This window comes from Pogona vitticeps, chromosome 4 (genome assembly GCF_051106095.1).
Source record: "Pogona vitticeps strain Pit_001003342236 chromosome 4, PviZW2.1, whole genome shotgun sequence".
Classification (NCBI taxonomy): domain Eukaryota; kingdom Metazoa; phylum Chordata; class Lepidosauria; order Squamata; family Agamidae; genus Pogona; species Pogona vitticeps.
This window is the reverse complement of record NC_135786.1, coordinates 90,049,384-90,111,784: the sequence shown is the minus strand read 5'-3', so window position 1 is coordinate 90,111,784 and position 62,401 is coordinate 90,049,384. Positions and strand designations below refer to the sequence as shown.

At 40.7% G+C, this 62,401-nt stretch overlaps 1 protein-coding gene and 1 long non-coding RNA gene across 3 annotated transcripts; one reads left to right on the top strand and one right to left on the bottom strand.

The window, feature by feature from the left end:
* Positions 1–8,777: 8,777 nt before the first annotated feature.
* LRRC8B (leucine rich repeat containing 8 VRAC subunit B) lies at positions 8,778–51,391 on the bottom strand. Of its 2 annotated transcripts, XM_072997914.2 has the most exons (5): positions 51,176–51,391; positions 35,176–35,222; positions 19,887–19,989; positions 17,005–19,164; positions 8,778–12,263 (listed from the first exon to the last, which is right to left on the bottom strand). In XM_072997914.2, exons 4-5 carry the CDS (start codon positions 19,138–19,140, stop codon positions 11,994–11,996), a joined length of 2,406 nt encoding a protein of 801 aa, XP_072854015.2. In that variant the 5' UTR covers positions 19,141–19,164; positions 19,887–19,989; positions 35,176–35,222; positions 51,176–51,391; the 3' UTR covers positions 8,778–11,993. The 2 variants fall into 2 exon arrangements, with proteins under 2 accessions (XP_072854015.2, XP_072854016.2); XM_072997915.2 differs by lacking the exon at positions 35,176–35,222.
* On the top strand, positions 51,390–58,893 carry LOC140706687 (uncharacterized). The gene is made up of 2 exons (XR_013544511.1): positions 51,390–51,551; positions 52,047–58,893. It is a non-coding gene; the product is annotated as an uncharacterized LOC140706687 (long non-coding RNA).
* Positions 58,894–62,401: the final 3,508 nt, after the last annotated feature.

The window sequence follows — 62,401 nt, the reverse complement described above, 5'->3', positions numbered from 1 at the left end:
ACAACAATATAAAAAGTTGTGTGTCACACCCATTGCTTTATATCAAAATCTTACTGATTTCAGTGGGAGTTTTCTCTTAAGTAAATTGCATTAAGATTGCAGATCACAAAATGTCCATCCTGCAGTAATTGCTTATGTCCTCTTAGCCCAATCAGTTTCCCAGGAGTTTTGTCTTGAAAAATTCTAGCATTTCTACAGATGTATGATTTCCTGTGTTACAGTGAATGGGACTAAAGGCATCCATGGGAGATGAGTTTGGAGTAAATAGCTGGCTCAGGCTAAGATCCAGGAATCAGCTAGATTCTGCATTTAAAACATTGTATAAGTGCTCTTTGGACTGCAGTGTCTTGGCAGCAATGCACAAAGTATCTGTGGGGCTGCTGGAGTAGCCCAAACCAAGTAATCTATGAATGGTATGCTAAAATTTGCTTTCTGTCCAACTCGTGGATTCAATTGACAGCTGCTTTAGGACAGCAGAAATAAAGCAAGCCCTAGCTTCTGCCATCATCTGGAGGGCAAAATGCAGGCAGATTGTGTGTGTGTATGTGTTTAAACGCAGGAAGGCCCACCTGTCCAGACCCTGATCCTGCTGAAAGTATGTAGTTTCAATAAATGGTATCTGTATTTGTTTGCTCTCCTCTCCTCTCTTTCTTTTTATTTCATATCAGAGGTTGGAGCCTGTATTTAAATTTCTGTATACCACCAAAAAAATGTATGGTGGTGGATATGGTGATTATAATGGTGAAATAACTGAGAAACCAGTCCTTCCCCCAGCACTTTTTCAGAAACCCAGGGAGAGAGGGGTCGCTGTATCACTGTCTTGCAGGAAAACAACGAAACCTGTCCCATTTCACCCATGTGGCTTCACCTTGTTTCATGTCAAGATGGCCCTGGATTCCCCCTTTGCCTTTGGAAGTCCTGCTGGGAGATGGAGCTACAGAAAAATATTCTGTGGCCGTTGGTCTCAAGAAGACTAAGAGAGAACAACAAATATATTCTATTTATTTATTTATTTACATTTCTTTTACCTCATCTTTCTCCTTAAAATGACCCAATACAGTGTATTTTAAGGCAAAAAACAGTAAGTATACAAATATTTAAAAAGAGAATCAAACAAGTATTATATTAAAATCAGTAAATAAAATCAATGCTAAAAACATATTTTAAAAACAGAGCACAACAATTCATTTAAAAAAACCCTGTCAGGCTGCCAGTCACTAAGGAAAAGCCTATCTGAAGAGGAAGTCTTTGCTTGCTTGCAGAAGGGCAACAAAGATGTGTGGTGACACTTAGAAGACTAACGGTTTTACTGTGGCATAAATGTTCGTGGAACTGAAGTTCACTTCATCACTGCATGAAGTGTTATTCTCATTTGGCAAATATATGGCTGTAAATAGAGTCAAGTACTGTATAAACACAGATGGGTGGGGGAGTCAAAGGCTTATGATAACATATGAAAAGAACAGAACTAACCATTCAGCTAAATGATCTTTCACAACATCTGTTTCAGGTGATACTAAAATCCACCAAGAATTGCTAATTTTGGGCCGGATGACATATCCCATCAGGTGTTAAAAGAAGTGTGTTTAAGCAGACTGCTTTTATTTTAACGAAAACACACACGCAAAGCCCTAATTTTGGAACTGTTCTCATTTCAGATAGAACTTCACATTAGTTTTCTATTGGAAAATAATTTTCTACCTGTCTGATAGGTTATGCAGCCCCCCTCCCCCAAAGTTTGGTTTCTAGTAATTGGATTAATTGTTGTTGTTTTTCTCCAAAATAAAAATAGCCAGGGTAGGTAGCCTTCTTTAAATGCATAGCTAACATCCAGGAGGTTAAGCCATGCAGTTTAACTCTAAATTAACACATAATGGCCAAAATACCATTGCTTAGCACTGTAAATTGCACTAGTTTAGGCCCACTGAATCAATGGGAATTTGGCAAGTCAATTCCTCCATTGACTCAAGTGAGCACCCTCTATCCGCAACTTACAGTGCTAAAGTAAGTCATGGTTAGAGTAGGCCTATTAGAATCAATTGAACTTGCAGAGGAACTGACTCACCAAATCCCCATTGATTCAATGGCCTGTTGTTGTTTAATTGTTAAGTCATGTTCGACTCTTCGTGACCCCATGGACCAGAGCACGCCAGGCCCTCCTATCTTCCACTATCTCCCGGAATTTGGTTAAATTCATGTTGGTAGCTTCAGTGGTCTACTCTAGTGCAATTTACAGTGTTAAACAACTGGATTTTAGTTGTGTTTCAGGTCATGGAAGACAATCTCTATATGAATTTTAATTCAACCACTTTCACAGTGAAAACACCCTTTGAAATCCCTCCACAAAAGAATGGCAAGTTATAGGTCAGCTACAAAATATCTCAGGAGAGTGAAATGTTCTCATTTCAGTGTACTGGAGAGAAACACACACCATATGATCTGTAGAGGCCTTTCATTTATAGTCTCCCATTTCAGCTTCTGTAATTCATCAACCCAAAAATGGTGTTTGTGAACTGATAAATGGGGAGATTCACCACTAAACAGAAATAAAGTTAATCCCCATAATCTTAAACAGATCTCAGGCTTGGAAAGAAGTAATCTCCTTTTAGAGAACAAAACCCATATTTCAAAGTCACATATAAATATTGCTTTAGGAGAACATTTTTTTTCCTTCAAAGCTCTGTGTATTTCTATCATTTCCCTATGCAGCTAGATCATGGCTACAGCTCTCTCTCTCTCTCTTCATTTAGTCTCCTTTATGTTATATAAATTCTCAAGTTGCAAGTTAGTATTAACCTAGAGAAACAACTATTTATTCAGTATGTGGATCCCATTGGTTACATGATTTCTAAGTGAGGCATATAGGGAAGAATCATATGCTGAGTCTGGGTTAAGTTGCCTTTACTCTGCATTTAGCACTGTTGGGCAGGACAGTTCTACCTGGTCCAGAGAGAGAGAAGCCATAGTAGGGAACTGCCAAATCCCAGGCCCTGCCAAGCAAAGCAGAGGACAGGGGCAGAAGTTTACTTTTTTTAAAATGGCCTTTAAAAAATTGAATATTTTGACATTTTCCCTCCCAGTAGCTGGCATAGTTTCCCCTGAGACTGAGGGATCAACTACACAGAAAGGCTGTCCCAAGTTTATTTAAATGGATTTGCAGTTTCCCGTTTCCGCTGCTGAAATATTTGTTGCTGTTCACCTGGAAATAGTTAATTATTCCACTGCAAAAGTTCACACTGAACCTTCCAGTGGCTAAAACTTCATCTGGATCACAGCCAGCCACCCTGTTAACACCATCTGTCCCCTTACTCCTTCCCTTTATCCTTCTCCTTCATCTGCCCTCCATCTCAACTTATTTCTTTAAAAAAAAAACAAATTGACAGGCGATACAGCACTGACTTGATAGGAAAATTTGTCAGCCTAGCACAAAGTAGAACAAACTGAAAATCTAGTCTGCTTGATGGCAATAGGATGGTTTATGAGGGCGATACCATCTCCCCAAGCTGAACTCTTTGGACACAGCTATCAAGAAAAGATAGAAAACAGCCCTCCAAGCCCCAGTGCCAATAAACTGTCCAGGAGAATATGGTGGTTGATAGTATCAAAAGCCATGGAGAGATCAAGGAGAACTTTGTAATTCAATCACATAGTCTTCAAGGTGCCCCAAGTCTTCTCTTTACTATTTATTTATCTTTGTTCCTCTCGCTGAAACAGACTAACATTGACAACCTCACTAGAAACTATTCTATATGAATATTTCAATCAGGGAGACAGCAATTATTAACTGCTGGATAGCTCAGTGACTTAGGTATCTGGCTGTGGAGTGAGAGGTTGGGTGTTTGAGTCCCCACCGTGCCTCCTTGAGAGCGGCTGGACTCAGTGATCCATTGGGGCCCTTCCAGCTCTGCAGTTCAAAGGTTATTGTTATTATATCATTATATTATTGTTATGTAGACCCCTCAATGACATTCCCCTGATAGCTCTCTCTCTCCCCCCCCACACACACAGGTGGGGGAGAGCTGCGAGTATCCATGACAAGCATGCTGTGTGGTTGTCCTGAGTGGCCATCCGATGCGATGCTTGCTCTTTGTTCCAACTGCATGCCTAAACAAACTCCTAAGATCTCTCTAAGCTGACCATCTTTAAAATCAGGATCATTATATTTATGCAGCTGCTTGGTTAAAGCAACAGCTCCCCCTCCACCATTCTCAGGATAAACTAAAGAACGTTAATGATGCAGCTTGATACACACGAAGGAACACTGAAATCCCAGTTCAGCCAAAGTTCAGGGAAATGGGAACTTAAAAAAAAATAATATCCCATTTATGGAGTTTTTTAGTGTTTGCTGGACAGGACACTTATCTGGTGTTGTTTGACATACAAACCATTCTTCTTTTTGTAGCATGCATTGTTTTATTGGAGCTATAGCACGTGGGTCCTACATCGGGGTCAGTATCACTGGGTACTTGCCAAGGACTACATGCCACTCGGGGTCCTGATGAGCAAGTCAGCCCTGCTCAACTCCCCACCTTTGCTGCCTCTGCCAGTTCACCTGCTTTCTTGAAAACTCTGAGAAGTGGAAAGAGCAAGAAAAATGGGGAGGAACACCCACTTTGAGACTGCCATATTGATGGGGGCACCCAGCTGAGCTGGAGGGAGCCACCCATGCCGCCTAACGACGACTGCATTTTGATCCTAAAATTGGAGCAGGAGGGCCCCGAAAGCAGAGCAACAGATAAGAAGTAGCCCTTTTGAGGCCTTTTTCAAAACTGCTGTTTTTTGCAATCTTGCCCAGGCCATGCAAACTGTTAGCAAAGCAGATCTGGAGGGTTGTCCAGGGCAGGGATAATGGGAGGAAATTTTCCCCAGGATGTTACAAAGCAAGACTCCCTGCCTTTTCTCCTATATGTACCTTTGGCCCCTGCTTTGACCCTGCCATGTTGCTTACTAGAGTTCTTGGTATTTTCTTTAGAGTGTTCATCAAAAGAGGAAATGGCTTATTAGAATGTAAGATGGCACTGCATCTCAACATGTACTAGTGAGATAATGGGACCTCCCCCTGGCCATGATGGGAATAAATATTTTGCACCACTGTGTGAGAAACAGATTACCAGCTAATGTGCTGTTCAAGGTGTTGCTGCAAGCATAAGTGTACATTCATTCTGGTAAAGGAGAAGGTAAACAAATTATTTTTGCTTTTTATGTCAAATTTAATCTGGCTGTAAAATTTATCCTTGGAAGTCTGGAAGGGACGGAGGCCTGGAAGAGAAGCTACGCTTGTCATGGTCATGTGATATGTTTCTTTATATCCAACCAGCAATGGAAGTGAAATGGGTCATATGGACATGGGATTGGTCCAGGCCAAGTAGCTTTGCTTACAGAGTCTGTTTCAAGGAGAGAAGGAACAGGGAAGGCTTTAGGAAGGGAGTCTGTGTCATGGGAAGTGGATCGTTTTTGTCGGAGAAAGAACTCCAGACATCGTAAGGAAACAGCTAAAGCAGTGAGTGAGTGAGTAAACACGCCCTAATATTTATAGACAACATGTCAGTGAAGACTAATTTTCTCGGCTTTTATCACAGGAGGAAGGTGTAAGAGTGATGTGAGGCCAGGCCAGGCCTTAAAGGAAGAGTCCTTCCTACATGATCAGTGGAGAAAGCCAACAGCAGGCCACAAGCAGACGTGTGAGGCTGAGCCCCAGAAAGCAGAAGAATTTGTAGAAGAGCACAGCCCAAACCTTATTCCCTTATCCCCAGGTGAAGGAAAAAATGAAGCATGTCATTCTGCTTGACCCCAGGATAAGGAGGAGCATGAATTCTCACAAGGAAACCAAGTGTGTAAAAATTCTTGCATGTAACCCTCAGCTTTATATATATTCATTGATGGGTTCTTCTATGGCCAATAGCAGGGCCTTCAACATGACACCTGTCTCAGACACCATACACCCTCTGGCTCATGAAAAGGACTCTTCTTGCCTGGGCTTCTGCTTATTCCAGGGCTGGCCTTAAGAATGCCCAGTGTAACTGAATGAATTTGAAGTGATGTGCTATCTTTGTAAATACAACAGTTACAGTACAGTACTGTATATACATTTCACACAGAGTCCTCTGGTGTAGTGGTTAAACTGCAGTACTGCAGTCAAGTCTCTGCTCATAATCCGAGTTCAATCCTGACAGATTCAGATAGCCGGTTCAAAGTTGACTCAGTCTTCCATCCTTTTGAGGTTGGAAAATTGAGTACCCAGCTCATGGGGGTGGAGTGATGTGTAGCCTGCATAATTTAACTGTAAAACACCCAGAGAGTGCTTTAGCACTATGGGGCAGTGTATTAGTTGTACCACCAGCAATAAGAACAACACACGCTATCAAGAAATAACCATGTATCCAGGCAGGGAAAGCTCAGGCTAGAAATCTCAGTGGCCAGTGCATCTCCCACCTTCCTGGAAGGGGAGACCAGAGAGAAATTTGTAATTCTGGAAGATGATCATTCACCATATTTGCTTTGGATGTTCATCCACTCAGCCATGCCAGCTATAGCCCTGTATATAATGTTTACAACTGATCACCAGCTTCCTTGGACATAATTGTAGTAATGGTGGTGATGAAACATAAAACTTCAGAAAGAAATATCATCTCCCACCTCACTTAGGCCTCTTTTCTGCTATGATCATAAAGCTTTATCTGCCAACAAGTCTGTATCAATAATTTAGGAGTTGGAGACAGATTATATTAATCTAACCACACTAGGGGGAAAATGTGGGAACAGCTCTTCCATCACTTTGGTTCTCAGGCCGTTTAAAAGCCAGCTGGATTTCAAATTAATAAAGACAAGATGTTTATAAACAAGCTATGGAGAGTTTTTAGCTTGTTTGCATGATACAGGATCAGCAATGACCTAGACATCTGTTAGAATGGTTATCTGGAAAAATGAATCAGCTACTTAAAATAAAAATACTTTTTGAGATAGGATACGTTGGCCCAAATCTTACCTATTCATACTGGCATAGCAAAAATGGCATAGCTTTTGGAGGTGAAGTCTCCAAAGTTAAGAAATCACCATAGACATTATCAGTTGCATACCAAGTATTATGACTTGGCATGCAAATGATAGTGGCCCAAATCCTATTGCCCACTATGCATGTGTAACATGTGATTGTGCATGTGGTAGGTATGCTAGTGCCAAGGCGAAATTGCTATCCTCAAAGCATTTCCAGTGGTGGTGCATTATCCCATCTGTTGTGCCATGGATGCACAATAGACTGTGATTCCATCATGCAATTTTTTTTTGTTTCCAGGTGTAATGCCTGGCACTGGCATAACTTTATGTTATACTGGCATAAACTAGTCAGTGTCCATAATGCTTTCTTAACTCAGGACAATTCACTTCTAAAAGTTACACTGTTTGTGTAGCTACACAAAAGGATTTTGGCCATTGTTTTTCAAGAATTAGCAGCATGCCTGGCTGGCAGAAGAGTGGCCTATTGCTCTACTTTACAGAGGATAGTCCTTTGTTTGAAAGAGGTGTAGATTTAAAAAAAAAAAAATCCTAGGAAGGGTTCTACAGTAGGACCCCCAGATCTGAGGGAGATAATTTCCACCATTTGTCATGGTTGCCTGAAACAAAGGATATGAGGGAAACCTATATACCACATACGGGGGGGGGGCACAAAGGCCACAAGTCAGAGGGAGAAAGGCCACAAGGGGGGCACCCTTGTATATTGTAAAAAGGGCTGCACTTTGCCACAGCCCAATTCAGGAATCTGACCACAGCAGTTGCACAGAGTCTTCATTATATACTGTTTGCTATTCTCGCCATAAGTAAGTTGCAAAGCATTTTCAAATTCAGGTTATTAAGTGTAATTAGCATTTTTGAAGTTATTGTGGGATTTCGAAATCTAAAATTCAACAAATTGCATCACGTGCAGACTGCCTTCTCCAAAGCATTGCCCAAATTCCTTAAATGTTAGGAATAACAATAGCAAATAAAATAATCAAATCTTTCCAATGCAGAAAGGAGGGGAAAAAAAGGTAATTGGAAAGAAGATTTAAGGGATTTTTAAAAGAAATTGCATATATATTCAGGTAAGTGAGCAGCTGCAGTAATTTGAGGTACATTAAGCTGTTTGCCTTCTGTGGTCAGAGAAGATCCTACCGCTCAAGTGATTTAGAGAAACGGAATAGCAAGCAACAGTAGCATGTGGCCAGAGTAAGGAGATAATTTATAGGATGTCTGCCTCCACCACCATCACTACTTTGTTGAGCACTTTTTAAAAACAGTATTTCCTTTACAACACTTGTCACATTTGAATATTTTGCTAATATGCAGTAAGCAAAGGAGTGTCAAATGCAGAGCTAAGGACAGAGCCTAGTCAGTTAAGCACTTTTAGATTTCACTGATTTCGGTGAGCGTGTGAGATATATCTATAACTTTCCCACATGAAAATTAATAGCTGAAATCCATTGATTTGGGGTAATACCAGTGGAATAATTTTCAGCAGCCACAAGTTAGAAAGTTAGTGTAGGCACTTCCCATCGCACACCAATCCAGTCATTCAGTGTGTGATAGGAAATGCCTCCACTGACTTCCTAACGTGCAAGGATTTGCCATTAGAAGGTATACCACTTGGAAATACATAGTAACATTCTAGCCAATGGGTTACAAAAATGCTCAGGTTTGGTTAAGTGGTGCGTATAATATTTAAAGATTTACCTCTCAAGCTGTTTCATTACCAATTTGGGGGGGGGGGAAGCTGTTGACACACAACTAGGATTAAGCATGGAGAAGTTAATTGAATTTATTCAAATACTTTCAACAGAGGTTGCCAGTATACGCAGGACTATATTTAAAACACTCCCGCCCTCCTTCCACCCAAACCCCAACATCATTACAGTAGTGAAAGAAACTGAAAAGCCATTGTGTACAAAATGAGGGCTATATACAACAACTATGATAATTTGACATTATCATAATCAGTCCTATGCTTGTGGTGGGTTTAGAAATTAACTCACTCAAATTCTCTTTATTCGGATACAAAAGATTTAGTGTGAAGAAGGGAAACAGCAGGTTTCAGAAGGACATATAGTTCAGCTCCGCCAACTGAAGGAAGGGTGGGGTCAAGATACAGAAATGAAACCAAAAAGGCACATTGTGGCATGCATTAAGGTCAGAACGGTCAGCCTTTAAGACTTTGACTGATGTCCTGTTCTGAAAGGGGAAAATCTTAGGCTTTAAGTTATTTAACTTAGAGTTAGGCCATAACCAAGCAAACTGTCATGCACTTGTGCTTGTATATCGTGGCTACAGGCTTTAAAACAGGTCTTCATTGTCAGAAGTTTATGCTGACTTTCTTTAAAAGCACTTTCCTGCTCCCACTGTTCCTTTAGGAAGGCAACACAGAAATCTGCTGCTACCCTTCCTACTTCTATGCATGTTGGGCGGTGAAATTTTTTGACAGAAGGAATGTTAAAGAAATCAAAGTCATTCCAAGGCTAAGTTAATGTACACATTTTTTAAAAATCACACTATAATAAATTTAAAATTATTTAAAAACAAATCTCAGATTCCATTTAAAAAATGGACCTTGCCACTGTAATCACAACTGGATTTTCCCTCACACCTTAGGATCTACTTTAAAAGCTTCAGTTTTTTTCTTAATAAAGGTATCTATCACTTTCTAATGCCCAATATTAATGACATCTTTTATAAGACTGGCTCACACGAACAAGTCAGAAGATGAGGAAAGGAAAAGCAATCCTGGAAAAAAGAGAGGCAAAGATGAGGAGATTTCAGTTAATTTTGTAATGTGTGAAAAGTGGTAAGATGGAGGCTTAGATCCCAATCACATGATTAATTTTTTTCATGAAGACCAGAGGTCCATGTTGCTGCAGGTCTGCTGCTTTTGTGTGACAAAAATCAACTCCAAAGTTCTCTCATCACAAGTAGACTCTGAAATATGCAGACTATGCTTTCCCAATATAGTCCAATGCAACAAGCACATGTTCATTAGGATAATGGTCACAGGTTATTTATTACTTGGTGTGTGATGCCTCAACAAAATAATTAAGCTGTTATCTCCCCCTCCTCTGCCAAATAAAAGGCTGGGAGAATTAGACATAAAACAACACATTTTCTGTTCCCTGAGAGCTATTTAAAAGATCTTTGGAATGTAATTATTACAATGGACAGATATTACCAAAGTGAGATTTTCTTTTTCTTTTTAACACAGCTGAGTTCTGTGGTATAATGGAACTGAGCTATTTCTAAAGATTTTTTTTTTAAAAGCACATACTAATGTAAACTTGTCACAAACATTTCTAGTATCTCATTCAACCCAGTCTCACAAAATAGGCATAACATTAGTAAGCAGAACACCTGAATACATCACACAGAAATATAAAGTACTCTTTCTTTGAATGCATGCTACCAAGTTCTTACATTTTTGTGTCAGGAATCAAAAATCACAAAGATGTCTCAGAGCAGCACTGAAATAGATATGAGATATGAAAAATTCCATAGGTTTTACCATAACTTCTATAAAAGCTCCTTCTGCCCATGGAAGGGATGCTGGCCAAGCAAAGGCTGCTGCCGGATGAAGGTGGAGGATAGTGGATGTAATCATTCCCCTTTCTTTCCTTCTACAGCTCCTGGATCATTCCCCATTCTGTTGCAAGGAATTTCCTACGGTCTGGAACATTTTTTGGGGGGCGTGCAAGGGGTCGCTGGGAGGGGGGAAAGTGTTGAAAGCCACCTCCCACCTTCTCCTTTAACAGAAATATGGTTTCATAGCAATTCCACCAAGGAGAGGATCCCGAAGCTTTTGTTAGGATCAAAGCCTGTATTTGCAAGTGAACTTTTATTTGCTTTTGTGACTATTCAGAAAGATGTAATGTGAATATGTAACAGAAGTTTTCCATTACCTTTGGCAATGAATAAGAGACAAGTACATAGGGCCACCCATTTCCAGGTCATAACGTTAACTATTTTCCTTTTTGTGAAGATAATCTGCAGTACACCATCTCTAAATGCTTGAACTGTATCGTCCCTTTTATAACTTGCTGCACATTTCTGAAACATCCCCAGAAGCATATTAGTACACAAACTGGGGAAGAGTAGGAAAACTGGGAAAGATAAAACAGCCATTGGTATGGCACAGAAACAGAATCTCTATATCATACTGAAGTCCTACTGCTATCTCAAGTTTAGAGACAAGGGCTAAAAAACTTGCATTTATACATACTAAGCGTAGCACAAAAGACATCTCTCATGTTAAACTTAACAACTTGCATAGTTCTCAAATGCTTGATTTCACCTTTAAACCAGGTATATTTATGCTCCACTATGTACACAGTGTTCTTCCTGTTATCACTCCTTAAAGCCACATAAATGGGAGTCCAGATGGCATGATGGCTAGTGGTATATTCTAGACAATGCCAGGTGGAATGTCTCAATGGAATCTGAATTATGGTTGGGTATGAAAAAATCCTGATGAAGTTATCCACATCACTTACAAAAATACTGAAACTATTTGACTTTAAATCTATTCCTCAGTGCACTGAACAATGATCTTTTATACAAGACAGCCTCCATTAAAGCTCCCTCTCCATACCAGAAATGGGCCAATGGTAAACATATCAGGAAAGCTTTATTTGTTGGTCCTTACAGGAAAATATATAAATTATTGTTGAAATAACAGTGGCATGGGAAAATAGCTCTCACTAGATTCAAACTGTATTTTTCTATCTCAGCCACTCAAAAATAATTAAAACACTATTCCGCTTAGCTCTGAACGCATTCATTCACAATTCAGATTTTCATGAGATGCATGCATATACATGCCAAATCTGTATATGTTTAAAACGTAAATGTGTACATATTTTTAAGAGAGATTTGAGTCAACGTAGAGTTGCAAATCTGAAGCAAAGCATATTTTTCTTCAGAGTTGGGGCTTAAGAACTCCAGAGGGTTTTGCCTGTACACACAAGACAGTTCTCTTAAACTCAGGCTTTGTCCAAGATCGGCACAGGCTCTGTCACTCGAAGGGGAAGTGTTTTTAATAAGCATTCTTCCACAATCAGACAACTCCGTTTCAGAGAACTACATTCCTCTAGCTCAGCAGGTAATGACTCCAGATAGTTTCCTTTGAGCTCCAAATGAAGAAGACTGGAGAGTTCACCAATCTGAGGCGACAAATGTGTCAGGCTGTTATGTCCCAGAAGGAGGTACTGCAGTTTTTTGCACTGAAACAATTCATCTGGAAGTGCTTCAATCTAAACAAAACAGAAAAAGACACTAAGTTGCAAGGTGTTTGCAAATGCAAAAGCAATCAATACACTTTTTTTTCCTTAGCAAGCTTCATATAGCGAAGAAATCCCATTTTGCTCAATCAGTTATAACAATTAATGGATCCGTGTTATGGCTTACTTCCAAATAAAAGAAAGATATGCTATGAGCCAATCATACAAATAGTTTGATACAAGCCAAGTGAAATTATGTATGGATATGCATCACACTCAGATAAGCTCCTTCTTCAGTAAAACAGATCTGAAGCAGGCTGTGGCAGAGTCAAAAGCCCTTATTCAGGCATTATCTATTTAAAGTCATGGTGAAAAGAACACATTATTCTATCCCCATCCCCCCACCCCTCGTTATTACTAGAACAATGAATCTGAAGATTTTTCTGCTGTCCATGGGGATCTCTCCACATGAATCAGGATCCTGATTTTCTACAGCCACACTTGATAGTAAAGGTTCTAATTCTACTTCTTCAGACACATTAACCTATAAATCCTATTTATAATCTATGCTTGTGTACCAGAAATTGTTTTAAGCTTTGGAGGCAATTTTTCATTGCTCAAATAAGGCCAACTAAGTTGGAAAACCAGTGTCTCTGAAGAGATAGAAGAAAACAAGATAAGAAATGTGTGGATGCATTTGAGGATATTGGGTATGCTACTGTTCCAGCTGAACTTGGAACAGATGTGGCAGAGTGGAGGATTTCTTACAGATGGTAAATAGAAATGCACAGTATAAGTAGCTCCTAATAAAGATGACATTAAAAAGGGTTGTTCTTACCAGAGCAAGAATAGAGAATATGGTATGAGATGCAGTGCTTTTGTTACTTCTGTTCTCTTTCAATGAATGCTTGAATCAGGTTTTAATCATTTTTAAAGGCTCTCTTTTATATTTCATGTTTTTTAAATGAAAGTACCCATTTATTCTTTGTCCCATTACCTGTGGAACAACTTGTAACATTTTGCCTAGGATGAAAACAATAACTAATCTATGAGGAACATGCTGGCCTAAATCCAAGGCTATACCACTGAAGACCCACCAGTGCAGTGGGCCCAAGATGTTCTTGGACTACAACTTCCAGAAATCTTAGCCAACACAGCTAATGGTGTAGACCTCTGGGAGTTTTAGCCCAAGAACATTTGGGGAACCAAGGTTGGGAACCACTGCTCTAGTGTGATGGTGGGCAACCTCTGCAGGTGCAAGGACCATTTTTGTCCTACCACGGATTTCTCTGGGCCCCTCCTATAACTCTGAAAAATTATGTTTTGAGTCCTTAAAATCACAGATTGTGCTCCCAGAAGCCCCTGGAGAGATGCGACTTGCCCTCTAATGATTATATTGTCTTCCCTAGGGCCCTTTTCAGCAACAGCAACTGACTGGACAATCACTTCCAGTTTCTAGAAAAAAAATGTTTTGAGGCCCAGAAAGAGACTGGAAGAAATTTTATTTAGAGAACACACCGAGTTCCCCACAGACTTCCCAGTGCATTATTTGCTATTTTGGTGACTCAACATTTGGGGCGGAGGGGAGACTTCATGAGTGCCTGCGTTGGAGGAGATCTGAGAAACTGCACTGTTAAGTCTGGAAGGCTGTGTATAGCTTGCAGCCTATTTTTCTCATTTGGTATCCAGTCTGAAGAATTGTTCAATAAAACTAAAACCTGCCTCTCCACTTTGGTCTTAAGAGGAAGATCATTAGTATTTAGGGTTTCTTGAATTTCACAAATCAATATGGAAGTCTGAATTTTTATTTTGCCCACAACATTTTGCCCTGACTCTTCCCATCCTGCTTACAACTTTTTTGAACTATTGCCATCTGGCAGAAGATATAGAAAAATTAAGACTCGTACCGCACGTTTTCTGAACAGTTTTTATCCCAGAGCTATAATTGCACTTAATAATGAGCTTAAAGACCACCAGTAGTGAATAGTTAGTTGGACAGTGTTACTTAGCCTGTGGTGTACATGTTTGTATTCTTAGTAGGGGATTTTTAGTGGATGGGGAGTGTTTGGGGAATTTTTATGTGTGTGCATGTGAGTCTGGTCTCTGGGTGCCTGTGTGAATTTCGTTGTATGGATATACCATGTATATACTTACAATGACAATGACAATGACAATAATAATAATAATAATAATAATGATGATGAAGATGATGATGATGATGATGATGAAGAAGAAGCTTCCACCGTATATGGTGAAATCAAATGTAAGAGATTTCTCTCTGAAACGTTGGATCACAAGAAAGTACTTAATGCACACATTTCAGGCATCAAGTCCTTTACTTACTATGCTTACCATGTCCTCATATCAACTAGTTGCAATGTTTCTATTATTCCCATGCTAGCAACTAGGGACAAATTCCAGGAGATGACCAGGTGGTCACAGTTAAACCCTTGTACCTATACAAGTACTGTAGAGCAGTGGTTCTTAACCTTTGTTACTCTGATGTTTTTGAACTGCAACTCCCAGAAACCCCAGCCAGCACAGTTGGTGGTGAAAGCTTCTGGGAGTTGCAGTCCAAAACTTCTGAGTAACCCAAGGTTAAGAACCAGTGCTGTAGAGCAGTGGTCCCCAACCTTGGGCCTCCAAATGTTCTTGGACTACAACTCCCAGAAGCCTTCACCACCACCTCTGCTTTCCAGGATTTCTGGGAGTTGAAGTCTAAGAACATCTGGAGGCCCAAGGTTGGAGATCACTGCTGTAGAGGGTAAAGCCACTCAGCTTACCCAAGGCAGCCTCATGAGTACTCAAACAACGGTGAACCAGACCCTTCTAAAACTAATATGGTACCTATCTTATCATCAATCCAGGTACTGCTACATCTGCATGAAACACACCTTTAAATGAAAGTGGAAGGAATGTGACAAAGTGTCAATAACGAGGAATAAATTCCCATCCATCACACTAAATTCTCTATGTCAGGAAAGGAAACTATCACGGAATGGGCTACTCGCAATCCCTGTGGGAGAGTAATTTACCTTCCCATTTAAAGGAAACCATTCCAAAGAAATCTGATTTAGTAATGGATGATCTTAACAACTACAAGCCCATGGCCAACATTCAATTCCTGGGCCAATCAACTGAGAGATTAATTAGCTAGTTGACCAGCTGCAGGTGTTCCTGGATGAAACAGACTAGATTAGTTTCAACTGGGGTTCAGGCTGCACCATCTGAGAGAAACATCTTAGTTGTCCCACAAGACAATCTTGAGGGAAGTAGACAGGGGGAGTGTAACCCTACTGGTCCTCTGAGATTTTTCTGCAGTCTTTAATAGTATCAATCACAGTATCTTTCTCGGGCAGCCACTGATTTTAGGGATTGGGGGCTCCATTCTTCTGTGGTTTCAAGATTTTCTTGAGGGCTGATCTCATACAGTACAGCTTGGAAAGGCATTGTCCACCCCTTGAGACCTGCATTATGGGGTCCTGAAGGGATTGGCTGTCTTCCCAATGCTTTTAAATATCTATATGAAGCCACCAGGAGAAGTAAGACAGAGATTTGGAGTTCATTGCCATCAACATGTGGATGACACACAAATCTATCTCTCCTTTTCATCATCTGTGGGTGTTGCTGTGTGGGTCCTCAAGTGCTGTCTGACATTGATAAGGAACTGGATGAGGGCCAACAAACTAAAACTGAATCCAGATAAGTCAGAGATTCTACTATTTGGAGGATCACTGGATCAGTTAGAAAGATATTTACCTGGCCCCAATGGGGTTGTACTTCCCCAGAAGGATCATGTTGTAGCCTGAGATGTTCTTGGACCCAGCCCTCTCTATGGAGGCACAAATATCTGCTGTGGCCTAGACTGCCTTTTATCAACTTTGGCTGGTTGACCAGCTGCACCCCTACCTGGAGAAGAAATGCCTAATAGTGGTTCATGCACTGGTAGTTATTTCAACTAGACAACTGTAATATGTAGGGCTGCCCTTGAAGTCAGTACAGAAACTTCAGCAGTCGAGAATTTGGCAGCAATCTGATAACAGGTACCAGCGGATATGAACACAGATCCCTGGTCTTGGCGTACTTTCACTGGCACCCTGTTAGTTTCTGTGTTCAATTTAAGGTGCTGGTCATAACCTATAACGCCCTTGACAGTTTAGGGCCTCAATATTGTAGAACATCTCTCACGCAAAATAGCTACTGTCCCACACATTCCTCACAGTCTTTGATATTAAAGAGGCAAAAAAGATACCACTTCCCTTCAGAACAAGCTTCCTATAGAAGTTCACTAGGCACCATCCCTGTTTTAAGAAAGCTACTTAAGACCTAATTATATAAAGCTTCCTTCTACTAGTGCGAATATTGTCCTGAGATGTCCAAATGGGTTTTATTTCATGTAATTTTATTTAGAGGCAGTTTTAGCTAGTGGCAGGGTTTAGGTTTTTTATTTATTTATTATATAATATTTTAATGTATGATTCTATTGTGAACTGTGCAGAGAACAACAACACTAATGAGGTGGTAAAGAAATTGAAAGCAAACAAATAAACAAACAAATAGGCTATTTAAATCATTAAATGACTGCATTAGGCCCTTTAAGTTAAAAACTTAAACATGAATGAATTCATCAGACTAAATAAAGATCAGCCTTCTTAGCTCCTTCTATGGTAACACAGAACACATTATTAGGCTAAAGTCACTACATTAACAGGAAAGAAATAAAGATATGGAAAATAGCAGGTTCATCTTAAACCCACATTCTGCCTCTACTTACATGGTTCTTCGTTATCGCAAAATACTGCAGATTTGTTAAATACTGGATTTCATCAGGAACAGAGGTTAGCTTGTTATAACTAAGATCCAAATAATGCAGTTTTTTGCAAAGAAAGAGCTGTGGTGGGATTTTTTTAATGTTATTGTGGTTTAAAAAGAGCTGCTCCAGATTTGCCAAAGTTCCAATCTGCACTGGGATGTAGGATATATTATTGTGCCACAGTTTCAGACAAGAAAGATTCTCCAGGTGTTGAAAACTAATGATTTCTTCTACCGTTCTGAGATTATTTTCTTTCAGGTCTATTTCATGCAAATAATTCAGGCTGAAGATAGAATGTGGAATGCGTTCCAGGTCACAGCTGATCAATTCCAAAGTTCTCAGGTTCAGCAGTTTCTTCAAGTTGGTCAACACTAGCAGTTTTCTCCCCTCATTATCAATAGATAACTTTTGTAGTGAAGGCAGCTGGTCAGTAACCACCTGAGGTATGCGTGAAAGGCTACTCTTTAAGTGAATTGTTTTCAGATTCACAAGTTCCTGAAAGCCTTCATTGTAGAGGCCATTCTGGGGTTCTAGCATGTAGCATCCTGTCAAATACAATTCCTGGAGATTCCTTAGATAGAAGACCCAGCGTGGAATTTTGCTTAGGTCAGCTGATTTTAGACGCAGGATTCTGAGATTCTCTTCCAGGAAACTCAAGGCTGGGAATTCTACAGTTAACGATGAATGATAAAGGTTTAATTCCTTGAGACTGGGCAACTGGTTTACTGATGAAGGAAGCTTAATCTCAGGGATGAGTTCTAGGGTGAGAACTTCTATCTCTGTGAGTTCAAAGACATCATCTGGAAGACCACTAAGCATAAAAAGATGAAGTTCCATCTTGTCCTGGGAATTTCGTACCAGCTTGCTTCTCAGTCTCTCTAAAGACCACTCATTATTTAGACTAATTTGCTTCAACTTATTTTCACTCACCTCAGACAGGAAAATGGAGAACCGCTTAGAATACAGGGGGTCATACTGGTCTGCCAGATGAAGAATAAAGGCAAAATCATTTTTCACATCAGGGATATCACTATAATTACTCTGCTCCCTCAGCTTCTCAAAAGAGTATTGTTTCAGTGAACTTCTCACCATCCATAACAGACTGTAAGTGCACGTCAGGCCATATAAGATCACCAAAATAACATAAAATGAAGCAAGCACTTTAAAAATTTCTGCCAATGAATAAACACATTGGTATCTCTTGTAGCCAGTAAAGACCTGAATATCAACTATGCAGTCAAATTCTAGTGTAACAAAGGTTAAATAATAGGGAACGTAAATCATTATCAATATAAACACAATGACTTTGACCACAATCTGCTTTAGATACACTCGATAAATGATATCTTTCTGTTCAACATGCATCCTGAACCTCTTAACTTTTTCAAAAATAGATTTTGCTTGTTCTCCTTCTTTTCTGTCTAGGACATTTGAAGAGCTTTCTCTTCCAGCTGTTTCTAGTCCAGTTTGCGAGTAGGACACAGATTGCCGCTTACTGTCCAGTTCTGTGAAGTTGCTTGGTGAGGAGATAAATTTTTTTGATTTGGAGAGAGGCAGAGTCCTCACAGACTGTTCAGCCACTGTCTCTGACAGGGCACGTGTTGTCCAGGGAGAATCAAAACATTTATGAAGAATGGCTACAAAATGCTCCAGCCTTGAACTTGTGCTGGGATAGTAAAGCCAAAAATTACTGCAAGCTGCGAAAATGAAAGTATGGAGAAGCACTAAGTATGGGAAAAATTTGGCAAACCAGTGAAGCTCTCTCTCGTAACACACGGCGTCAATGTAAGAGTACTGCTGACGATGAAGATAGTTCTGTATTCTCAGAGGGCGAATTATTGGTGTTGCAGAGCTGAAGGACACATTAATGTTGCTTTTAACCAGATCCCAAGGCACTGCACAATGATTGTCAAACTCAAGCTTGCAAGGAAGACAACATAACAATCTAGTCTGAGTAAGCTGGAGTGCCCCAGCAATAACAGCAACAAGCAGCATTATCATGGTGAGATAATAGCAGAAGACATCCCACCACGGTTTCAAGATTTGGTATGAAGACTGGGCATCTGCTAAGCATCTGAGTTCAGTTAATGTAATCATGACTTTCTTATGGAACAGTGGCAACTGCAAAAGAAAATATAACAAGAAGAAAGGAGAGAAATGCTTAGCTGGTGACTCATCATCCCCTGATCAGAAGGTACATTTCATGAAGTAATAAAAATGCAGCTATACTTTTTGCTAAGACTGCAGACCTAACAAATCTTTTACATGTTGTAGCTCCGTAAGGTATTCAGTAACAGAGTGAGTCATGCAATATATGCATCTAACAATATACCAACAGCATTAGGATTTAATAGCCATAACTTAAGGTTATGTCCAAATTGAACTTCATACATAGTAAATTTGGGGACTAGATGAGCACAGAGAATAAATACTTTTTGTCTGATGCAATTAGATCATATTCTCCACACAGCATGATTTCCTCTCAACAGCATGGAAAAGGAATTGCCAATTCTCCTATACCGAAAAACATTCCTGTGTTTCTTGGCAGTACTCTGGCCCCAATTAGAGGGAATTTAAAAACTGATTTCCATATACCAAAGCCCTTCCCCATTCATTTATACAAGGGCCCTCAAGGGGTATTTCTGGATCAAAATTATTGTCTGCCTCCCTGTAGAAATTCTGATGCTGGTCACTGAAAATATTTGCGTGTTCATACACAATTAATTTGCTGGTATGGATACCGATGCTTACAATTATTTCTGAACCCTCTAAATTCAATATTTATTAGCAAATTCTGCTGGAAATATGTATCTTAAATGTTGGAGATAATAACTTCTACTTACTTTACTAATTAAATGGAGTAAAACACAGAGCCACCATCTTCAATCAGGTGGTCTGCATCTTTTGAAATTCCTTGGGCATGCCATTTTCACAAGTGTCTTCATCCTGGACACAAAAACACAAAGATTTAAACTAAAGCTTTATGCATTATACATGACTAGTAATGCATATGAAAATTTCAGTAATGTAGTATGGGCAGCTCTCCACAAAAGAACCTTCTGCTTTTTAAAGATGTATTTCTGCATAAAATTTATTGGATCATATTCTAACATAATGAATTAATATAATGCCTAACAAACTTCTCAGCTTCAGTGTGTAAAAAAGTGAATAGCAAGCATCTAAGAAAACATGTTATCATAAACAACTTCTACAAACATTCCCCTCAATCAATTCTTTTGTAAAGGGAGAAGAATGTAGTATACCAAATCCTTACCTAATGAATTAAAAACTAATTTTAAAGAGTACAAACCTTTCAATTCAAAATGTCAGGAAATGCCATGTCACTGTCTCTAATTTTTTTTCCTACTTACTGCTTGCTATGACAATAGTCTTGTTTGTGACTGAAACACATACTCAGATGTTTAGTTGTAAGCAGTGGGAGGTATTAATTTTTGAGTTATGCATCACTGGAGGAAACAACATTAACTAAGTTTGATACTGTTCCTTATATATAGATCTGTAGTTTAATGAGCCCTCCAACCAAATCCAAGTCACTAGTAAAGATGTTGGAATATGTAACTGTTTAACACAGTGTGTGTGTGTTTAGTATAGGAAGAACTAGAATGCGGTATTTGCATAGTGACGCATTCTGACCAATCAGAAAGTGCCTGATATTATCCTGACAGGTATATAAAGCAAGTGTCAGTTAACAGTCCCTCAGATAGAGATGACAGGGTTTGATAGGGCTGATAGACTTTGACAGGGCAAATATGTAGTAAGATGCAGTTTTGTCAGATATGGTCAAATATGTAATAGTGTTAGGTAAAGGTAAAGGTTCCCCTTGACATTTAGTCCAGTCGTGTCCAACTCTAGGGTGCAGTGCTCATCCCCGTTTCCAAGCCGTAGAGCCAGCGTTTGTCCATAGACAGTTTCCGTGGGCACGTGGCCAGCGCAACTAGACACGGAACACCGTTACCTTCCCACTGTAGTGGTACCTATTTATCTACTCGCATTTACATGCTTTCAAACTCCTAGACTGGCAGGAGCTGGGACAAGCGACGGGAGTTCACTCCGTTGCGTGGATTCAATCTTACAACTGCTGGTCTTCCGACCTTGCAGCACAGAGGCTTCTGCAGTTTAGCCCACCGCACCACCATGTCCCTTCGACATAATAGTGTTAGGATGTGAGAATTAATTATTTACTATAGTAACTATATCTGTCAGGTTTAAGGATGATATATTAACTAAGTCAAGTACAAATTTAATGCAACAAGTACCAAATGTCTAAACATTGTAAGTTTATTCTATTCCACATATGTTTTAAACAGTAAAAGTTACTTAATGTTTTTAACAAAGACCAACTGATAATGTTATTTACTATCAACTCCTGGCACAAACACACACTAGGTAGAGTACAATTTATACTCTGCATGTGGCTTTTTAAAAATTACATTGCTTAAAACTCCTGTACACATGCTCTGTCAGTTACATTTTATATTATTTTAAAATCAGACCAACAGAAAGTTATGACAGCCCATGTGAACAAAAGAAATAATAGAAGCTGAGAGTTTAAGCCTAGTGATGAGCAAACTCCCATGAATTTGATTAAAAAATGGGTCACCAGTTAATTAGCAGTACCTCTAGAAAACTAAACCACCACCACCCATCTACTCCCAACAGCTCAAAAGTGACTTGTAATTCTGGTTGTGCAATATTAAGTTAACTTGAGATCTCATCTCTTTGTTCTTAGTCCCCAGAACACAAATTTCCACTCCAAACACACATAAAGCCAAAGAATTTAGCTTAATAATTTTCCTGCACCTTTAATAGAAACAAAACAACCACTAGAAACCATCCATTATTTATGCTTGGCAAAGAAGAGTATTGCAAACATTCCAAATGAGGTGAGCTTCCAGCAATGACCTCTCGGCGGTCTCTGTAATATAAGTTAATGCCATGTGCCAGGTTATACTGAATAAATAAGCTTAAATACTGAAGAATGATGGTTGCTTTCAGTCTTCAGCATAATATGGAAATGTCAGAAGAACAAATATGATTAAAACATCAATGTATGTATACATTAACTAAGTTTGTAGGGAAAGTTTACCTACAGAGTAAGCACAGATGTGAACAGGTTCATCCCTTCCCTGGGACGGACCCTCCTCTTCGGCAGGAAATAATAAAGGCGTAGTCTTTATAACCTTTAAATTTTCATCTTTATTCTCTCCCACATCCACCAGCACACTGCTTACAGGAACAAACGTTTCTAACATAGGCAACAGGCCACAACTTTCTGAAACACAACTTTTGTCATAGTCCCATGGACTCAAAGGAGTTGACCCCCCCCCACCATCCCTTGGCTTCTGGCTTCAGGAGAGGGGCGCTCCGTATTGCACAGATAGTCCCACTACATGAGTGTCGGACCCACCCTCTCTCATCAGGTTCTTCAGGATGTTGGTATTTCTCTGCTTCCCACTCATGACTCAACTCGGCTTCTCTGGGCGCCATGATCTCAATCCATTCTTGAGCCATCACTCGTTGAGGTATTTCTCTCTCCTCGTCAGGATTAGGCAGCAAACCTCCCACTCTCAAGTTTGGAAAGTCCCTTATCAGACCCTGGGTGCGAACTCTTTCAAACACTTTTCTCCGTTCCTCTCTCTTCTTTCTTTCATACTCCTCCACCACTGAGCAGAACCTCCTCACCACTCCTTCATTTATCCCTTCTTCCCATACCAACACCTCTTGCTCCTCCCACTCTCCTTCTGCCAAGCAAATCTCCGTCTTTCCCACCCTGTCATCAAGGTTTAACTCTCCCGCCTTTTTAGTAACTGTCATCGGGTCAGTGGGATGATCCCTTCCACTCTGTTCTCTTTCGCCTTCTACACCTTTTACATCCAGGGACAGCATACTCTCCTCTACTCCTCCTTCACAACAGACGATTCTATTTATCCATACTGGAAGGTTTCATATTTAACATGCACAGAATGACCCTCGAGATTACTAGGAAAATAGCAACGTCAGACATGCCCAAAATGTACTATGGTGGATCCTTCCTTCCACATAGCAATCAATTAGGTTATATAGCTTGTTACCTCTGTGAACACAATTTGGTCCTCAATCCCATTCTCACTCTTCTCACTGCTGCCATTTAAAGTCTAACACAGGAAAAGCAAGATGATTCTCTGAAAGATAAAACTGTGAAGAGGAACTGGAAGCACAAGTTGTTTTGTAGCTGTAGTGCTATGTAACTTCTCTCTGGTTCCCTTGACACTGTTTAAATAGTTACAGGATTTAGGGATGCAACTAGACAGTGTGTAGTTATCTACAGATTCTCCCATTGTTTAAATTTTCAGTAAGCATCAAGAACCCAGTAGCAGTGTGGAAAAGAGAGAGCATTTCAAAGAATAGAGACTTCCTAAACATTGGTCTCCGGTGTGCCAAGAGTTAAATAAGTATCTACTTCTTAGGACTGCCTTAGGACAAATGCTTCTGCACATCACCATGAATCCAACAGCCCAGGATAGAGAACCAAGGCAATAAAGACCTCAGACACTACAGCCCACATTCCTTCTCTTTCACAAAACAAGATTGTATTTAGTGATACCTAGAAAACACCAAGAAACAAGAAGGGAATCCCACCAAACAACACACGGAGACAAATAATACATTTCATTAGTTAAATGACTGCATAAAGGCTACTGGCAAAACGTTAACGTTGGAATTTACTAAAGAATGGGTATTTGTTTAGCTGAAAGCAGCTTCACACGTATTAAAACCTGTGCCTTCTCTCTCTTTCCTTAGAACACCCAAAGCTATACTAATACATTAAACCCACCTCAGGATATAATACAAAAAGGCTTTCATCTTCCAAAGAAGGCAATGGTAATTTCAAAATGCACTTAGGCTGAAATGTCCATGTCTGAATCTGATCCCTCTGAAGTCTGTATTAAAAATTTCAAAGGCACCACAAGATTGTGTCAATTTAACATGTAATACACTTGATCATTCAGAACTTATTTCGAACAGATTTTAGCTCATGAAAGTAATAAAGCTTTTAAAAGTATTCTAATTTGGTTGTCAGGATGAAGTAAAATAGGCTTCGGAGTACCTGCCAGCCTATTTCAACTAGATAGTTTGGTAATTTTAGATAGCATTCTATACCAGCTTTCCTAAGAGCACTTTCTTCTGAGTTCACTGTGAAGAGGCTGTGTACACAAAAGCACTACATGAAACACGCAAGAACAACACATCTTTAATAAAACTGAAAAAGGATCAGATCACACAGAATACAGTTTTGAAAGATAAAACACAGCCAGCTATACATATATGTACATGTTTTTCATTCCCTCAAAGAGTCTCTGTAAAGGAATAAAGCTGGCCGGGTTTCCTTCTCCAGGGCGGGTTATCCCACATTCCAATCTAGATTGGAGAAGCAAACAGACACAGCTGGGTTTTGACTCTTCCCCCAGGCAAATACCAGGACCAATCTTATGCGAAATGAACTCAGCGACCTGGACAATCACTGTACAACACCTTTTTCCTATACACGCATTATTTCCTTCTCACCTTGGAAGTCTTCTTTTCACCCAACCTTTTAACCTCTATGCAAGATAATAAATTGCTTTCCATTGTAACCATCTATTTCCATAACTGCTGTCTATAGATCCAGTTGTAAAATTGTATCCCTTCTGTGATTCCCACTCCGATATGTTTGGATTCCTTTGTAACCCCATCCCTTCTGCCAATAGGTCATGAACCACCCAATTCTCCACCCATCTCCTTGTACCATGAACCATGCATTTCTCCTCCCATTCATTTGTGTAACCAATGGTATAAAAGTCCTGATCTTCCTGTGTATGACACGGTTTTTCTTGCCTACACTTGGAGGCATGACTGCCTGTCTTTTATTTAGCTAAATAAAACAGCAACCATTTGATCTCTCTCTCGTGCCAAGGTTATTGGCATTCAAACTTTGACTCACTATTCCGGAGACTAGCTTCTGGTTTCAACAGCTGCAACTTCTGAGCAGATGTGTATACAATTCTACTACAAATGTCCATTGTTCACTATGAAAGCCAGTTCAGCACTAAGTTCACCGTGTACATTTATTAAATATAAAGTGCGTGTCTGAGGATTATTTTTCTCTTCAGTCTCATGTAAACACACAGGGCCAATATGGACTGGATCCACCAGACATGAAGTTGTTGCTGTTTAATCGTTTAGTCGTGTCCGACTCTTCGTGACCCCATGGACCAGAGCACGCCAGGCCCTCCTGTCTTCCACTGCCTCCCGGAGTTGGGTCAAATTCATCTTGGTAGCTTCGATGACACTGTCCAACCATCTCATCCTGCCGTCCCCTTCTGCTCTTGCCCTCAAACTTTCCCAATATCAGGGTCTTTTCCATGGAGTCTTCTCTTCTCACGAGATGGCCTCAGCTTCAGGATCTGTCCTTCTAGTCAGCACTCAGGGTTGATGTCGTTTGGGATGGATACGTTTGTTCTCCTTGAAGTCCAGGGGACTCTCAAGAGTCTCCTCCAGCACCACAATTCAAAAGCATCAATTTTTTGGTGGTCGGCCTTCTTTATGGTCCAGCTCTCACTTCCATACATCGCTACTAGAAAAACCATAGCTTTGACTATGCGGACATTTGTCGGCAAGGTGATGTCTCTGCTTTTTAAGATGCTGTCTAGGTTTGCCATCACTTTCCTCCCAAGAAACAGGTGTCTTTTAATTTTGTGGCTGCTGTCCCCATCTGCAGTGATTATGGAGCACAAGAAAGTAAAATCTGTCACTGCCTCCATATCTTCCCCTTCTCTTTGCCAGGAGGTGATGGGACCAGTGGCCATGATCTTAGTTATTTTGATGTTGATCTTCAGACCGTTTTTTGCACTCTCCTCTTTCACCCTCATTAAGAAGGTTCTTTAATTCCTCCTCACTTTCTGCCATCAGAGTGGTACCTTGTTTCCCCAAAATATATTAATTTTTGCTCCAAAAAACACGTTAGGTCTTCTTTTCAGGGGATGTCTTATTTTTTTCATGTATGGCAAACTACATTTATTCAAATACAGTCCTGTCATCTTCTTCTGGTTGGTGCACAACAGTGGAGGCCAGGGTTTCACTCAACTGGGTTTATTTTTGGGGTAGGGCTTATATTACGAGCATCCTGAAAAATCATACTAGGGCTTATTTTCCGGTTAGGTCTTATTTTCAGGGATACATGGTATCATCTGCATATCGGAGGTTGTTGATATTTCTTCAGGCCATCTTAATTCTGGCTTGGGATTCCTCCAGTCCAGCCTTTCGCATGATGTATTCTGCATATAAGTTAAATAAGCATGGGGACAATATACAGCCTTGTCGTACTCCTTTCCCAATTTTGAACCAATCAGTTGTTCCATATGCAGTTCTGTTGCTTCCTATTCCACATATAGATTTCTCAGGCGATAGATAAGGTGGTCAGGCACTCCCATTTCTTTAAGGACTTGCCATAGTTTGTTGTGGTCCACACAGTCAAAGGCTTTTGTGTAGTCAATAAAGCAGAAGTAGATGTTTTTCTGGAACTCTCTGGCTTTCTCCATAATCCAGCGCATGTTAGCAATTTGGTCTCGAGTTCCTCTGCCCCTTCGAAATCCAGCTTGTACTTCTGGGAGTTCTCGGTCCACATACATGAAGTAGGGGAAGTTTAAATCATCTCCTTGCCAGTTTCCCCTAAATTATCCCCTCCCATGTAGAGGCTAAAATGTAAAAAGGAACCCTCATTTGGTTTCACTCAAGCTTTTTCCCTCCTTTTAAGGTGAGGGAAAAATTTAGAGAGGGGGAAACTGCAGGCACTTGCCACTACAGTGGTGCCCCGCAGGGGAAAAAAGCCCATAAGAACGCATTAAAACACGTTTAATGCATTCTTATGGGCACAAAACTCACCACTATGCGGAAATCCTCCATGCGACCACCATTTTCGCTGCCCGGTAAGCGGGGAATCCGGGCAGAAACACAGCGGGCGGCCATTTTCTTTACCCGGTGGCCATTTTGGAACCGCCGATCAGCTGTTTAAAAAATCGCAATGCGAAAATCAGTAAGCAAAACGCTTACCGATCACCACAATGTGATGTTGTACCATTAAAAACATCGCAATGCGATCGCATTAGCGATCGCAAAAACAACATTGCCATGTGGATTCGTCGTTAAACGGTGCACTCGTTAAGCGAGGCACCACTGTACCTTATTCTGTTTCAGGCCCCTATACGCCCTCTTGCAATTTTTTTTAAAGGGAGGTCTCTGATCATTCCCTGAGAGGTCTAAAAGATAAAGGAAAAAATATAGCAGCAACAGGGAGTGATTTGTTACTCAAGAAAAGAGAGGAAAGGGGTAACGAAGTCCTGCAGGATAAGCAGGGACCCTCATACCGGCAGCACCTTTGTCTATGTACTTAGCTTGGAGTAAGTTTACTAAATTCAAGAAGGCTTACTTCTGTGTAAGCAAACGTAACACTGCACTGTAACATACTTACATTTTTGAGGCTGCATGCTGACCTGGGAATAAGCTCTATGAAATATAAGAAGCACCATGGGTCTTACCTCTAAGTACCATGGGTAAAATTTATTTACATAAGTTGGGTTGGGCAATGTGTTCCTGGGGCCACACACAGCCTCCAGCACCATCCATTCCCAAGTGTGAACTGGAGCTCCTGAAAACCTGCAGGAGTGGTGACTGGCCTTCCTAATAGATTGTCTCCTCCATGGACACCATTTAACATCCCAGGATACCCATTATCTTTATTATCATTATCATTATCATTATCATTATCATTATCATCATTATTATTATTATTATTATTATTATTATTATTATTATTATTATTATTGGTGATGATGATGATGTAGAAGACTTTTAGCCAATTCAATTTTTTTTTTCATTTTTAGCAACCCATATAGCTCTCAGAGAGTGCGGAGAAGTGAAAACTGGCACCGCCTGAACCCAACAAAGTTATCTGCTTTAAGAGAATTTTTATTGTCAAATTTAGCCTACAATATGAAAATAAATTGCTTTAGACAGATATACGCTAAGCCGTATGCTAAGGAAATGAAGTTTAGGAACTGAAATAAGTGTAGGCTTGAGAGAAGAATTATTGCATATATTCCAGTTCCCCCATTCCAATCTGCTCCTCCCATGAAAACCTGGGAGCAAAGCATCCACCCCCCAACTGTCTTCAAAATATTTGGAAATGCCACCAGTGTAAAAGGCTGCATATAAATCAGAACTTATCCCTTAACACCAAAGTGCCCCGCTTCCAAGTAAAAGAGTTTTGTGGTTTCCATGTGTTTTTTCTAGTTCTTGTTCCTTTGGCCTTGATATTCAGGCTATTCAGAAGCGTAACTGAGCACCAAAAGTTGATGTGATAATTGGCACATTGCAACTAGACATGGAGATGCATGTCCTTATTTCTTTTGGGTGACTGCTGCTTGGTCTATGTATGGTTGTCTGAGAAAAGTATTCAGATGTTTCAGCCTGCTGCAGTCATACTTCTGACCAAAGCCAGTCCTGTAACATCTTCAGTGGCTTCAATTAGAGGCACGATTCAAATGGCAAGTTATGACACATGAAGCCCTAAAAGCCTTAAGACCACGGTATGTTAAGGATTATCACCTTTCATAGGAATTTGCTCAATTCAGCAGGCAAACACTATTTACTTAGATACCCGATTTAAGGGAGAAATCTTTTGTAGTTCCTTACGGCAATTTTAACTGACTACTGCTATGTTTTATTGTAATATTTTATAGGATTTGTTTCACCACAGTTTTATTATGCATAATTTTTATTGCACATATACACAAACATTATGAATTTTTATTGCAGAGATACATAAAGTCGTAAAATACCTTGGACTAAATATAAAAATGCAGAATAAACATTTAAGAATAAAACCAGTGTCTTTACTTAATGCTATTCTAAAAAGCTCCATCTTTTAATAGCTTTTTCCTATTAAAAAAGCTTCTATTCTGTCACTTTGAATAGTACGGAGACAATTAAACAAAACAGAAACCTACTAATTTTTCAGGAGCTCATCCTTTGTTTCTATAAATAAAGCAAAAAAGAACAAGTAGCTCATGACCAGAGGCCTTGGATTGTCATTATTCTGTTGTTTTTGTAGAGGCTAAGGAGCTAGGCAACAAGAGAAACAGCTGAGTACATAATCAGCAACTAATGTTAAATCAAAGCAGACATACAATTAGATTTGCTTCTTTGTCTAAGGACTGCTGGAAGTCTAAAATTGCCAGAGATAACAGTACTAAGACACAACCAATGTTACAGAAAACAGGCTTCCACATGTACTAAAAACCTTTCTACATATATCAATATTCATGCTAAAGCTGATCTATCCAAATACAGTAGATCAATGTCCTGTTTCCAGATCAGACTGCCATTCGACAAATTTCTGAGTATGTGCATGTGTATGTGGGGGCATACACAGAAATGCTTCACTGCTAAGCTGGTTTTACCCCACATGAAAGGAAATACTGGGGCACCCAGACATATTAAGTGTTTCTGCCATTAGGACAATAACAAGATTATTAATATCCCCACTTGGAGGTCAATAAAAAGTGGTTTGTAAATTTCTTCACAACAGCTTACTAAAGGGCTTGAATATATTAAAAAATGGAATCTATGTTTTAGAAAACAAAGGACCTTAACAGGAATGAACACTGAGTTCTTCAATGATAATTCACTGGATATGAAGTATGTGATGACAAGCCTGTTCCTATTACAACATTTTTGGCACTTCTCTTCCGTGTATGCAGTTCACTGAAACATGACGCCCAGCCTACAAAAAAGGACTGGTCATCCATACAGTGCACTAATTGCATGGACATAGTATTTATATAACCAAGAAGCTTATAACCTAACTCTACAGAGACATCTACAGACTTGTAGCACACAGAAATTGACACACATTTGTACGTATACACAATCAACTAATGAGCATAAACAAACTAAAATTTAACAACTCTAGTTGAGAAATAAACATCCTGTGAATCTAATGCAGGCAGAATGAAGTGGGCTAAGTAAAAAGATAAGAATACTTGATCTTCTAAGATATTCTTATTTGACAGAAACACCATTCAATGTCAACACAAACAGTAACTGTTCAGGACTAAATGTATGTTCTGTAGATATTGCAAAACAGCACAATACTAGAGAAAATAATAAAGAAGGTGGTAATTAGGACCTTATCAGTTACTGACCAATAATAAAACAAAACATCTATAAAAACTGGCAGATTTTAATTTTTGTAATATATCCCAATTTAAGATGCATGCCCTTTTTTACAACAATCTGACCACTAATTTACTGAACATTGCACATAATTCAACTTGCACAGAACTGCCCCTGAAAAAGGGCTAGAAGACATGAGATGGCTAAATAATGTTCACTGGTCCCTTGCACGATCTCCTCTCCATCATTGTGCTAGTGCTTTCCCCTCTTTCTACCGAAAGCTTCTCTCAGATCTCTTACAGTCTAGTTAGCTAATCCTAGCATAACACTTAGGTTCAGATCTGTTACCCTAAGTAATGTGGCAAATTGGCTATTCAAGAATTGGTATTCAATGTTTTTAAAGGAAAATGAATCAGACACAAGTCTATGTGCATACTGAGGGCCTAATCCAGGCTGTTACAGCATGTGTTTTTCTCAGAGGTTACATTATCTGGCTGTGAGGCCATAGGTTGGGAGTTCAGTTCCCCACTGTGCCTCCCTGACCATCAGGGGCTGGATGCGATGATCCATAAGGTCCCTTCCAGCTCTGCAGTCCTAAAATGGTGATGATGATGTTGCCTACTTCTGCAACAGTCCAGCCAGAGCTCCAGTTTGTCTTACTAAGGGCTAACTCAGACAGGGCTTTGTACCACTGTCTGATGTATTGCAGGGGTGGACTGGTTCACTCTTTTCCAGGAATCATATGATGTAATTGCTAGAATGGACCAATTTGCAGCCATTCCCAATACTGAAAGTGAACTTTTAGCCTCTAGAATCTACTTTTGCTTGTAGGTAGGTAGGTAGGTAGGTAGGTAGGTAGGTAGGTAGGTAGGTAGGTAGGTAGGTAGGTAGGTAGGTAGGTAGGTAGGTAGGTAGGTAGGTAGGTAGGTAGGTAGGTAGGTAGGTAAGGCGGGCGGGCGGGCGGGCGGGCGGGCGGGCAGGCAGGCAGGCAGGCAGGCAGGCAGGCAGGAAGACCTCTCTATAGGAAATGAATTTTCTGTTTTTGATTTGAACTCAGTCTGAGATACAACTGCAGTACCATCATAGTCAGGTAAATGGGACAGATTACATTATTTCCTAAAGCCCTAGCATAGGGGATTACAGAGACAATCAAGCAATTATCATAGCATGAATCAATGTTCTGTTCATGAAATAACCATACAAGGTGCAATTAAATAATTTTCCAGCTTCCTAAAATCCTTAAGGCATGTGAAAGCAGCAATTATACTAATAGGAATATTTATGTTCCTGAACAGCACAAGTAACAACACTGCAACCCTCTCTTGAGCATGAAACTTTATGTTGAGACATCACATACATCCTCTTGAGTATTCTTAACAGCTTCATGGCTTTAGAAAGCAGCCAATCTTAAATCGTATTTAAAACGCTTCAGGTGATCTGAACAACAACACATTTCACAAGGCCAGAACATCTTGGCTATATTTTCACACCTATTTCAGAAATCAGCACAAGTACATCTGGTTTTGATTAAACACTTACAAAAAACTGATACTGGCATATGATTCCCTGCACCTGGAACTTTAAAAGGAACCAGAAAGCCAATTTTTCAGGAACCCACTGGACATTCAGCCTAATATATTGTGCTCGTTAATCTTAGAAAGCTTGCTATAAAAATCTGCCTGCTGCAAACTTTAAGGGATAAAGCCAACTGCTCACCTCAACTACAGTAGAACTGTTGAAGAAATACAACATGGAGAAGCCACTGTGTTCCGTATATTACTTCTTTTGTGTGTGTGTGTGTGTGTGTGTGCGCGCGCACTGTAATTTTCCGTGTATAAAATGACACTTTTTCCTAAAATAATTGGGGAATTATTTCCTTCCTACCTGCCTGCCCGCCACCCATTGCCTCCTCCAGTGCGACTGGCAGGGCTCACCTCCAGCTCACGTTGCTGCCTTGTCCCCTCCAGTGGTGGAGGCAGTAGCAGCAGCAGGAGGCGGAGGCAAAGGAGCACTCGTGCGTGCTCGGGGCATCTCTTGCTGCTGCCCATTGACTGCTGCTGCCACATTGCTTCCTCCAGTCCTCCCTTCGGGCAGGGGACAAGGCAGCAACGACGTGAGCTGGAGGTGAGCCCCAGCATTCACAATGGAAGAGGTAATCGGGTGGGCAGCGGAGGCAGCAGCAACAGAAGACGGAGGTGGAGGAGTGGTTGCCCATTAACTGCTCCTCCGTCTCTGGCAAGGGTCAAAATTAGGGGGTCGTCTTATACATTGGGGGGGTCGGAAAAATACGGTATGCATTTTTTTCTACAATCTGCTAGTTCTCTTTCAACACTCCTTTCATACCCTGTTTCCCCCAAAATAAGACAGGGTCTTATATTAATTTTTGCTCCAAAAATGCAGTAGGGCTTTTTTTAGGGGATGTTTAATTTTTTTCATATACAACAGTCTACATTTATTCAAATACAGTCGTGTCATCTTCTTCTGGTTGCTGCACAAGGGTGGAGGGCATGGTCTCACTTAACTAGGGCTTATTTTGGGGGTAGGGCTTATATTACGAGCATCCTGAAAAATCATACTAGGGCTTATTTTCAGGTTAGGTCTTATTTTCAGGGAAACAGGGTACCTTTCCTGACTGCCTAGTGTCTATACAGCCCCATGACCAGTTTTTTCTCTTTAATGCGTTTTAAAAATAATATTTTTTGTTAACTCCTAAAATTAATTCTTTGCTTGTCTTAGCTTGCTTTTTCCTATTTTCTTTATTTTGGTTAGTCATGCCCATTTTACGAGGAAATCTTCCCAATTTGTAGAAGTTGTCCTTACTGACTTCCTTTCATACTTCCTTATCTCCTTTTTTTAAAGTGTGTATATACTTCTTTTAAGCTTTTATCATAATGGTTTTAAATTATCTCATTTCCTGGAGAGTTTTGATCTCCTTTACACCCTTCATTTTTAAGCAACCACTTTCTCTGCCCAAGTAATGATCTATCCTGAAACTGAATGCAAAGGTACTGAAGTTTTCTAGATGATTTTCCACCCGTGTTTATGAGACTAAAAGGAAAATGGCATTGGGTTAGTCAGGCTAAACAGGGCAAGATCAGGCGGTTTCAGGGGGAAAACCATGCCCCACCTCACACAGACTTCTTTAGCCCATTCTTTCCCTTAAAAGGAAAGATGGGGATGTAAGACCGGAGGCGAGAACCCAGCTATTCTCACTGGAGTGCCGTCCCATCCTCTCACTGTAAATAAGGAGGTACAAACTTCACCAGTTTCCCATCCCCGAAAGACAGGGCTACCGGAAGCAGATCCAGAGAAAGTGGAGAAAGAATTACAAAATTTGACGATTAGAGAACCCGGGAAGGAGATGATCGGAAAAGAACGGAAGCCCCGGGTAGAGTTGGAGGCGGGGCTGGCCGATATAAGGAGGGTAGAAGGGGGGGTTGCCTCCAGGTTGGGAGTGGATCTGGATGCAGGATCCCTGGACTGGGAAATGGGAAAGGCTTTGCGAAGCGGATTACAGGAGGAGAAGGGAAGTAACCCCCAGGCCATCATACTGGGGTGAGACAGAGGCAAAGGAGTGGAGGATGAAGTTAAGGGAAGAAAAGGAATGAGTTGAGAGGGAAAGATGAGAAAGAATAGAATGGAGGGTGATGGAGACCCAGATGATGGGGAGACCCATTGGACCATGGCAGACCACCGTGACCTCCAGGGAATCCGCCTGGGTGGACCACCAGGACGAGGACACTGTACCCTTAATGGAAGGGGAACCCGGACCGATACTGAACTCAAACATGTTGATAGACTGGCCTGAGCCTTGGAATCCTGTTGGGGGAAACCCTTTAAAGAAGAAGATTGGAAGCTCCTTTCTGACCCGTTGTTAGAAGGTGATAAAAGAGAGAATGCATTTGCAGATACTGGTTTCTTGCTGAACACCGTAATAAATATTACCCCCATTTCTTAACCTTGTAAGTCTGCTAATTTATTCGGAGAAAAGGTGGAGCCTTCTTTAGAACCCTCATAGGGGAAAACATGGGGGAGAGAACCTCACCCTTGTCCCTTCCTGCCTCCTTCTCTGTGGGGGAGCAGAAGAAATCTGCACGCTGATGATGTGCCATAGTACTGAACTTCCAATCAATTCAGCACTGGATACGAAGGATTTAATAAACCCTTTTGCATCCCTTTCTGCTTAGCAACTTAAGCAAAGAGACAGCCATCCATCTGCTTTGGCTCAATCTCAGTGATCACACATGGCAGAACTGGAAAAAAAATTGAGCGTTCCTAGGCCTGCTCCCCCACAAAACTCTAGTAACCTCTCAAATAATCCCAAAAAGATGTGGGTAGGCATAGATAAGGGATGGACTGCTTCAAAATTACTTGTATGTCATGTGGTTGCCAGTCATCAAAGCAGACCAAATATGGAACAAACACACCCTAATATAACTGTTGTTCCTGTCTAAGTAGTTTAGTAATATACCCTTGTCCAACAACAACCTGGACATGGTTTGCTTGCAATATTATAACTGAAAGACCACATACCTTTTATTTTTCCTACTCTATCACTTTTTTCCCCTCTTCGGTCATGTCTCTTCTGGGACACACTATCTTGTTTCTATTACTGTATGTCAGCTGCTTTAGGAGAATTTTTGCGTTGAGAAATGGGCTAGGAAGATAAAGTGTTGCCCTCCATGTTGTTAGCTCTGCAAATGACTCTTTCAAGGTAAGGCACAGAACACAGAAATATTGTTCTTTGTCAATGCAAGCTACACAATGTTTACATGACTGTAGTTAATGCTTAAGTATACAATAAAATTACTGGAAAAGTCATAACTCTTGATCTCAAAAGGGGGCAAAACTATAAAGTTTACATTCCGCTAAGATGTAAAACATCTTTTGTAAGTGTAAAACATACAAAAAATTGGTTACCTGTTAAATGCCACTCAGTTGCAACCTCTTCTGGAGCTTGACAATTCCTGCAGAGACATTGTTCAACTAGTTACCACACATATTAACAACATAAAAGTTGCAGAACAGCATTGCTTACAATAGCCACATAGTCTGAAGCCTCTGATTGTAATTAATAAAAATTCTGAAGTATCAGCTCAGACATTGCTTAAAATAATTAAACCTAAGGCACCGCCTAGTGGCATGCCTTATATACAACACTTGCTTCTATCTAGAATGAAGGAATAACTTTATCCTTTCATATAAGTGACAAAACTATTTCTTTATTAACTATATATAATTAAACTTTTAAGTACTAAGTACTTGGGTGAGATTTCATAATACTAGACATTGAAGAACTGTACTTCCATCCTGCATGCTGCTCACAAAATACAACAGGCTGTAGCTGAAATGTATTGGTATCTGCAGAAAGAAACCTTAGTAAAGGTAACTTCCTGGACAAACTTTGGCCAGACTGATGCATAAACGGATTTGTATGAAATCTTAGCTGCTTACTCCCAATCACCTTCCACTTTCGTTAACAATAGAGACCACTGCTTAGAATCTTTTCTGCAGACTGAAGAAGGGAGAGGAATTGTTTCCTGTGTGGTTCCATTGATGTGAACTGTTCTATCAGTAAGAATAATAGAATTGTGTTCCTGCCCACATACAGGTGCACCAAAGTAATTATCCTACATTAGATAGTGATGTGAATCTAAACAAAACAATCTAAACACAAGCTGCAATCTAGCAATTCGGCAAAACATCAATATTTCGGCATGCAGAAGTTTCATTGCCTTCAAGTAGGCCCATAAACATGCATGGAAAAAGACTGCACATTTTGTATTCCCTTTTCCTCCGTCAGCACAGTCCCAAGATTACCAAGTACTGTACCTGTGCCTAAGAAAATCTGTAATGGTAGTATTGGAAGGACAAGAATGGATTACTGTAAACTATTTGACATAACAAACATTGTTATGCAATGTTTGTTATTTATTTATTATACCCACTATTTATTATACCCAGCTTATTTATTATACCCACTAAACGAAAAATGGTAGTCACGTACTATTAAAAATATGGAAACGTTTTCACTGATATGCATTTTAACTGTCATTAAGCAATGGTGAAACTCAATATCCTCAATGGCAGATCAGCTACAGCCTGTAAGAAACTAATAGATCTATACAACATATGGATTCTTATAGCACCAGCCAACATAAAAACACCATCCAATTCCAGACATCAAATGTGTGCCAGGACTTAAAACAGCCCACTTCCTATGGGAGACAAACACATTAGGCAAGATCTTATAGGCATCTTTCTGTGTGCTCACAGAACTGTTTCTATCAGAGAAATGAGGAGGAGGAGAGCCATTTCCTCCCTCCTTCAGTCCCTCGTGTCATCTATCATCAAGTCAGGCTGTGACAGCACTGGCAAGCCAAAGGAGAATGGCTTGTTGAGGTTTGAGGCACAGCGTCTTTTATGCCTCTACTTGAATTAGGTGATCTCATGGAGGCCACAGATTATTTCTGATGCAGTTTGATCTGCGCCACAGATCCCCTTCCTTTGATCCCGCCCTCTGACATCCCCAGCTCTCCTTTCATGGTTCATTGTAAAGCCCCTGGGCTGCTTAAACACCAAAACAATGGGATTCCTGTCACATTGTTTGCAAGCATTGTTTCAAAAGAAACTTAGTATTGCACTTGAAACTGAGAGTAAGGGTGAAATTTTCCGACAGTATTTAAAGTTAAAAGCTGTGCTGGGATGCAGCTAGAGTAATGCCAGATACAAAAAAGTCCTTTTTATTTGGCCTGGCATTTACTATAAATGTCTTTGATTGTACAGATTGATTTACTTTTTTCAAATGTCTCTGCCATACGATGGAACAGTGTTTCCCAATCTTTTTGGGTCGCAACCCCCTTTTATAATAGCCAAGTCTGTGACACCTACTCAACACATTTGCATAAATTGACATTTTAATGGCGTAAAAAATTATTAAAATACATTTTCAGAATATTATTAATTTTAAGTTGTGTGTGTTCTGTACCGTCAAGTCAAAACCAATTTATAGTGATCCTATAGGGCTTTCAAGGTAAGTGAGATACTTAAGGAATGGCTTTTATCAGTTCTACTCTCCCAGTAAGTTTCCATAGCCAGGTGAGGATTCAAACCCTGTTCTCCAGAGTCCTACTCCATCACTCTATCCACTACACAACACTGGGAATCCCAATATAAATGTAATATACATTAATATCTATTAATGTAATAATACATAATTATGGGGTTCTGTAAGTCTGCCTCTACCAGATTAAATTCGAGAAGGAAAAAAAAACACAATACACTTTGAGTTAAATCTTTTTTTGAGTGGGGAAACAACTTTCCCTTCAGATCTCCTACCATCAAATAAGCCCCCTTAGTGAAGAGTCCCTCCCCTCCAAGCCCAAATAAACACCTTCCCCATGGGGCCCATCCCATGCTCCAACCCTCCCCGGTTCTCCTCCCTCACATTGCTTGCCATTCTTCTGCTTTCTCTCAAGCCCTTGCAAGCACACCTGCCACAATGCAGTGCCAGCCAGCCGGCCTAAATGCTGCTCCAGAGATGTCCCCCATCCCACTTTCCCCATAAGATCATCCGGCCTTTCAAACCCTGGTGTTTGTTTGTTTTTTTTACCTCCAAGTAACCCAGCAGGAAGGAAGAGAAAGCTCACAAGAGCAGAGGTCTTAAGTAGCCAAGGACAGCACAGTCTCTGGCTCCTTCTTGTGGCCAGTTCTGGTAATATGTTTAAGCAAAGCTTGAAAACATTTTTTTCTGGATTTTTTCTTTTAATATTTTCAGACTGTGGGTAAGTGAACCAGCGGATACTGATCCCACGATAACGGGGTCCTACTGTACATACAAAATACCAAAAACAAAGCATCTCTCTCTCTCCCTCTCTCTCAGAATACATGGAGCAGCCATATGTTGCCCCAAGTAACATCAACTAAATAGCAGTCACTAATGGGTTGTGAATTCTTGAACACAGGCTTCTTGAGCTGAGCAGAACTGGGCCCCTCCAGCTCTGCTCTCTGGGGCATCCTTTACCATGCTCAGAGCAACATCAAAACCAAATTCTATTCAGATCCTAGAAATTCAGGGGGGTGGCTACACTGGCAAATAATATGGAAAATGATCCAGGACTACATGAAGTACGAGTCAATATGATTCAACCTGGCGTCCCCTCCCCATCTGAATCTTTTTCTCTTCATTACTGGCACATCTACTCCCTCCCCCCCAGCAAATGCATTCCATCAGCTCAGATGGTGTGATAACTTATGTCAATGCAGTTTCAGGGGCTTAAAAAGAGGGGTTGGTGGCTGTTCTGTTTCAAGCCATTTCAGCTGACTACAGCAGCAGTGAGGCAGAGCAGTGGGCCCTGGCTGCTATCTGAATCTTCTCCACCTATAAGCTGGTGGCTGGGTCTGCTTGCTTTCTCTTCTCTTTCCATTCCTCCCCTGACCCTGACTTCAAGGCCTGGTGCCATTGTGGTGGGGCATCTAGGAGATCAAAGGAAAAAAAATAAGAGAAAGGAGTCAACAAAAAGTGAGGAAGAAATTGCTAACCAGCACTTCTTTGCAGCTGATTATGGCAGCTCTGCTGTAGCCATGCCTCCTGCAGACATGGATGGCCACAGCAATGCTACCTTAAACAAGCTGCAAACAAGGCTGGTTGCCAACTTATTCATCTCTTTCTGCTGATTTGTGTCTGGTTGGCTAAAGTGAATTTACCTAGAGAACTCCTAATTCCTGAGTGCAACTTCACAGAAGATTCATTATATTTTCTTTCATACCTGGATTCATATTAAAACATCATTCATAAGAAGAACAATAGACAAATACAAAATATAAGTGAAGAATGACTAATATATTTTGTAAGTGCTGAATGAAAGAGGTGGATGGTTGTTGTGTTTTTATCAGACAGGGTTTGAAGGCAAAGGCATAAAGCAATATAGCTCAACTCCCACCTGGAATACGTCTACACAAATTCCATTCACAGCAAAGTGACAAAAATCAGTGTCAAGCTAAATTCCAACAGATACACAATTAAATTGTAGAAGTTTTGAATTGCTATCAATAATTTCTCACTTACTGATATCAATGCCTCTGTTTTACCTGAACATCACACCCAAGCAGAGATATATTTACCACAGTATTATGCTGTTTTAATCCTATATACATTGTTACCATGTGGGACTAAATATCTTTCAGTCAGTGCCTTACTGATAAAGCCGTAATTTACATTTACTCAAATTGTTTGGTAGGATTTTGACTCTAGTCAAACAGTCTTGGTTCATCTTAATACCCTTCACTCTGACAGCTAAGTTTCAGAATAGCATTATAGAAAGTACACCAGTAAAAGGGGGGGGAGAGATTAGCAGTATTAAAAGGGATTTAAAAATTTCCACAGTTTACCTATTCTTATCAGGAATAATAGGATGATTAACCCACACCCTATGTAGTTCAGGTTTCAACAGCTGAAAGCCTCTCTAGCTTAGAAAATACCTACACTGTTTCTGAAAAAATGTAACACAGCTTTTGGTTTAACCTTCCAGAAGTCTTGAAGTACAATGCCTAAAACCTCCTGCAGCTGGCCATACTGGCTGGTGCTTCTACAAGCAGATTTCCGAGGCATTTGGAGGCTGAGGGCTCTCTACCACTACTGCAATATATGTGCTTATAGCGCTTAGCCAGCCTTACTACCAGTATGTCTTCTTTAAACAGATAGCCAACAACAGGGCTATATTTAGAGCTGTGTACCATCTCTTTTAATGTCAAGATGATATGCTAAGGTAAGTCAAATTTCAGGACAACAAATGCTCAGTTTTGTTACACACACTGATTATGTAAATTAAACAATTTCTGTATTACACAACATTTATTTCACCTCTATTACTTGGGCAAAGGGGACAACATGGCAAAAACTGCTATCCATTATTTTCTTGAAATCATGGGAAACGGGGGAGGTGCCAGAAGACTGGAGGAGAGCCAATGTCGTCCCTATCTTCAAAAAGGGCAAAAAAGAGGAACCTGGGAACTATAGGCCAGTCAGCCTCACATCACTCCCAGGCAAAATTCTGGAACAGATCGTAAAGTGGTTGTTGTGCAAGCACCTAGAAAACAATGCAGTAATAACTAGAAGCCGACACGGATTTGTCAAGAACAAATCCTGCCAAACTAATTTGATCTTGTATTTTGATCAGGTCACCTCCCTGATAGACAGAGGGAATGCTGTAGACGCAGTATATCTTGACTTCAGCAAAGCTTTTGACAGTGTCCCGTGATATTCTGATTAGCAAGCTAACTAGGTGTGGGCTAGATAGATCAAGTGTCACATGGATACACAGTTGGCTACAGAATCATAGAGTATGGTGAGTAATGGGTCCTTTTCTAACTGGGAGGAGGTAACTAGTGGGGTACCCCAAGGCTCAGTCCTGAGCCCAGTGCTCTTCAATATTTGTATTAATGACTTGGATGAGGGAGTGCAGGGAATGCTTGTTAAATCTGCAGATGACACAATATTGGGCGGAATAGCTAATATCCTAGAAGACAGAAACAAAATTCAAAATGACCTTGATAGGATGGAGCACTGGGCTGAAAGCAAGAGAATGAAATTCCACAGGGATAAGTGGAAAATACTGCACCTCGGAAAAAGAAACCAATTGCACATTTACAAGATGGGGGATACCTGGCTCAGCAAAACAACGAGCGAGAAGGATCTTGGAATTGTCATAGATCACAAGTTAAATACAAGCCAACACTGTGATGTGGCTACAAAAAAGGCTAATGCTATTTTAGGCTGCATTAATAGAAGTATAGTTTCCAAATCCGGCGAGGTGCTAGTCCCCATCTTTTCAGCACTGGTTAGGTCTCACCTTGAGTACTGTGTCCAGTTCTGGACACCACACTTCAAGAAGGATGTTGACAAATTGGAACAAGTTCAGCGGAGGGCAACAAGGATGATCAGGGGTCTGAAAACCAAGCCTTATGAGGAAAATCTGAAAGAATGGGGTATGTTTAGCCTTGAGAAAAGAAGGCTGAAGGGTGATATGATATCACTTTTTAAAATATTTGAAAGGCTGTCATACAGAGGAGGGGCAAGATCTGTTCTCGATCATCCCAGAGTGCAGGACTGGGCTCAAGTTAAAGGAAGCCAGGTTTCGGCTGAATATCAGGGGGAAAAAAAACACTTTTAACTCTTAGAGCAGTACGACAGTTACCTTGGGAGTTGGTGAGTGCTCCAACACTGGAGGCATTCAAGAAAAACTTAGAGGATCGCCTGGCAGATATGCTTTGGTTGTATTCCTGCATTGAGCAGGGGGATGGACTTGATGGCCTTGTAGACCCCTTCCAACTTCAGTTTTCTATGATTCTATGAAAACTAAGGGTGATTTTTAAAAATCTTTACAAAAATACTGAAATATTAACATATGAAACAACACATTAGAAACTGCAGTATTTTTAGTTGTATGCTGCCTTGTGTCCCTTCAATGGGAGAAAGGTGGGCTAAAAATAAAGTAAATAAATATATCAATATCTGGAGTTGCAAATTTTTGCCCCTCTTTTCACTAAAGCCTTGTTGTTGTTGCTATTTTCTTCCACACCCTTTTCTTCCTGTTACTAAACACAAAGGATGTGGGTTTTTTCGTTAAAAAAAGAAACTGGCAATAGGATTAAACTTTGATTTTTCTTAAGAATGTACAGTTTCTTCTCTGTCTTGCTTCTTTATGTACCACTCTGCATAGACTGTTTGTGGAAATGTGGTGAACAAATGAAGTGGTTTATTGATTTATAATGTAACATACTAATTTCTTTTTATTATGGTTTATTAAACCAGCAAGATTAAGTCCTGCAGATTAAAAAAAACACACCAAATCATTACTTGGTTTGGCAAATTCTTGCTTTACTTTCTCTCCACCTTCTTGGCCAATGTTTATTTATTTAAATTATTTGTATGCTGCCTTTCTCCTCATACAGAACCCAAAGCGGCTCACAAGTATAAAACAATCAGCATATAAATATAGTAAAAACAAATAAATATATATTAAGATTAAAAACAATTTTAAGACTTTTAAAAAAATCTTTAAGTTAATCAAGAAAACATTCCTGAGACACCTTTTCACGCCTGCCTGAAAAGGAAGGTGTTTGTCTGACGACCGAAGGACGAGAGGGATGAGGCTAACCTGACTTTTTCGGGGCAGCGCAATCCAAAGCCTGAGAGCAGCCACAGAGAAGGCCCTCTCTTGTGTCCTTGGGAAGACGGTGGTACCAAGAGCTTGATGTCCCCAGAAGATCTCAAGATTTAAGAAGGCTCATATGGGGTGATACAATCCTTCAAATAGCCTGGATCCAAGCCACATAGGGCTTTATAGGTTAAAAAAAAAAAACAAACCTCAGCACTTTGAATTGGGCCCAGAAACTGGCTGGCAGCGAAGCTGTTGTAATAAGGCAGCTACATGCTTCCTGTAACCAGTGCCAGTCAGCAGTCTGGCTGAAGCATTTTGAACCAGCGGAAGTTTCCGCTCTTCAAAGGCAGCCCCAAGTAGAGCGTCTCAAGGAATGGACACAATTGGTGCAGCAGTTTTAACTGTGCAGATGCATTCCTGGCACCCAAACTGCAAATCTGACTTTTCAGGGGAAGCATAATCTCTTATCACCTGATTTGCCTTGTGACTGACCAGGATCACCTCTGTCTTGTCTGGATTAAGTTTCCATTTGTTAGCTCTTATCCAGTCCATTACTATCAACATACACCGGTCTAAGTACAAAATGGCTTCCCTGGAATCAGATGGGAAGGAGAAACAGAAATATAAGAGAAGAGACATGTGGGTGGTAACTCTAAAACTCTAGAAGTAGTGTACAGTTATTAGCAATAAATGGTGATATGCTTTACAGTACACTGTTCTGCATTACAAAATGGCTGCTTCTTAGTTATTTGGAGAATTATCCCACTCCTCCTCAGAGCCAAGGAAATGGTTGAACAAGCATAGGTCCGCTTGGTCAATCTCTACTTCAACATTGTCTCCCTTGGCCAATGGGTCCCAAGAGGGCATCCAAACGTCTTTTTCCAACAGGTTGTAACTCAGATTGTTCCATGGTCCCTTCAAAAAGGGGTTATTGTTCTCTAAATCAACAGGTTCCGTCTCTGTCTCTAATAACTGGGTGGTCTCCTTGCCTCTCACCCCCCCCCATATTCAAGGGGGTTCTCCTCTCTTCAGTTGGGAGCCCATGGTCCATCAAATATCCCCTCCTGTGGGCCTTCTCCAAACACCATAGTCCTTTCTCTTTCTCTCTCTCTCTCTCTCTCTCTCTCTCTCTCTCTCTCTCTCTCCTCTTTCCACGGCTTCCTTTTCTTCTCGGAGCTTTCTACACCACTCCCAGGCTTCGGATTCTCCCCAATACAGTATGAAGGATAGGGAGGCAAACCCCATCTCCTCCGATAATCTGCCTCTTCCCTAGGGACTCGTACATTTTCCCACTTTCCGGTCCACGGGTCTTCCACCCATATCAGCTCCTAACCTCCTGGTATCACATCAACCTCCCCTTTCATATCACCCATTCCCACCTTCACGACGGACCTCCCTCTTTCTCCTCTTCCTGCCAGTTCTTCCCCTCTCTAACTCACAGGTATCAGCTCCCCATTGCATAGTCTCCGCGGGTGGTGTATGTGGGTCAGTCTGCACCTCTTCCTCCTTCTTCAGGGAGGACGACACTCTAGCAAGAGCCTCTACTCTCTCGCCTCTTGTCTCACATTCTTATGCTAATCTTAATGTTGTCTAAAAAATAATTTATTTTATGGGGTTTTTTTTGTTAAGTTTGCATGTATATTTCATTAGGCTTACTATATTGCAAGGAGCTATCCAAGGTAATGAACTTCTCCAAGACTTCTGGAAAATCTTATGCAAATACAGCACTAGATATAAGTGACCTCCGGTGGAGTACAGAGCTCCTGTCTTTCTACATATGCATTCACAACAAGACTTTTACTGAATACTGAGGTTATCCCCCATGTTAGGAATGGGACAGCCCAAGCTGGCCTAGCCATTCCTCGCCACCTGCAAGGGCAGAGACATTCTGCTCTCCGTTCTATACCAGTAATAAATTAGGGCAATATAGATCAGCATAATCTCTCCTAGTTAAAATCAATGTAACAGACACACCCTGCATGTAAGCTCTACTGTATCATTTTGTAACACCCAGACACCTGCAGCCCCACCCCAAGCCCTCTCTGCATACATCAAAGAAGTGGAAGGAGGATAGGGCATCGTTGCCAAAGATAACAAGGGGATGACTAGCAAGCCAACATTTGTGGCACCTTGCAGTTATAGTGAAATAAAGTTGCACAAAGCAAGCACAGAATATCATCCAACAATGTTATGTGTAATTGTCACTGTACGTACATTTGGCACTTCACCATTTAGATTCCTGAAAGTGGAAGCTGAAACATGTTGTTTTAATACTTCTGTCTCTTAGTTGCTCTTATAAGTGTGTGTGTGTGTGTGTGTGTGTGTGTGTGTGTAAAAAGTAATAATACAGTGGTGCCTCGCAAGATGAGCGCCCCATTTAACAATGAAATCGCATCACAACAAACTTTTTGTGATCGCAAAAGCGATTGCTTTACGATGTTTTAAATGGGGTTTTTTCGCTTTGCGATGATCGGTTCCCTGCTTCGGGAACCGATTCTCGCAAAATGACGATTTTCGGCCAGCTGATCGGCGGTTTCAAAATGGCCGCCGGGTTAAAAAAATGGCTCCCCGCTCTTTTCTGGAATGGATTCTTGCTGCATGGGCAGCGAAAATGGCCGCACTATGGAGGATCTTCGCTGGACCGTGAGTTTCAAGCCCATAGGAATGCATTAATTGGGTTTTAATGCGTTTCTATGGGCTTTTTTATTTCGCATCATGACATTTTCGTTCTACAGCGATTTCGCTGGAACGAATTAACATTGTAATGCGAGGCACCACTGTAGTTATAAGCCTCTAAGTCAGGATAACATTTCATGGGACAAATTTTAGCAAACTAATCCAGAAATGTATATACTCAAAAATACGTCTTTTAACCATTATGATACTTGTTGCTTTTGCCACAACAATCCAGCACAGCAAACCACTCCAACATTTTAGTAAGCATCCTTTCAATCCTCACAATGCAGTGCAGCCAATGCCTCCAATAAGACCTTTTACAAAAGTACTTATTCTAGATATTAAAACTCATGCAAAACACTACTGCTCATGGTAAAAGTATGTACAAAGTAACTATATTATTCAAGGGTGTTTCCTGCTTCCCACCGTCATCAGTTTACCTTTGGAAATACAATACAGTCCAATCAATGCTAGAATTATTATTTTGTAAAAGCAACTGCAAAAGTGAAAACTCAAAATCTCCTACCCCCACCTTAGTTAATTTCAAGGTTTCAGACTGCTTCAGGCACATTCTTAGAGTTCTGCTGAAGTAGAGTTAAGGTAAGAGTAGCCAATATTTAAACTTAACACCTAATATTTACTCTGCATCATGAATACAGTATCAGCATCTCGCTGCCATTTGATTCCACTATCAATGCAGCAGCCAAACAAAAATTCCAAAGTACTGTATGCCTGTTTAATTTAAACTTTGCTTGGGCTGTCCTAGCTATTTTCAACTCAAATGTAAATTGTGGAATACATGCCTCAGTTGCCTTTATTGTTACACAACCAAGGCAGAAATGTCAATCTAGAGTATTTCGTGTCAACAAAATAAGCAGTCAGAATTTCAAACAATAACTGAGCTGGCATAATGTCACAAAAATGTACTTTGATTGCATAACAAGCAGACCTGAGTTCTTGCACTAGCATAACAGAAGGAATACCATCAGCCAGAAGCAGATGCATACTCCTGTGCAAAGCTAGTATAAGGCACAAGATGGAGAAAAATTGAGAAGGGACGAGAGTTCAGTTGCCTATGTTCTACCCTAAAGGCACTCCTTGACTTATAAAACTGGTCCTGATTTTTAATACTATACAAGATGTATACCTTTCAGTATGATTACTTAAACATTTAAAATACACATGGATTCAACTTTACATAATATGGATTCACTATTTTAGAGGGAAATATATGCCTTTCAAAATTAACATGCTTAATATCTTATTAGGTTCAATGGAATTTAGTATTTATAAGCTGTTCTGAGAACATAGGGGTAGGTTAAATGGTTGGAAAGTATCATTTTGTAAACCTAACATTTTCACTGAAGGCAAGACATGCAGGGCAACCCTCTGCATGCTCATGCAGAATAAAGCCTGAAATGTCAATGCTAGCCTTTTGGAGTATACCACCAGCAGAACAATTCCACGAAGTGCAATGTGGGTACAGTCTGTGGCAGAGAAAAGACCGTTTTCCAAGCCTTGCTGGTCTTGCAGCACCAGGTCAGAGCGTGTGTTTTATCCTTCTCTCTTTTTTCCTTTCTGTTTTTCCCCCCTGCACCACAGCTGGCATAACCCTTACCCTTGTGAGGTTATTCAGATGAAGCGTCTAACAATTACAGTGGTGCCTCGCAAGACGAGGTTAATGCGTTCCGCAAAAATCGCTGTCAAGCAAAATTGTCGTTAAGCGAAACACGGTTTTCCATAGAAAAGCATTGAAAACCGGATAATCCGTTCCAATGAGAACGGACTGTCATCGTAAAGCGAAAATCACCACAGGAAACATAGTTAAGCAAAATGCATTTCCCAAGCGAAGACAGCTGTCTAACGAAACAGCGACCATTAAAAAACCCATTTAGCGAAGCAAACCCGAGCTGTCAAAACATCGTAAAGTGAAAAACAGGGACCTAAAATTTAACTGTCTTGTGAGGCAAGGTCCCTAACATCGTAAAGCAAAAATCGCCCATAGGAAACATTGTTAAACGGAGCGCAAGATCGCTCCGAAAACCTCATCGTAAAGCGAATTAGTCGTTAAACAAAGCAATTGTCTAGCGAGGCACCACTGTATATGGCTTTGGATTCAGTAGATCTAAGGCCAGCCCTGATTCATCACTGGAATCTCTCCTCTTGGCTTCTACTGCATATTTGACTACCATAGTGGTAGAACTCTTTGCTGACAATTAAGGAAACACTCACAGAGCAGACCAGCTACCCACCCTCATGATGTCCTCCAACTGATCCTTATTCTCTTACAGACCACCAAAGCTTTGCCAGTGACATATGCATTGAAGCATATTTGGGAAACATCACTGAGAATCTGCTAAGCGAATACATTTTAAGTACCACATTATATTTTAAAGAGTTAAAAAAACACAACACCACAGTTAAATTAAGACCAACGTCAAATGCTTGACTGCCCATGCCATCCCAGAATATTTATTGACTGACCACAAGAGACAAAGACTTCTCTTGCCCCATAACTGGGAAATGTTTTTCTGATATATGACTATTTCTTTTATTCTTATTAGTCTGAATGTGTAGTATCTTCTTGTTTCTGTTGTGTTAGCGCTATTGGTTTTTGTTATTGTTTGTGGATATTGTTATTAGATGTATTTTTAATATTATAGTGGTTTCATAATATGTACATTGCTCTGGGTATCTGCAGCAGAAAAGCAAGATGGCAACAATAATATCATCATCATTCATGTTCTATATTTGCTAATCAGACAGCACAAGCCAACAGTTGATCCATGGCAGACATTTTAAAGTCTTAGATACATATAACACAAAAGGAGGAGCAATGCTTAATCTGCTCACATGCAATTATAACTCAACAGATACAATTGAGCCCCTCAACATGTGCCAAGGTTTCCACTTAGGAACAGGGTAATATACTGTAATCATTTTCAGTCCCTTTTATTTTATTCTGATGGATTTAAACAGACACTCATCTAAGATGAATTTCCACTTAGGGACAGGATAATGCAGTCATTTTCAGTCCCTTTTATTTTCTTCTGATGGATTTAAACAGATACTTATCCAAGATGAGTCATATCTGCTGGGTTTTGCTTTGTGGATCAAACATAAGGTAAGCATAATAAAACACACAAACATCCAGGTTTAAGTTTTCATTGTCAGTATTGAAAAGCTTACATGTTTGCTCCACAGTCAAGTTAAAAAAAAGAAAATGCACTAAATGAAAAAGAATCAGGGTTTTAAAGCATGTAGAAACCACATTATAGTCAAACTTAGCTCTCACTTTGGGAGCAAGTGATTCCAAGTTAGCAGTTAATGTCACATTAGCTCTAAGTATGGGCTTATTTGATTTAGGATGCTAAATCCATTTCACACCAAAAAGTGGAAACACACAAAAATATTTTATTCTAACCACTGTTATACATAATATTGTATTTTGTTGCCAAGCCTAAAACAATAAGAGCACCATCTTTTACTTACTCTAAACCCATTCTGTTAATCTTAAAGTAAAAAGGGGTGATTAGAAACATCTACAGAGGCAATGGGACAAGCTGATCCCAGTTTTCATGCTCTGCCAGGGGAGAACATATTTTGCTTAACAGAATGCCCCCAACCCCCAGCAGTTACTTGTGCTAGCTGGATGGCTGGCATATATTTTGGGACTTTTAGAAAGGATTTTGGACCTTTTCAATATAATTCTATTCCTTGCATGCCTAACGAACATTATTTTAGGCCTCTCTATTTCTGCAGGCCCACAAGGGACATGAATATAGCGTTAAAATGCAAGTGTTTACTCAGAAAGAAGCTCCAGTGTGTTCAATGAAATTTCCTCACAGCTGTGTGTGTATGGAGCCAGATACTCTCCATATGCTTTGGACTACAGCTTCCAAAATGCCTAACCATTCATTTGCAATGTGGCTTAATGGGTACTGTACTTAAAAGTATCTATAGAAACCTAGTTGAGGAATGGTCACTAAGCCCATTTCATTTTCCTGAGTCGTTAGTTAATGATTTCAGAATTATTCTGTTACTACTACATTTCTTTTGTGTGTGTGTGTACCTATTTTATTTAAGATTTAACCACAAGGTGCCTTGAGCACATTTTAAGTCAGATGAAAATATGTTAAATAAATAAGCCTCAGTATAAGAAATCCAGCAGTGCCATATCAGCCTCTGTCAAGAAGTATTTACACACCAGATAAAGGGGCAGATTTGGTCCTGTATTCTTATTTTTCTGAAGTGTATGTGTGTTTGGTTCAGCAATTTATTTAGGTGCATGCTGGATTCCCTGGAAAATGCTTACAAAAAATAATCAAAGCATCTACTGTCACTTGCGAACAGAGTCATAGTCCAAGATCAAATTTGATCAATTACACTAGAATTTTCTGCAGGTTCTAGATTATATTTCTATGGTAATTTCAGATTTTGTGCAAAATGGTTTCTTTCTGATATCATATTTTACCTATTGAAACTCACATTTAGAATCTAGCTAACATTCCTTCCACCCTGTCTACACTTTCTGTTCCCACTACTTCACTACCGCAGGAGGCATAAGTAAGGGCTTCTGCATATCTTTAACCTAGACAGAGCAGCTTTGGACAAGCCAGGATCTACTGGCATGAATGCATACTCTGGGAACATAACCAATAACCTACTTCAGTCCAAAGATTTCATAAGCCAGCTACATGTTAGAGCACATGGACCACCATTTCATATTAAACGACATGAACAAACACACCCCAAAGACACATTTTTACAACAATATATAGTAAAGCTCTATTTCTTAGGACAATTACAGGAAAGCTCAAGAACTGTAGATGAAAAACATCCCCAGTCTTCCAAAGATGTGCCCATATTAGTCTCTCAGTAAGTCAGCAAAATTAAAAGAGGTGGGGAGAGAACAAGGACAAAATACGATGACTCTTCAAAGACTAAAAAAAATTGTTTTAGTGTGAGCTTTAATGGTTCAATATCTCAAGAAGTTGATTTCAACCCATAACAGTTCACAATGAAACAGATTTTTAAAAGACTTTAAAGTACCTCAATATTTTTTCTATTTACCTTCTTTAATTTTGTCAACATCTTAACATCTCTGACTTCAATCACATATGGGTAATTAAACTCTACGTCACCTGAGCACTACAGACCTCGTTGGTTCAAAGAGTTTCACTGGAATTTGCAAGAGGCCCGGTTCACAATGAACTTGCTAGGAAAGTACAAGATGAAATATTAACTCCTAACTAATTCTAAGTCGGCCATTGCACAGGCTTGTTTAAGGAAGCAGAAGTTTGACCTGTATGAACAAGAGGACCAATTTTGTAAAAGAACGTGGGGACAGAAAGATGTTATAACATGTATTTGAAGTGGTTTCAACACACATTCACTTCGCAGGAAGAATTTCTTTTTTCAGACCAAAAAGTTACTTCTATCATAGGTAGAATGCTAGTCTTCACCCAGAAACTGCCAGGCTCCCAATTCCCACCTAGGTACTACGTACATATCCTTTCTGCTGGCCATTGCCCCCTTTTAAAATCGCTTGACAGTGGGCAGCAGCTTCTTGGTGCTGAAGCAGGAATCAAGCAAGAGCCATGTAAGTACTCACAAATATATTACTTCATAGCAAATGCCTTTTGTGCTCTAGAGTCCACTTCTATTCAAATTAGAAACAGTCTTGCATAAGATCCTGCCATTAACTGCCTTTGCTGCAACTCACTAATACTGTACAGCTGCTGGACAAGAAAAAGCACTTGACACATGCCCTGAGGCATGTTTTCTTAATTTTCAGGAATTGGCTTTTTTTGGGGGGGGGGGACAGGGGTGGAGATAATATGGCCAAAAGCGGAAAGAGAAATTTAAAAAAACGTTTCTTATAGAAAGGAGACGGGAAGGCACAGGTAGTTTGCGCCATACACACACGCAAGGAAGGCCATGACCCTCTCCGACGGGAAAGGTCAGGAAAAGAGCAGGTGGGGGAGAGACCCTCGGCGGGAAGATCGAGGCAAAACCCTCTTGACAGGTGCTCCCGCTCCCGCCATGCCTCTCCCCTGGCCCCAACTCCTAACCTCGCTTACCTGCTCCAGCTGCCGCCGCCGCCACCGCCTCCCCTCCTGGACTCTGCCGGCCAGCCGGCCCGCTCTGCCTCGGGGGGGGCGCACCCGGCCACCGGTTCCTCCGCACCACACCTCGGCAGCGGATGCGGCGGGGGGGGGAGAGAGAGAGAGAAAAAGGGAGGGAAGAAGAGGGGCAGCTGGAACCTCGGGGAGAAGGGATTAAAAAAAGGGGGGGCAGCTCGAGCACCGGCTTCGACCAGCGCTCCTCCGGCTTGAGGCTCCGCCCGGCTCCTTGGGCGCGTCACGGGGCCGCCTCTGCCAATGGAAGGCCGGCTGGCAGAACCGCTGACTGGGCGAGGAAAGAAGAGGAGCGCACAGCGCGCGGGAGGAGGTGGCGGTGAGAGAGAGAGAGAGAGAGAGAGAGAGAGAGGCTATTATAAACCCCCCCCCCGCTCCCTCACCCTCCCCCCCCCCGCCCGAAGCTGGGGGTGGAGGTTAGTGTGAGTGGGTGGGAGACAAAAGAAGCCTTCGAGGCTTTCCCGCTCCTCTCCCCGCCAACGTGAGGGGTGAGGCGGCTGAGCTCGCCCTCGTTGGTTGCCTCGGCGAGAAGTGTGGGGCAAATGGGCGCGCAGAGGCACCGCGTATCCTCAGGCGACCCCTGTATGAAGCGCCCTGGCAGTTCCCCGAGGCACGCATGTTTCCTTACATGCAAGCCCCAATTAGGGCCGCCCCGGTGCCTTCCCGGGCAAATAATAAATAGGCACCGCGTTGCAGCCTCCGCAGGTTGTTCTGAGCGAATCGCCTTGCGAAGGGGGTGGGGGGTAGGAAAAAAATAAAACTGCCGAGGAGGACGCTTTTATTATCTCGTCGCTTCTCTTTCCACACCTCGCAGGCCATGGCTAATAACAGAGAAGATCTACCGATCGTTTTCCTTGTCAATTCTGATTTCTCCGAGATTTCACCGAGGTGCGTTGAGACGATGGGAGAATAAGCCTTTGCCGTCTCGTTAGTAGACAGCAGACGGTGGTTATGTGTATACTGTATTTACATATAGACACGAGTATGTAACCCTGTGTTTGTGAGCAAATGGTCTCCTCTGCAACACAATACGCCTCTCTAAGGGCGAGTAGATTTTGAGCATACAGTACTGTATTTTAATTTGTACAGAATTTCCCTCACCTGCTCTGCTCGCCATTAACAGAACTACACAATCGCACCCAAAATCGAGGAACTGATACTCCATAAATAAACAGCTTGTTTCCACAGTCGTGCACTATCGTGATCAAAAAAAAAAAAAAAAAAAAACATGATGAGAAAGCGTTTGTATACTGGAGAACTGCCTGCCATTCTGGGTGTTAAACCAGGACTTCATGTGAGCCCGTGGTGAAATTAACATGAGGAACAGCTAGTGGTGCATTTTGCAGCAGTCAGGCAAGGAAAATAGACTTCAAAATGGCGTGGAAATGAAGGGGGGGGAGTCTTGTGGATGCCACCAGAGGGCTCTATAGATACTAGTGCCTCAGAACCAACCGAGTGTATTGCACTATACTGTTAACCTGAATTAGATACATATGTGCGATGAATGCTCAGATTGCACCCAAGAAGTATGCCTTGAGCATGAGAGAGTCTTGTCTCACCACTGCAAGAACAATGCCTCCCACGTAAATTATGGGTCATTGGTACACCCAGCATTTCTGACAGAATGAACCCACAGCCCAAATTTTCATTTAACTTATAAAACCCAACAGTTGCTAGCATCTATCACTAGCTTTAACCTTCTTAGGTAGAGAACGTCAACTGCTGGAAAATTCTGCCACCTGATTTCTGGATGGATTTAGGTATCTAGAACATATATTACATTAATTTCTCCCCCAATCAGCACTAGGTACTGGTTGAGTTCCATCCAAACCTAAATTTAAGGTGTTGGCTGATCTTTTTAGGCCTCATTGGCCTGACACCTGGGTTCTTTATGCATCTTTGTTTTCCTATCAAGGTGTTTATGTCTATAACCTTCGTCTAACATCTGAGGCACAGTTGAATGCATCAACTCTTTTTTCAATAGCTATACCTGTTTCATGGAATGCCCTCTAGGCAACGCTTGGAAATGTAACTTGCCCATGTGGTCATGCTGGATGGAAGACTCGGGAGGTTGCATCCAAAAATTAACTTTTCTAAGCTCTGCCTGGAGGTTTATTCCATTAGAATTCTGGTCAAAATATGGGTGTTCTAGAAGGCCTTTGTTTTAATGTTCTCTTGGCTTTGTTATTCTGTTGCTATTTCTGTATGACAAGTGTTTCTCGTTTCCTATGCTTTACATTGGACATGTACAACATAGTGCAAGTTGTTCTGAATTAATCATATTAAAAATAAATAGCCCTCCGGTGTATTAAATTAGTGTTTGTTGTAACAGAATAGCATGGCAGCATCTTTAAGGAAGGGAAACAGCTTGATTTTTAAATATAAAAATATAAATAGATAAACATCAAAGTAAAGGAAATCTTTATGTTAGTGAAGTTAATAATTAATTCTGAGTGTTATACTAGATGGAAAAGCTAATGAATTTGGTAACACTATCTTCTGATTGGAGACAATGCAGCCAAAGGAAAATTCTGCTAATGGGAAATATTTAATTACTGGACCGCTATATCCATGCGATCAGTAACTGTGGCTTCAGTTATCCGCTGCATAAAAATATAAATCCCCCCCTCGAAATACATATTTCCAAGATGTATTACCAGAACTGGTCAGTAGAGGGAACCAGAAACTATGCTATATACAGTACAAGGTTTTGCATATCTGTGGTTTCTAGCATCTGTGGGGTGGGGGCTTGGAACTGTTCCCCCTGTAGATACTGCAGTCCTACTATAAATGTAAGGATGCCATGAAAAAAAAATTAACAGTGATCTGCCTACATGATAGACAAATCCTGCAGTTGTGTTTAATCAACTTAGGGCATAACCCAGGCAATGTTTGGAAACTCCATAAATATGAATCACAGGATAATAATTCCAGGAAAAAGTGTCTGCATATGAAAAAAACACTGGGGAGTAGGTGCCATTCTACTTAATAAAGCTTGCATTTAGTTGACATAAATGAATTACACGTCTAGTCTCTTTTGTCCCATATATGAGTAGTGCAGAGAATAATTCACAGACTCTCACTTCATCACATTTGAGGAATCACAGTCTGGATGTTACTTGTGATATGACACAGTGGCTCAAAAGCAAATTTTTTTGGGGGGGGGAGAAACTCTTTACTAATAAAGTGCATGGTCAACATTTTCTTCAAACATCTAAAGGTTTAAACAAGAGGAATAGTATCTGCCTCAAAATGGATAGGATATAAATAGGATATAAATATTTAGGCTACAGTCCTGTGACCATTTATCAAAAAGCAAGTAGAACACAACTCAGATTAGGCTTCAGTAAGCTTGTGTTGTAGTAGCACCTTTTAAGCCCCACTGACTGTACTTGTGATGAGTTGTTTGGTCAATGTAAACATAAAGCTGCACAACTAAATGTGTACCCTATATATGCAGTCACATGATATATCTACATATTCTGAATGGTGAAATCAAACAGAATAAAAAAAAAACCCTGAAGCTGTGTGGTTCAAGAGTAATATTTTTAATAAACAGGATTGGGTAATGTTTTTATTGTGTTAGCAAAATATTTCTTTAAAATAAAGAAGAAATAAAAGTTAAAAAAAGAGAGGGGAAGTAACCAAGTTTGAAGTCTTTTAGAGCACCTTATCAAGCTGGGCATTCCAAAAGTTAAGAAAGGTTGGAAGAGATGCAGAGAAGCTGAAAAGTTGTTCTCGCCAGATTTTGTTGCCAATGGAGATAGTTGCTTTCTCCAAAAAGAGAGAATGTAAGTTTGGAACATCAGCTTAAATTCTGTATTATGAGGTTGTGCCTCAAGAGATTTAGAAACAACTGCCTGTTTTGCACTCTAAAAATATGGGAATCACAAGCATACTGCAAAATATCCATTTTCCTCCTTTTAGTTAAAGTACATTGACCCCTGCACTGGCACAGAGCATAAATAGCAAGTAACATCACAACCTTCGTATAAACCAGATTGTTATTATGGCAATCTCTGTATCAGCCAAGCTGATTAAATTTAGTTGGTGCACTTGGCCGAAAGGCTAACTGAAGCCTAATTATGTTTATTATCTGGTGCCTGGAGGAAGATCATGCAGAGTACTTCTGCTGGTTGAGTCCTCAGTACACTACAGGCCCCCAAACCCCCTCTTGTGTTATAGATTGCCCAAGTGGTTGTCTGTAGTATTCTCCATCAGAAGTAAAAGAGAAATGTATTAGAGCTGAGATCTATGTGTAAAAAAAACCAAGAAAAAATGGGTGGTACATCCACTGGACCATGAAAATACTCAAGAAGAAAAGAAATGTATGTGAACATTCAACTCCATCAGAACTCTTCACCAGCTTGTGTAATACAGTACCAAAACAGACATTCATGTATTCACCTTTTGATACATGTTATTCCTTTATTAAATTCACAGCTCAAGCTATGAATCTGGCAATCATTCTTCGTTTGCTATTCATTGTAGCAATTAATTTATCCCAACTGGGTCAACACGAGGCAGCCAAATGGCTTCACTTTCTGTGGAGTTATAGCTTCATTTGTTTATTAGCCAAGTTAAGCACCTCCCAGAGCACAAACCTCTTTCTCTCACATACATACACTCTCCTTCATTCTCACACAGACATGTATTTTCAAGTTGCTGTATTTCTGAAGCCCTGGAGGTATGGTTAAATTGATGAAATACATTTTTTTCTGGAAGTGTATTTTATTTAAAATATTGTTACGCTGCCTTTTTATCCTTTAAGAACCCAAGGTGCCTTGCATCATTAAAATACGACATTTACAAACTACAAATAGCAACCTGCTTTTCCATATGCTCCAAATTACCACCCTGTGAGGGCAGAACTTAAATGCCAGTTGAGGATCCAACCTGCCTCTTTGGCAACAACCTGCTCTCCTTATCTTGGCCCAATTACCTCTGTCGATGGAAAGGAAGAATGGGCCTGAAGTAAGGTGAGAAACCTTGTTTACTTCCAAATTTTCTCCTGTAGGGAGGAGAGAGACAGGAAAGTAAACTCAGCTCTTGCCTTCTAGGAGTATTCTCCAGCAGAATCTTTTCTCAGAATTAGCAACAGCTGGGAGAGGGTGGCTGAACTACTCCCACCCTGCTGTTGACCTAGCAAGGATGCTATCTTCTGCAACCAGGTCCTGTTTTTCCCATCATGAAAGCAGGTGGTGAGGGGGCTAGTACTGTCTTGTTTTAGTTTTCCCTACTTCCTTCTATCTTAAAGGTAAAGTTGCACAAGAGACAGCATTTTAAATCATATCTTTCCAGAATTGGAGTGGACTCTGTATCTCAACTGTAACCTCTCCAATATATGCTGTACATTTCTTTCTTGACTCAAAAAAGACACAGGGATATTTCAGCCCTGCCTTGTAACAGGCATCCCCTTCTTTTTGGTGTAACTAGTGCAATACTGCAGTTTAAAAGCAACTGTTCCTATCTAGTTGAGTACTCACTAATAATTTATGAGCCCCTGAGGTTTCCAATACCTTATTTCAGAATCAAACTTTAACTGGATTACTGATGGTATAACAAGAAACATCCACACAGCTATACCAAAGCAACTACCAAAGCAAGCAAAATAACTAGAAATCCACTTCTCATCATTGTTTTAAATACAGATGTTCAAGCTAACATTTGTCAAAATGAATCAGGATACATTAAATCAGAACCTGCAAATGCATGATGTCAGTGCTCTGACTTTCCCCTTGCTTATTCCTAAATAATTTTAGCAGGAGGTTGAGCTATAAAAAGGAAATGTTGGAGTGTCTAAGAGACGAGTGCTGTTATTTTAAAAAAGCTTATGAAATGCAAGAACATTTTAAAAGGCAGTGATTAGAGTCCTGGACTATGAATAGGGTAATTTGGACTTTAATCCCCATTTGACTATGAAGCCTGCTGAATAACTTTGGTTCTGCTACTCTTTCTCAGCCTCATTTACTTCACAGGGTTGTTGTGGTGAGGAACAGGATGAAATATATCTCATTGAGCAAGCTGGTGGAAAAGTGGGGTACAAACGTTACAAATACAGGCAAATAAATATGGCCGAGTAAAAGCATTCTCTATACATGTGAAGGAGGAGTGTGTACAAGTCAGCCGTCCGTAGTGATAGAGTCCATAGAAGGAGGAGAAGAGGAGAAGACTGAGGAGGAGCAAGGGACCAAAGATGTGACAGTTGTGAAAGAGGCGGGAGAAGTTGAATCAAAGGAAAAGGCAGGAAAGGTAGAGGTTTGTTTAGTGGAAGAAGATAATAAGGGGAAGAGGGTGGAGCAGGAGATGACAGTGTGGGGGGAGGATATAAGTGAGGAAGGGGTACGCTGGTTCAGTTTGGTCTTGGCAGATTATGAGAGAAAGAGAGCACAGGTGTGGAAGAAGGAAATTGAGTAGGTAAGAACCCAAGGACTTTTGAGAGACTTCCCAAACTTGAAGGTGGGAGGACTGCTGTGGGAACCCAACCCAAGGGAAGAGAAGCCGACTCAGTTCCTAACGAAAGAATGGACTGTGATCGTGGTGCCGCGTGAACCTGAATTGCAGAGAGAAGCTGAGATAGCCCACAATCGTTTTTATGACAGACCAGATGAGCAAGGTTGGATTAGACACACATGTTGTGGGATGATCTGTGCCCTGAGAAGTACTCCTCCCCGAAGACTGGACTACAGGGAATGGCATGGGAGAACCCCCCCCCCCATTGAATCCATGGGAGTATGGGAAGAGTTTTAGTTCTGTCAGTTGTGGCTTGTTGCCTGAGTTAAGAATCTTTGATCCCATGAATAATGTGCTGGAGGACAATTTGAAAATTATTAAGATGTCTCCTCTGTTATTTCCGGCTGAAGGTGAGGGGTTGCCCAAAGAAATCAAAGAACCCAATCACAGTGGCGCCCAACGTGGGGCAACTCTGCTGGCAGGAAATGAGGAGATTTTGAAATTGCAGCAGACAATAGAATGACAGGAAAATTAATTGGGAACTTGGCGGAACAACAGATCTTGCTAACAAGACAACTGTTAAAACAAGAGAATGAAGGGGAGAAAGGGGAGAAGACCATGAGTGGTAGTCGAAATCCATGGATAGCAGGACCCACCCCGATTCGAATACAGAAAATGAGCTCAACAGATGTTCCGGAAGCCTACTTACATACATTTGAGAGAGTGGCCACTGCGGCAGGGTAGCCAAAAGAACAATGGACTTTGATTTTAGTCCTGTGCTTAACTGGGGTACTACAAGAAGCATAGTCATGTTCCTGTAATTTTCTTGTACCTTTACTTCCATCTCAAGTAGAAACTACAGCTTAATTTTGCTAGCTCTTCTGTTTTCTATATAGTGCATTACTACTAGTATAGAAGAGCAAAAATGAAACACAGGCTTTGATATATTAGGGGGCAAAATACAAAAATGTGGCACTTTAAAGACAAACTTTTACTTTTTAATGTTGGCTTCTCTGGATCAAGTCCACTTCCTCAGACATTAGGATGAGACTATATGACTTTGCTAGTGTCAGCAGATCTGCAGGGCAATTCTAGCCATTGTTCTATAATCTCTCCTAATCTAGCCCAATTGATCTGCTTGTGGAATATCACTATGACTAATGGTCTTAAGTCCTACATTAAACAGAAGATCCCCCTCCCCCAAAAAATCAGTGCATGATTAAAAAAATATGATGTTCTAATCTGGATCATTCCCATGCCTAGTAATGCTAGGGTGAAAAAAAAATAAAAGCATGTTCTTAAATAATTTTTCTCCTATATTGGTAACAGTTTTCCATCAGCTAAGTACAGTAGATAACTTTTAATTGTTGTATTGTGTGGTGAAGTGTGGATGCCCAGAAGTATGTGATTAATTATTGCTCATTCTTATATTCAGAATCCATTTGTCTTACGGTAAAAGAATCATGCTTCACTTCCCTGCTTATTGAGAAGTTCCAAAGTGAGTAAGTAAATTTCCATCAAAATGTGCATGAAGCATATGAAAAAAATGATCTTATTATAGTAAATATAAATAACATTGGTTTAAAAAATACAAATGAAGGTTTAGGAATCAATGTACAGTATTTTACAAACTTGTTCCACCCACACCCCTTTTCTTTTCTGTCTAAAGCTGTTGGATAAATGCCTTCTTTAGGAAATGCTGCCCTCTACTGTCCAATACAGGGGAAAAACTTTAAGCATTCACAGTACAGTACTGTACTTCTAGCTACATCAACTTAAGAAACTACTTAAGGATGTGACGGACTGTGGTTGATCCAGCTCAGTATTGTCTTCAGACTTGTGGTGGCCTTAAGTACTGGTAACCAAGGTGCACCTTTCATGAGAGATACTGTCAGATACTGTGTGTTTTTATTTGGATTTCTTCACTGAGAATGGGATTGGACTTGATGGCCTTGTAGGCTTCTTCCAAGTCCATTATTCTGTATTTCAGAATTATTTATTTCTTTTCATTTGTATGTGGTCTTTTCCCTAATTAAGACACTGAATAGCATGCACTTTAGTTTAGCCACCTTCTCCTTCCATGCACATCTTCCCAATTGGAAAGATTGACACTATACTTTGATTAAATATTTAGTCCTGTTAAAAACAATAGTGCAATGCAGCATTTACTTCTTCACTGTTGCTTCATTTTTATCCAAAGCAGGGGGTGGTATCTCTCAAGTGCTCTGGACTTCAGCTCTTCAAATCTTTTTCTATTAGCTTTGATGACTGGAGCTTCTGGGTGTTGATGCAAAACACCTGAAGCATCAAAAGCAGAAAACCACTGGTATAAAGCAGTGTTTCTTAACCTTGGGTTATTCAAGTGTTTTTGAACTGCAACTCCCAGAAACCCCAGCCAGCACAGCTGGTGCTGAAGGCTTCTGGGAGTTGCAGTCCAAAAACACTTGAGTAACCCAAGGTTAAGAACCACTGGTCTAAAGCAACTAGATTGAACAATGTATATTAGATCTAGATTGAACAATGTATATGCCAGGTTGCAATCATTATAATGCATCATTAATGAACCATATCCCATTTTAAAGAACTGAATTTCCTTCTCACAGATCTTAGGGGTGGTAGGCTATAGTTGATTACAGGGAGTTTCTTAATTTAAAACAGTTACTCAAAAGGAACAGAGAAGAAAGACACATACACAGGAACCAGATCCCACAAGAGCAATGTTAAGGTTTATTCAGGAAGCCCTGCTACAAGACCTAACAAAGTCAGCCACAATATAAAGGGTTTATTCATTTATTCACCTTCCATATGCTGTCAACTGTCAGCCATGATAATCCACATTCTTCACTGGATAGATCTATTAGTGTCTGCAAAAGCACATAATAAAGCATATTATGTGAGGTTTCGATGTTTGCCTCTGTGTTAACTCCAAATAAATCAGTGGACTTCCTTGGTTTTGAAATAGGTGTAACATTTATTGCATTATTTAACAATAGTCCAGTGTCCATAAACATGTTCCAACCCTTCTCCCGTTCAGATAACCAGTCTGTCGGGGGCTTCTACTCTTCAAACTTGAAGGGGTTCCCTTCTTGAACATTCCAAGGTCCTGGCCATTCCAGCGGGGTAACAGGGTTCAATAATAATCCTTCCCCCCCCCTCCAGTAAGGGGATGTTGTCCTCATCCCAAAAGTCAATCCAGTCACCGTCCCGAGTGGGTTCCCCCATCTGCCACGGTCTTCCCCGGACTCCATCCTCTGCATCTCCCACATCCTCCATTCTATCCTCTCTATTCTTTCCCTCCCCACCTTCTCCTTCTCCTCCCTCAATTTCTTATGCCACTCTCTGGTCTCTCTTTCTCCCCAATAAGAGGGTTTGGAGTTCAGCTCTCTTCTCCTTCTCCTTCGATCATCCGCTTCCTCCTTGGGGACTCTTAACTTCACTTTGCCAGTCCAACGATCCTCAATCCAGATTCATTCCCAGCCTGCTAGGAGTGCTCCCTTTCCCCCTTTTATATCCACCAACCCCGCCTCCACCACTTCCCACACTTTCCCCCCCCCCTTCCCACCACACCGGTCCCGGGCTGTTCAACCATCAACTCTTTCGAACTCTCCTCTATCTTCCTAGGGTCTGGTTTGGGTTGTTTCATCTTCTTATGCAGGGGAATAGGTGGAGCCTGACTCTCCTTATGGACTGAAGGAGGGAGGGACAACACTCCTGTGAGAGGCACCTTGTCCTCACCTCCTGTCTCACATACCCCCCATCTGAGAGGGCCGTCCACGCCACCTCACTACTTGCCCAGGGTCCCTGCCGAGAGAAATAATCCACATTAGTGTGCTCCTTCCCTTTCCTGTACTATACCATGGAAGCGAAGGATTGTAGTGCGAGATACCAATGGGTTAAGCGAGGGTTGGTGTCTTTCATCTGGACCAACCACTGGAGAGGAGCGTGGTCAGTAAGTAGAGTAAAGGGCGCACCTAGCAGATAATATCTGAGGGCATGGGTTGCCCAACGGATGGCTAGAGTTTCCTTTTCTATGACAGTGTATTTTCTTTCTCTAGGGGCCGACTTGCGAATTAGGTAAAGGACTGAGTATTCCACTCCATTCTGAATTTGGGATAATACAGCCCCTAAACCCATGTCCGAGGCATCGGCAAATAATACAAAGGGCAAATGGAAATCTGGGGCAGACCTTGTAGGTAACTCACACAAAATTGATTTAAAGGTCTGGAAAGCCTCTTCTTGGGGTCCTTCCCATTTCACCCATCTGGGAGCCCTTTTTCGTGTGAGGTCTGTCAAAGGGGCGGCTAGGGTGGAGAACTGAGACACAAACTGACGATAATACCCTATCAAGCCCAAGAACTGTTGTACCTCTCTTTTGGTCTGGGGACTGTGCTATTGGGTTATCTTAGTGACTTTTTCTTCCTGGGGTTGTATTTCACCGTTCCCTACTTTGAACCCCAGATACTCTACCTTGGGGAGGGCTATTTTACATTTTTATTTTGGGTTGGCTGTCAGCCCAGCCTTTCTCAGCTCTGTCAACACGCGGTGTAAATGTGTTAGGTGGTCCTTCCATGATGAACTATATATGATGATGTTGTCAATATATGCTGAGGTGCTGTCTTGCACTGGGGTCAGCACATTGTCCATGAGGCGTTGGAATGTCACTGCTGCCCCGTGCAGCCCAAATGGCATTTTTGAGAATTGGAAAAGGCACCATGT

Bases quoted from the DNA above. Each gene is read 5' to 3' on its own strand.
- LRRC8B (XM_072997914.2), bottom strand. From the start codon at position 19,140: ATGATTACATTAACTGAACTCAGATGCTTAGCAGATGCCCAGTCTTCA. The intron at 12,264-17,004 runs GTAAGTAGAGGC...TGTTTTGTTTAG, and splicing joins TTGCGATAACGAAGAACCAT to ATTGAAGCACTTCCAGATGA.